The following is a 71,629-nucleotide window of genomic DNA, read 5'->3' on the forward strand; positions in this document are numbered from 1 at the left end:
TCAAAGTAAGAGAAACGATTTCAGTCGGCGCGATTTGGGCAGGCTGAAATCGCGCCAAAAGTATAGAGATTCGGCGAGAAATGATTTTGTAATGGTGAAAATACATTTGCACCCTCGTCTTCTTTATCGGGATAAAGAGAGCCCTCTCGCTTAATCTGAAAATATCTCTGTCGTTCTTGCTCGGTAAAGAAGAAAGAAAGATGTAGGGTGAACTTTGCAAAATTTCATGTATTTATGCTATGTGCATCCAGAGAATGCATCTCCCACCAAGTTGGTTTTGTTAAAGATCTCCAATAGTAATCTTGCTTATATGTAGAAGCTGTTATTTTTTTATCTCAAAGAAATAAGTTACTGTTTTGATACTATTGATAGTGGTTTATATATGATTAAAATAAGTATTTATACTGAGATTATGAAATGGAGTGTTTGGATTTGTATATCAGTCCGGTACTGTATTTCAGATTTTAGGTTTTGTGCGATCTATATTTATTCAATGGCATGCTCAGTAAATAAGATGAAAAGTATAACTTTTTTTCAATATAGCTTCAAATCAATTCTTTTTCTTAAATTAACCATTCCGATCATGAAAATTCAATTTCAAATCATTTCGTTTCAATTCTATTCTATTAAAATGAATTGAACTCTTGTTATACCTTCATTCTGATCATACCCTAAATCATTCGCTCCCTAAAACCGGTTTTTTAGCTGCCACACTAAAGTACTAATTTAGCATACCACACAGAAGAGCACACAAGATCGGTACCTAAATTAAGGAGACGAATTTGGGATTCAGTTCCTCTAAGAAAATGAGGAACTTGTTTCATTGTTTTGTTTGCATAGCACGAGCAGAAAAATTAAAAGTCAACAACTCTTTAGATGCAATCTCTAACACTATTCTTCACAATTTAGGGACAGTTGTTGCAAAAAAAATAATGAAATGGAGGCAGAAATCAAATGGAGGCATAAAAAAAAAAATAATGGAACATAGCGGATCACAGCTAGTGTGGAAAAAACATGCTGTATTGTATCGTGACGTAATTAACACGCCGTGGCTTTGAACTTGTATCATGTTGTACCATGATCAATTTAATTGTTCACGTGCCGTACTGTTATTAAAATATCAAGGGGTGGTCACGGCACACAAATAATCACATCGTGCTTAAACGTGACTCTTGTGATAATTTTATCATAATTTAGGTTAGTTTATCCAAAATTTATTATTTGATCAAGATTTAACGATTCTAATTATATGTGACTTGTGTGACCACACACATACCGTGCCCTCAGGGGTGGACGCAGAATTTCTGCCAGGGAGGGGCAGGAATCAGATTCAAATAGCTTACAGGGTTCAAACCCATTAACTATCGGATACTAGATAAAAAAAAACAATCAACATAATAAAATACAATATAAATAACATACTCTTACATAATAAAAACAACAAAATATTTTACATATTAAAAAACAACAAAGTTGGTCCAGACCAGTAAATTTCTATAAAATTTATATAATAACAATACAATTTTTAATTAACAATGTTTTTGAATTGGTCTGACAAGATTTTCAGTTCCAGGGAGGGGCAAAGTGGTACCGAATCAGTATTTTTCCACTGAATTTCAAAATCCAGAGGGGGGCAACTGCCCCCATCTGGTTCAAGGTGGGTTCGCCCCTGCATGTCGTGCTACGATTAGATCTTTCGGGTGACATGTCGTGCCAAATTTTCCAAAGATGCTCACGACACGCGAATGATCACGGCACGAAACATGTGAGTCACAGCTTGACCAACACGCGTACAATATCATCCTGTACCGTAACCATACTGCTGTACCGAAGCCGACTCCACCAAGCCATTTTTTTCACTCTAATCACAATTGTTGCGCACAACACACCTCTTCCTCTCTATCATTTAATCTTGAAAAGGCTCATAAATTTTGAGCCAATCAATACCATTTACTATTTATTTTGTTATTTTCCATGTTACATGTATAATCAATTTAGATTGCTGGGTCCGTACCATTTGCAACGTAGATGCAGCTAATAAATATTAGTACTGTGTATCATTATTGAGTGGATACTAGAGATTAGTTTATTTGGTATTTAATGAGATATAAATGTGACTGGCAATAATAAACTGTTTCTGTCCGGTAATGAATACAAATTTAATATATATACATAATTGCAACGGTTACTACAATTGAAAGGTATTGACGATGTCGGATTATCTTTATATTCGAGATTGGACTCGTGAAGTTCTTATAAGGGGGCATTTAGTTCGTGCTATAGACTATGTCAGATAATAGAAGGATTTTTGAGAATATAATGTCAAGAAATAACATTTCAGATAATGTGTCATTATCATATTTGGTTCGCGTATGACTATTGTTTCAGAATTCTAACGAATATGCTATTACTATGTTGCGCACTTGCGCATAACTATGCTTTTTAATATTTTTGAGAATGTGTCATTTCAATAGAAGTAAAAAAAATTTAATTGAGTGACTCATAAGGTAACGATTGTTTTTTTTAATTATCATTTTTATTTTACTCTAAAATTCAAATACAAATGGTTGATCATCTTTTCATTTTGTCACATAGCACTGAAAACTTTTCTTTTTATCGGATGCTTGATTTATATTTTTTTATTGAAAGCCCGTTGGCATAGATTAAAATTGAAAAATAAGTTTACATCATCACATTCCATTGACTCTCTCTTAAGCAAATAATTCTAACTCCTAACAACATACTGGTACCTGACAGACAAATCTGGTACCCAAATCAAAAGACTGGTAGTTCACTGAAAATCAAGTAAAACAACCAAACTACTAAATACTATTACAACAGTGAATTACTTGTGACTTGTGAGAGTGCCTGCTAAATTCTCTGAAATTCTCCGGTTTAGCAATAATTTTTAGGGGGGAATTTCACGTATACCCCTCAAAAACTTCAAAATTACGTATTTTCCCCTCTAAAGTTTGAAATTACGTATTTTCCCCTCTAAACTTCAAAAACTCACAAATTACCCATTTTATTGTATTTTATTTTAAAACTCATTCTAAAATCTTAAAATACCCATTTTACCCTTTATTAAAAGCATATAAAGCCCATCAAACTCAAATTTAAATCTAAAGGGTTCATCTACCGTTTGATCCGTGTGCATTGCATTAAGATCTATGCATAGTGCTTCAATTTCGTGTTGATCTAGCATGCATGGATCTTAAAGAAAAATTGATTGGTGCGCATCACATTAAGATCTATGGATGTCACATCAATATACGTGCGTATTCACATCAAGATTCGTGCTGATCTTGCACACGCATATTTAAGAGTATTTGGACGGTAGAAAAATTGTTCAGATTCAATTTTGAGTTTGATGGTCTTTATACGTTTTTAATAAAAGGGTAAAATGAGTATTTTATAAATTTAGAATGAGTTTTAATATAAAAGACAATAAAATAGGTAAATTTGTGAGTATTTGAAGATTAGAGGGGGAAATATGTAATTTAAAACTTTAGAGTGGGAAATATGTAATTTTGAAGTTTTTGAGAGGTATACGTGAAATTCCCCATAATTTTTATTGTAAGTGTGCCACCGTATTCAAAGGGGGTGTATCACTTCCTGGTTGACAGAAAGCAACCCATTTCAAAAAAACTCCATCTACATAAATAAAAGTACAACTCAAATATCGGTACTAACCAAAAGTGAAGGTTATGAGATCTGACCACCTAATAAAAAACTACAACATAGACCAATCAGCTCAAACAAGTAACGGCCAAGTCAGCTTTGGCTGACTTCTACCGGTCAGGTACACGAAACAGCAACAAGGATAAGAAATAAGCCGTTCAACAAAAAAAGAAATGATATATTGTGAAAGAAACTTATTTTACAAGCGAAACCGCAAGGAAGTCGTGGTTGTTGGATGCGTGCCGTTCCAAAAAGCAACTCACTTCAAATAAAGCTCCATCTACAAAAACAAAAGTACAACTCAAATATCAGTACTAACCAAAAGTGAAGGTTGTGAGAACTGACCACCTAAAAAAAACTATAACATAGACCTATCAGCTCAAACAAGTAACGGCCAAGTCAGCTTTGGCTGATTTCTACCAGTTAGGTACACGAAACAACAACAAGGAGAAGAAATAAGCCGTGCAATAAAAAAAGAAATGATATATTGTGAAGAAAACTTATATTACAAGCGAAACTGCAAGGAAGTCATGGTTATTGGATGAGTGTCGTTCCAAGAAAGCAGCCCGCTTCAAGAAAAATTTCATCTACATAAACAAAAGTACAACTCAAATATCGGTACAAACCAAGAATAAAGGTTGTGAGATCTGACCACTTAAGAAAAAACAATAACATAGACCTATCAGCTCAAACAAGTAACGACCAAGTTAGTTTTGGCTGACTTCTACCAGTCAAGTACACGAAACAACCACAAGGAGAAGAAATAAGCCGTGCAACAAAAAAAGAAAAGATATATTGCGAGAGAAACTTATTTTACAAGCAAAACCGCAAGGAAGTAATGGTTGTTGGATGCGTGACGTTCCAAGAAAGCAGCCCACTTTAAGAAAAGCTTCATCTACATAAACAAAAGTACAACTCAAATATCGGTACTAACCAAGAATGAAGGTTGTGAGATCTCACCACCTAAAAAAAACTATAACATAGACCTATCAGCTCAAACAAGTAACGGCCAAGTCAGCATTGGCTACCTTCTACCGGTCAGGTACACCAAACAGCAACAAGGAGAAGAAATAAGCCGTGCAACAAAAAATATATATATATATATTGTCAAGAAAACTTATCTTACAAGCGAAACCGCAAGGAAGTCATGGTTGTTGGATTCGTGCCGTTCCAAGAAAGCAGTCCACTTCAAGAAAAACTCTATCTACATAAACAAAAGTACAACTCAAATATCGGTACTAACCAAGAATGATGGTTGTGAGATCTGACCACAAAAAAAAAACTATAACATAAACCTATCAGCTCAAACAAGTAATGGCCAAGTAAGATTTGGCTGACTTCTACCAGTCAAGTACACGAAACAACCACAAGGGGAACAAATAAGCCGTGCAACAAAAAAAAGGATATATTATGAAGAAAACTTACCTTACAAGCGAAACAGCAATAAAGTCATGGTTGTTGGATGCGAACCGTTCCAAAAAAGCAGCCCACTTCAAAAAAATCTTCATCTACACAGACAAAAGTACAACTCAAATATCGGTACTAACCAATAGTGAACGTTGTGAGATCTGACCACCTAAAAAAACTATAACATAGACCTATCAGCTCAAACAAGTAACGGCCAAGTCAGCTTTGGCTGACTTCTACCGGTCAAGAACACGAAACAACAATAAGGAGAATAAATAAGCCGTGCAACAAAAAAAGAAAGCATATATTGTGAAGAAATCTTATCTTACAAGCGAAACCGCAAGGAAGTCATGGTTGTTGGATGCGTGCCGTTCCAAGAAAGCAACCTACTTCAAGAAAAACTTCATCTATATAAATAAAAGTACAACTCAAATATCGGTACTAACCAAGAATCAAGGTTGTGAGATCTCACCACCTAAAAAAAACTATGACATACACCTATCAGCTCAAACAAGTAACGGTCAAGTCAGCTTTGGCTGACTTCTACCAGACAAGTACACGAAACAAACACAAGGAAAAGAAATAAGTCATGCAACAAAAAAAGACATGATATATTGTGAATGAAACTTATCTTACAAGCGAAACCGCAAGGAAGTCATGGTTGTTGGATGTGTGCCGTTTCAAGAAAGCAACCCACTTCAAGAAAAATTCTTTCTACATAAATAAAAGTACAACTCAAATATCGGTACTAAACAAGAATCAAGGTTGTGAGATCTCACCACCTGAAAAAAAACTATGACATACACCTATCAACTCAAACAAGTAACGGTAAAGTCAGCTTTAGCTGACTTCTAACAGTCAAGTACACGAAACAATCACAAGGGGAAGAAATAAGCTATGCAACAAAAAAAGACATGATATATTGTGAAGAAAACTTATCTTACAAGCGAAACCGCAAGGAAGTCGTGGTTGTTAGATGCGTGTCATTCCAAGAAAGCAGCCCATTTTAAGAAAAACTCCATCTACGTAAACAAAAGTACAACTCAAATATCGGTACTAACCAAGAATGAAGGTTGTGGCATCTCACCACCTAAAAAAGAAACTATGACATACACCTATCAGCTCAAACAAATAATGACCAAGTCAGCTTTGGCTGACTTCTAAAAGTCAAGTACACGAAACAATCACAAGAGAAAAAAATAAGCCGTGCAACAAAAAAAGACATGATATATCTTACCTCATCCACACAAAGGCGAGATGGTTCCTTGGCCGTTTCAGGTACTTGTTTAATTAAAGATCTCAAACCTTTCTAAGGAGATACAAGACAAGGTTGGTACCCATGCCTCCAACACAATCTATAAGGTTCATAAAAAAAAAAAAATCAGAAGGCACATGGATTAATTAGAAGCTTTAAAAAGCTAAATTTAAAGTTATCTTAAAAATATAAAGAAAACATTTGTACCTTTCACATTGTTGAGGTCAATGTGGCGGTTCAGAGAAAGCTGCTTGATTCTGCTCGAGAAATTCCCCTCAAAAGCCCGCAACAATTTTATGAGACCAACACCCTGCATAATAAAAAATTTATCGCAAATTAGATTACAACTAGCAGTTAAGACGCGCTCGACTGCGTCTCTATATCGTCTCTGTGTCACATTTCTCCAAGTAAAAGTTGATTAAATATCTTATAACAATTTGCAGAAAGATGTAATATGCCAGATTCAAATCCACACAAGTGCTCTCTGTTGAAGCCCGATAAAAAGGTATAGGATTAAAATCGGGTAAATATATTACGATAGCAGTTCTTATTTCATGCAGCGCACTAAACCACTAACCACATCTGGTGTTGTTTTAATTCTATAGTCCGTGCACTATCTTAAGCCAAAACTGCTCTGTTAAAATATTTTTATCCTTGGAATGCGATGTGCATTCACAGTACAACGTACAACAACATATATAAGATACAACGGAGAGCCTAATGTACAAACCGATTGATAGTTCCATGCTTAATGCTTAATTCTAGATCTCTACTTACATCAGTTGAATAAATCTTTCCTAAACACTAAGAACAAAATAGCAATATTTATTCGTTGTACCAAATTAATGCATTTTTTTCTCATCACATAGAGAGAAAAAAAAAGACCGTAGAATTTTTCTCTGACCAAATAAATCAAATCTACGGCATCCTTGAACAATTCCATAACAATACTATTTTGTTAATTTGTTCTACCTAAATATCATCTACAAATTCACACTTTGGACTGTATTTAGCACTTGCATTATAGAAATAGCAGCTTTCTTATTGTTTAACTATACCCTTCATGCATCATCAGATTTTCGCACAACTGTGAAGGCTCCGTCGGGAAGCATCGCAGCAACCAGAATCAACATAAGTCTATCATAATTAAATTTCAAACAATTCAATAACTAATTCAAAGTTCTCTCAAAATTATGCCAAAATATTTGCAAAAAAAGCACTCAATGATTTAAATCTTTTAAAAACCAAGGCAGGTTAGAATGTGTGGCACTCATGAAATTATACTATATCTTGAGACTAAAATTTTATTTGCAAATAACAACTTCAAACTAATCCAATGAAAAGATATATTCAATTAAATGGGACAATTTCAGCTCTACTATTAATGTGTTCTGTACTTCTGTATTTTTCTTCAAATCAAAATAATCAAGCTGAAATTAAACAAAGAATATCCCTGTGTTGGCTTCAAGCTTCTATGTTGTAGGCATATAACATATTTGGTTGGGTCCGAGGTGACAAAATCAGGAGCAATATAGTCAGTTTGTAAACTCAAGCTTCTATGATGTCGGTATAAAATGTTTGGTTGGGTCTAAGATGACAGAATCAGGAGGGTAATATAGTCATTTTTGCTTTGAAGGTTTGGTGCCTTCTTAAATAGCCCGAAAGAGTGTATGTCATCCTTCACAAATATTATAGAACTCTGGGTTTATTTCAAAGCTCTGTTTTATCAATGATTATAACTTGCAGAGAATTGGAAGAACTTCACCAATGGCTTAGAGTAGTGAAAGTGAAAAAACCAATTAAATCCTTTCCATGGTCATTGTGAGCAGGTGCGCTGAGCTTACGACAGCCTCCAGAAGCCCTCCCACAATTTGGTACCTCCGACTTTGGGACTGAAAGTATGAATTAAAAATTATTACTCTACGTTGTTACTTCATGAATTAAAAGCATATTCATTTTTGAAGAACAACAACACAAATCACTTAACAAATTAGAAGTTCACTAAATTAGTTACTAACAACCCGAGTTACTTAGAAGTACACTAAATTAAAATGTCTAAAAGTATGTATATTTTGATTAGGTTGTCAGGTTGAGGTTGAAGTAGAACTTTAAAGTACACTCTCTCTCTCAGACTTTGTATGTCCTCTTAATTTTGTATACCTCATCATTTAAACCTCTTATACAAATTAAGCATTCAATAATCTGAAAGCTAGAATAAGTGACGTCTGGCCAATATATAACTAATCAATTAATTGTGAAGTTTGTCGTAAAGTTTCTTCAGAGACCTAATGAATTAACCATAATAACAACTAATCCTTGCATTACAACTAACAGGCACAAGTGGAAAATATGGAATCAGGATCGGTTATATACGCATATTAGTATCGGAATACAACCGATCCTGATGAAGGCGATACTGATACTACAATAATCTGGATCGGTTAAATAACCGATCCAAATAGAAACTATCAGGATCGGTTGTTTCAACAACCGATCCTGATAATAACTATCAGGAACGGTTGTTTATAAAAAACCAATCCTGATACTATTTTTTTTTCCAAAGTTGGTTCTGCAAAAAAAAAAAAAAAAATAGTATCAGGAACGGTTGTTTATAAACAACCGTTTCTGATACTATTTTTTTTTTTTCAATTTAGTTTTGACCACACATAACTGAAACTTTCTGTCCATCAGAATGGTAGCAGCAGTTGAAGAAGAAACTACATAATCAGATTGATGTGTATCAGATGTCTTTGAACCAGTTATTTCATCATCAAACTCTTGGTGTTTCATTGGTACCTTCATGGTATCAATGAACCATATGCAAATGCATTTAGGATTGACATCCTTGCTAATATTGGGGCGGGCTAAATAAAAACATGAGAAGTTTTGGGTTGTAAAAGATTAATGTAGCTCAACCATTGTAAAGTGGAACCACCCAATCAAATTAATACAATGCAATGCACCTGAACTGTGGGGTTAGAAGAGGGCCCGGCAAGTCACTGATACTTCTCTCTAGTTTTCTCTAGAGATTGCTTCATCTTACAAACTTAAGAGCATTTTCACAAACACCTTGGGTGCATGACTCAGTTCTGAAAATGAAATAACGACTCATTTCAAATCAAGGACCAGAGATGAGATTGCTATTTGAAAATTAACAAATTGTAATTGACTGTATTATATATAAACAACGAAATGATAAAAGAGAGGCGAGATAGATAGATTAGAGGCTTAGAGCGGTACCCAATCAACCAAAAGAGGACGAGATGAGGTGGTCAACCCCAATCCAAGCCGTCCATACATATATAAAGAGGAAGAGAGCGTAAGAGCGACATAGATTTTTTTGTCCTCTGACACCTTGCACTTGTTCGGAGCCTGAGCGAGAAGCATTTGCAAAATCTGAGTGATGCTTCAGTTCTTCGCGTGTCTTCGAGAGAGAAAGGGCGAAGGAGTGATGCTTCTGTGTCTTCGAGAGAGAAAGGGCGAGAGACTGGAGAGGACTAGGTTCGCCAATGGAAAATGAGAGGATTTGAGAGGGAGATCCGGAGACCGAGAGAGACGCTAAGTTGAAAATGAGAGGCGCGAAATGAAAATAAGAAGAATCCTAAGCAGGTTATATAGGGAGTAATCATCAGGATCGGTTGTTTATAAACAACCGTTCCTAATACTATTTTTATTTTTTTTTTATTTTTTTTTTTTGCAGAACCAACTTTGAAAAAAAAAATAGTATCAGGAACGGTTGTTTATAAACAACCGATCCTGATACTATTTTTTTTTTCAAAGTTGGTTCTGCAAAAAAAATAAATAAATAAATAGTATCAGGAACGGTTGTTTATAAACCGTTCCTGATACTATTTTTTTTTTTTTTTTTTTTTGCAGAACCAACTTTGAAAAAAAAAACAAATAGTATCAGGATCGGTTGTTTATAAACAACCGTTCCTGCTACTATTTTTTTTTTTTTTTTGCAGAACCATCTTTGAAAAAAAAATAGTATCAGGATCGGTTCTTAGCTAGGAACCGATCCTAATTATCAAGTATTAGGATCGGTTCTTAGATCATGTGCTGTACTTTCATTAGTTTTTAGTATCGGTTTTATTGATAAAACCGATCCAGATAGGTATTAATATCGGTTGGTTCATACAGCCAATCCAAATAGGCCGATCCTGATTTCAGTTTTTCCACTAGTGAGGGTTCGAAGAAAAGTTTCTCTTCTAATTGAGGCTCACCGTAAGCATAATTCAGTAGTAAACCATTAATTGAATGTATAAGATATTCGCTTGTAAATGCAAAAACCCTTTTATTAACTTAATGAAGCATATTTTAAGTATAATTATTAAGCAAATATTTTTGGATCAAACAGAGGCACTGCATAATAGTTACTTCTAGTTAGTATAGAGCTCATCGTACTAAGTATGTAGAAGAACACTTTGTAGAATGCTATTAAGGGTACATAACTTTAGTAGCTTTCTTGTGTAAAATCTTAACCTGTCCATTAATTTAAAAAGGGCCTTTAGAAAAAAAATAGAAATAAATACAGAAGAACACATTCAACCAATTAAATATGGTACCTCTTCTCCTGATCTTGAAGAACTGCTGAGCTGCTACTTTCTGCATTATTGTTCGAGGAGTCTTATTGGTGCTCTTGCTGATTCAATTAATAGTAATCCTGATAACATGCTCAAGTTGTTAGATTCTGCAATTAGGAGCAAACATGACTTGGAGAAATTTGAGACTAATTGCCCTTTATTATTTATTTTTTAATTTTGGAACAAAAAATGGCGCATTACCCCCCACCAATACCCTTTACCATCAAAGAAATATTTTTACACTGATTTTTCAAAGCCAAAACTGGTTCATCCGGTACTGGTAAGCTCCAAGCCAATGTGTCTCAAATCCTGAGAATTTCAAGTACATCCTTCTTAGAATCATCTACCTGCTTGATGAAAAGCAATCTTACTACTATTGAATCATTATTCATACTGTCATACAATTAAGTACAATGATAATTAAATCAATTGCCCTCATAGAATTATAAATTTATATAATTGATCTTAGGATCATCGCTGAAAATGAAAAAAGAAAAGAAAAGAAAAACCTTCTTCTCTAACTGGGTAACCACTGAGAAAAGTATTCCAAATTAGACATTTTATTAGAATTAGAATATGTGGGAAATAATAGTTCAATAACAGTAGAAAAAATAGATACATGGAAACAAACAATACAGAAAGTCATACCGTGAAAATTATTCTTCAGAGGTGCTCACTTTCCCTGGTAAAATTCAAAAAAAGATAAAATTGAAAATTTTAGTAACAATGACTCACTTACTCGTCATTAGTTGTAAAGAGGGCAAAAACATGAAACATTGAAAATAATGATGTTAAATTACCTTCTTGACCAACGGATGAAAATTGGAAAATCACTTTAGGTGAACAGTAACTCACATCCAAGATTATAACTATAAGATAGATTATGAAAGTAAGTATAAGACCAGCTTCCATGATTTACCATAAGCTGCAGTATAGATTTACCAAATTTATTTTATGTCCTTGAATGCATCTAAATCCCTTCTGTTCCAATTGCATATTTCACTTGTGCTTTTCACTTGTAGAATGAGAGAGAAAGAGATGGAACTAACCTCACCACCAGCAATATGCATTAGAAATCGTTCCTCAAATTGACAGCAGAGCTTCAAAGCAACAGCTCGAGTTTCATCAGAACTTGCCACCATTTGCTCACCTAACTTCACCAATTCTTCTTGCACAGACCTTCCCTGGAGCCTACGCCAACCCAAAATAAACATATAAGAGCTTTGCTATTTTTCTCTTTTTCTCTACGTATGTCTTGAGTTTTGACCTTTTGAAATTTAACCTGTCTTATTTTGCTTCAACCAAACAAACCGAAATTTACTTGGGTCTTTTGGTTCGATTGTTATTTGGTTGACAATTTTAATTCGGTTGGTTCGGGTAAATTTTTTTCTAAAACCGAATAAAATTTTGGTTTGAATATTTTAATTCAGTTTTAACAGAACTGACCCAATGAACATACCTACTCCTAACAAGCAGGGAAATCAGACAAACTAACTAGTGTCAAGCAAATTTCTTCTTATTTTCAACTTGCATTTACTAATAAAGAAACATACCCAGTGAGCACATTTGGAAGCCTGACATTCACCCGGTTCCTTATCTGCTTCCCCTACACATCCACCAATGCCACTCTCCCTAGCTTGCTTGGTGGGGCCCCGCTCAAAATTGATTTCAGACTCACGCTCTCAGCTCGCCAGGCAGTTTCTAGAGAATTTTCAGCCCCATCTGAGCGGCCTGATTGTGCTGAGGCGATCGAAACAGACTGCCCAATGAGCGCAACCCAAGGAATGTCAGCTGTGATGTGTGGGGCCCTGGCCAGCAAGCAAGCAAGCAATGCGGCCTTTGTGGGTCCACACACGTGCATCAACCACGTTACACTCAAGTCAGTCAGCACAGCAAACACTTCAGAAAGGAGGCCCGGTCGGTCTGAGCCGGTAAGTTCGATGGCTGTTAGGCCTTCAAAGCTTTGTGACCTCGTTGGATTCCATGAACCCAGAGACTGTAATTAAGAAAGGGAAAATAATATGAGAAATCTATTCTTAAATAGTTTGCCACATGACCATCTCGACGAAGGTACTTTCCAAATTAGATTCAAATAGAGTGAAATTAGGCTGTCAGTGGGTTTAACATGCTTTGTATTTTAAATTAAGAAAATAGCAAAAGGTGAAATGAGTTTGATTAATCCAGAGCCTTCCTACATTTTCAATTAAACATACTCGTTTAATTCTTTTCATTCCCAAGGAAAGGTTTTCCCAGATCTTAAAAAAAAAAAAGCGGAGCAACCAATTTGGACTAAAAGAAAAAACTTCACCGATTAAGCTACATTGTACATCCAATTTCAAAATTAGAGACAATCGAATATCTAAAATTAGTTGTTGTACCTGCTCAATGTAACTGAGCACACTGTCGTCGGTGAGTTTACTCAGCGCCGGTATAACCCCTTTGTTGTAGTGTCTTTCCCGATCTCTCTTGCGCTCTCGCTCACGCTTTGTCCCTCCAAAAGGAAGTGAAGTTGCGGTTTAGGGTTGTTCGGTGTATGAGAGGCGGAGGCTTGGCGCGAGAGGAGAGGCGTAAGACAGAGGCACGCTCTCCTGCTCTCTCTCTCTACCTCGAGAAGAATTAAATGGCATTAAAGAGGAGCGGGGCTACAATAGCCGTTGTTATCGAACGAAAACAGAAAAATCTTCGATGGATTTACTAAGAAGATTCTGAGCTGAGAGAAAAAGATTCGGAACGAGGAGCTGAGAAAGAGAGAGCGGAGCAGAATCGGCAAGACGAATTGGTAGCATTTTGAGTTTAGATCTAGACCGTTCCATCTGGTTTTGCACGCATATTAAAGGTATTGGTACATTTGGATCGTTTTTTATTTGATTCGACAGCGCCAATGACAGCCCTTTGCGTGTAGAGCAAGCCACCTAATTCAGCTCAATTTTGTTTCACTAACTCTACAATTTTTATAAATTTCGTTGAAATTTTTATTTTTTTGGATTATTTTAATTTCACTTTTTTTATTCAGTCCTTCAAAGTTCCCAGTCGAGATAGGACCAAATGTTATAGTTTTTTCCCCCTATTTGACATATAAAAAAACTATTTATATGTATCAGTACAATCCAAGTTCCTTACATATTTTTTTTAATTTTGGGATATTGTGTATTTTTTTTCTTAAAGCAAATATTTGGTCGTTTCTTGATAAAATAAATAGTTTTATTATATTTGGATGAGAAATTTTATTAATCTATAAAATTAATTTTTATAGCGTAATATGTACGATAGGTATTTTCTTATTTCTAAACATGATTATATTTGATTATTTATAATAATAATCATATTTGATAAATATAAGTATTTAAAAAACTAGCAATCAAGTTGGTTGATCCGTTGGTTCGACCAGTGAACCGTTGACCCGAAGGTTTACCGGTTCGACGTTCGGTCCGATTCTGATAACATTATTCCTATTGATTATTGCTGATATTAAGCAATACAACAATTACTCAAACAATTTTGTCCCTCAATTATCTTCTGGGTATGTTTTTATTTTCCTTTTGTGTCAGCATGTGATCTCTTAAAAACTATTTTTAATTATTCAAATTTTCTCATTTGTTGTTGTCAGTCTTTGAAGGCAAAAATTATTTGACCATAAATTATATTTTGCTCGTGCATGATTCTATTTTCTGAAATTTATTCTCATGATCTTTGTCTTTATAATTAAATCTTCTATACATTTTGCGTTGAACGAACTTACATGCATCAATGATGTTTATTTGGCAGGAACAGAGAGAGGGGTGTGTTGTAAATTAATAATCAATGTTCTTCTGCTGGACCAAGGATAGTAAGCTAAGACACATCTGATGTATTAATTCAGTCACAATTATCTGTGTTCCTCCATCTTCAGCTCACAACACATAACATAGCAACACAGTGGAAGAAATGAAAGAATGATATTTTTATTCTATCAATTTTCACTTTTCAGACAAAAGTGCTTACAATTATGATGAAACCTTAAGCAAACAACCCATGAAGTCTATACTCTATGCCATCTATACAATTTATTATTCAATTAGAATTTACATGAATGGATTCAATGCTTAAAAAGAATGCAACAATGAAGCCGAAATGGCCCATTAAGCAAAAGAGGGGGGATATTGTGAATGCAGTTAAAAGAGTCACGCCGTGTATCCTGGCTGTTTGGCGCTTGGCAGAGGCACTTGACTCCACTTTCATCAGACTCATCAGTGTTCAAATTGTAATCAAATCTGCAAGCACAAAAAAGGTTTATACGTAAGTAAAATATCGAGAAATAGTTCGATGTAAACAGGAGTTGTGTCATGTAATTCTACATTTAAATTTTCTCACACCTGCTCTCAGAAAAAGTGATAAGAAGGGAGAATGCCGTGAAATAAATGCACAAAATAACAAGTTCTATCAATCAAAATAAAGAAAAATAACCAACCTAGTTTCATCAATAGCACTAGGAATTACTGTAGTAGCCTTCATTTTGCCTTTTGCCATGCATGCAGGGCAGAAGTATTTAATGTTTTTCAGCTCCTTCAAAGAAGAAAATTAATAGTAAATTACAGAGGGTTCTACTATCAAATCAGTACCAAACAACCAATGACCTTTTACATGCCCATCCATGACTTGTACATTTCATAACTTGATTAATCATGCATGTATAATAATACCATTATATCAGTGTCAATCATGCCTATCACCCTGGTACAACAAGGTACCCAGAATACTTAAAATTCACATAATAAATGCAAGAAGAGAAGAATGCCAAACCTCTTCTGTGTATGTTTTTATGCACTCTGTGTGAACCCAGATCTCACACCCGTCACATTGAGTCTAATGAAAAATGCACAAGAACCACAAAGATGAGTAAAATAAAAAAAGGACAAAAACATAGACAAGCTAAGAATGAATTACAAATTTGTCCTTTTGAGGTTTTAAATTTTGTTTGTTTCATGTTTTCTGGAGAACATGTTTAAAGGTCCTACTTTCTTATCAAGTACTGCTCACATAATATAGTACCAATCAAGGATTGTACCCATGAACCTGTCTACTAATTGTTATAAGCTAAAGGTACTTACAAAGGATCCCCCATCTGTATCGTACCAGACTCTCTCACACACACCACAATAGCGCCTTTCCTTGTATAGCTACACAGCCACCAAAGCAAATATATAAACAAAACAAGAAAACCTTGTGTTAAAAGACGATGCAATATTTGTAGGTCGAAGAAATACATGTTCTATATAGATCATGAACACGTGTGTTTGTGTTTACAACTTTACATGCGCCAATTTTGTATCATTCAAATGTTCGAGTCAATTTGACAAATATATTTTTTTCTTCATGAAAAAGATGATTCGATAAGCTTCTAGAAGCACATTAAGGGTAAAGCAGTAAAAAGTGCAACAGACCTTGCTACATGATATACATAGGTGCTGATCAGACTTCCTATTCTTTGAGAAAAATATGGTTCACTACTTTTGTAAAAGGAATTTTGACATGCACCAAAAATCAACTGCTTTGATCAATTTTACCGCAGCTTAATTTTGCGCAAACGAGTCCACTACCTTTTAAAGAAATAAAAGTGGCGAAAACTTACCTCAGTCTCAGATTTCATTACCGCAATGGCCACATCTATTTTTGCAATACTCATATAATGTGGTGAGAGATTTATTTTTAAGCCTTCTCTTCTCTAATATTTTTCATACTTGTTTGATTTGGGAATGGATCGACAAAAAGGCGCCGGCTCCCTTGGGTCTTATATAGTACTTATGTGACTGCCTAAGAAATTAATCTAAAACCCTAAGTTTGACGGTTCAGATCAAATAAGCATAATCAGAACGGCTCCAAGCAAATACTTAGGTACCTTTTTCAAATTCTAGAAGGGACGACGGCTCAAATCAATGGGCAACTCTAAACAACTGGCGGACATACCCTATGCAAAACCCTAGCTAGTTTGGATGGCTAGGATTAATTATTTCCTAATCTAAGCATCTTACGAATATTTTATTTCCAAAAGGAAACATACCAATGGTAATTATAGGAAAAGGATGTGTAACTGCACAATAACAAATTAATTTTCACATTTGGGGAAAGTTCTTACTTAGAAAGCAGTAAATCTGCATTATTCCCTTCTTTGATCACAGAGAATGACTCATATTTTGCAATGGATCCATCGATCTCCAAGTTAAGAATTAAAACACGAGTGCCAAAAATACTAATAGTTTTTCCTGCCTTAGCTTGGCTGCATCCCAACCTACAGCTTTCCTATTTTAGCATGAACATATAAAATATCCTCATTCCTCAATGGGTACAAATATGATGTACTGATAAGGTTTAAGATAAAGCATACCATTTTAACTTCTAGGTATAGGTATCAAAATCAAAAGAGGATTAACCTTAGAATGTTCCCCTTCAATTCCACCCTCTATCTGAATCAGCTCGTTGAAGTTCCAGATGTAAATAATCAACTCCAGACTCCAGTAATCCCCAAATTAAACCCCATACAACCTCTGCGCCATCACTTCCAGTCTAAACTGACCTGTCTTCTGTATGGCCTTGGGATTAAAAGGGAACTATTGGGGTTTAATGGGAGATGGCCATGGCATCTCCGTCAGTAGCAGGGTTTATAGGAAACTTTTATTTGCTCTCTCCTCTCGCGTTATTAGAAACTAGAAAGAAATAAGAGTGAGCCCATTTTTTAATTAATAGAAAATAAAATAAAATAAAGTATTGCGAAAGAGGATTGTCTTGCTGAAAAATGAAAATATAAGAAAAACGGAATTGATTATTGTTCTATACCTCAGATGGTACAAAATTTTCAGTACAGATTAATGTCCCGCTAAATTCATTAAGCAAAAAAAAAAAAAAATTGAACAGATAGATTATCTCATTCAACATTGTAGTAATTTTTTTTTTTTTGGTTTTATATAAGATAATGAAAAAAAATAAAAATAAAAAGTTGCTATAGTGCTAGACAGAATGGTCTATCCCGTCCAATTTGGTTTTTATTTTTTTTAGTTAGATCACTAATTAGGATCAAAATTAACGGGACGGAATGATTTATGTCGTCCATCTGTGGTGTCTGCACGAGATAAATCATCCCCTTTTTTCTAGATTTTGATTTTTCAATAAAACAATCTCCTTTGGTAATATTTTTATTTTTATTTTCGATTAATAAAAAAAATCGGTAAGAGTGAGGCTATGCAAAGTAGTAGAGTGTACTTTCCTTCGTACTATTGAATTAATATTTTTGTTTTGAAGATTTATGGACTGTTTAACTAAATTTTTATTTATTTTTTACTAATTTTTAGATAGATAAAAAAATTAATACTTTTGAATAATCTAAAGAATCTTTATATCAATTGATCGAGTAATTTTCTATCTATCTATGAAGTAGTAAAAAAAATTCAAAAATATAAAATTTGTTCTTTAAAAACATTTTCATATAAAAATCATGTTGAATGGTTTGAATCGACTATATAGTTTTTCAAAATGAAAATATTCATCTATAAAATTGATTTATATGAGCTATATAATATCGTAGTCTCGACATCACATCATTGTGTTCTGCATTTGTAACAATTGATATTTATTAAGTTTACATTTTTTAACTATATTATCATTTATTATTTTATCTGTTTGATTAGTAAAAGAAAAATATAACGTGACATGACTAAAGCATCTGAATTTAATGATGACATGTGAATTTATATAACCTGATATAACTAAAATTGTAAAAAATAGTCATGTCGCGTGAATGTTCGAACACATCGTAACAAGTGATATTTGACTAAACTTTAAGTTAGTATACTGAAAGAAAATAAAATAAAAAAATGTTAAATTATGTGAACAAATTGCACAATAAATTTAAATATAGAAACAATGTTAGAAATCCGGTCACATTTTGGATCACATGAAGTGATGTAACTATAGGGTTAATTTTCTATATATCCTTCAAAAATTCTTTGATTTCTTATTTACTCTTTAAATTTTCATTATATCTTATTTAATCTCCAACTCTCACAAACATTTCTAATTTGTCGTTTCAGTTGTTTGGATTAAAATCAAGCAATGAACAATTTATTATTTCCAACTATGCCCCTTTGTCTCCAACTATGTTCCTTTTCAAATTTAACAATTAATTCAAGACTGTACTCTAATGACTTCTCGTTCAAATTTCTTTCAATTTCTAATATCAAAGGACTTCTCATTTAGTGTTTTCTAATTATTTAACTAAATAATTCAAAGAGGTCTTGTCTCCTTACCCAGATTTAAATTATTTGAAATTTCAATTCATCTGATTACTTGTGCGCTAATCAATTCATTTGGCATCAAATCTATTACCGAGTATTTTAGTTATATGCATATAATTGTCCAGTCCAGTGATGGCATCAAATCAAATGTGGACAATCCAAAGAATCTGTTCAGTTAGAACTTATCAAAGTACCCCAAAAGTAACTAGGATTCAGTACTCGATATCAGATTCGTTTGGCTTCAATGGAGTCTTTATCCGATTGTTTTGATTGTCCGCTTTGAAAGATTTAGTTAAAGAATTAGAAAGTAGCTAGGGATATAGATGAGTAGTCCTTTGATATTAGAAGTTGAAAGAAAAATGAATGAGAAGCAATTAGAGTACATAGTTGGAGACAAAGGGGCATAGTCGAAAATAACAAATTTTTCATTGTCTGATTTTAATTCAAACAACTCAAGAGACAAATAAGAAATGTTTGTCAGAGTTGGAGGTTAAATAAGATATAATGAAAACTTGAAGGGTAAATAACAAACCAAAGAGTTTTTGAAGGGTACATAGAAAATTAACCCGTAACCACATCAGTTTGTGTAATATGTTGTTTCTATTAAAAAGAAATACATCATGCAACATGCAACATGCAACATGCGAGTCACGTCACATGATCAACACATGTAGCGTGATATATTGTAACAGAATCAATAACGTCGTGACCAAATTCTTTTACTATTTATCTTAATTAGACTCTTTTGATTTCAATATAAAATCAGTGGGAATTATCCACTTTTGTAAATATATATATATATATATATATATATATATATATATATATATATTAGATAGCTCTTATATTATCATTTTTCCTTATTTAAATGAAATATATTTGATGTGCTTAAAATTCAATGTAAATCTTTCTAGAAAAATAAAATATTTGTCTCGATATTTTTTTTAATGAGTAGGGATTTTTTTTCTGCAAAAAAATTGACTAATTTTCTTCAAATAGATCTTTTCAAAATGAAGTCCAAGGGACCAAGACCAACTCTAGTAAGGACGTATTTCGAATTCAAAAATAATTAAAATAATTGGTATACACACTCTACGGGAAGTTTTTAATTGTGAATAGAAATTAACTCCGGGGACAGTTTAATCGCATTGTTTACATAACTGAAATTATTAGTAAAAAATTTAAAGGATTTTGAGCGGTCACACTTTTAATTTATGGGTCGAATTAATAATTTGATAATAGATGAGGGTTTAAATGTTTCAATTTTTTGTATCTTTTATCAAGATTTATTTTTAAAACTAAAATAACTTTGAATTTAAAAGCTAAATATCAAAATAAACTGTTACATATAATATGTATCATTTTCTTTTGATACACGTAAAAGATTATGACATTTTAAATTTATTTTGATTAGTATCAAGGGCTTGCAAAAATACACTGATGTGGAAAAATTTTGAACGTTAATTTTCAACATATTGATTCATATTAAATCAAAATAAGAAAGTTATTTTTTTTATATGTATGTATAAAAAATAATATAAATCACATCTATCTAACGATTTTATTTTAATATATATAAAATTTAAAATTTCTTTTAAGAAATAAAAAATAAAAGGCATGATTTTGGCACAATGCACGACCTCCTCGAGAAATTCTCCCAAAGAAAAGAAAACGATGTGCAATTTGTGTTTTTTTTCCCTTCAGTGCCACTGGCCCACTGAGACGAATTCGTATCCTCTGCATTAACTCAAAAAGGAATCTTTTGAGTTAATAGATATGGACTGTCCGATTAACTTTTAAGATTCGTGCGAATTAAATCCACACTAATATTGAAGACCTCTATGTTTTAGACGGAGACCGGACGGGCTCCGTTTACAATCGGACGGTCAATATCTATTTAACTCAAAAGATGCTCTTTTGAGTTAATGCAGACGATGCGGACTCCACTGAGACGGGGTCCATCAAACAAATCAAAGCCTACTTTTGCGCACACAGTCTCGCCTGAACTTAACACAACAGTATGTCTACTCTTGGAAATTTTTGGATATGAGAGGACGAAAGGGAAAATAAATAACAATATTGGGCACACTGTCTGTCCCCACGTTTCCAGTTGCGTGCTTTTTTATTTTTTTTTTAGTTGGTTTCCACTTGTGTTGACTAAGTAGTATCGCCATATCTGGTAAGACCCAATCATATGTTGACAAGTAATCAGCATACTTTTGAATAATGGACTCCTCAGCTCCTCTGTTTGGGATAATCACCATTTATAACTAAAATATGGGATAATCACCATTTATAAATAAAAAATACTCTTTTTTAACCTTAATAAAATATCAGCACCATAGAAAGAAAGTTAAAAATTGAGGATTTTTGTGGAGCAAATAATTAAAACAAAAACATACTTTTAACATGAAAATTAGTTACTTTCATTCAATTTATCTCCTGGCACTGGATTTCTATAAAAGTTAATAAAATATTACAAATACTAGTCCGCATTAATTATCCACCTCATGGCATCAAGGTGCTCTCAGCGTGCAAACTAGAAACTGCTAAAAACCTGAAAAATATCCCACGCCCGAAATATCCGGTCCCACTTGTCATACCTACTTAATTCACAATCCAGCCCGTAGATTTCTATTTGGCAATTTTGCCAAAATACCATTAATCAGTACTCTTTAAGAAAAACATCCCGCTAAATACTCCATCATTCAATTAAAGAAACATAACTAAAAAATCCTAAATTACCATATTCACCGTTGGTTATGATCATTGGACACGTGGCCGTTTATAGACCGACGATGTCCTCCTCTCCCGCTGTATCTCCAGCCGCCTCTTCCTAGCCATTGCTGACTTGGCGGCCTTCTCCTTTCTGTCAGACTGACACGTCAATGCCGCCTCCATTACATACACAGCTACGTCATCAGTTGGTTTTTCATTCAGGTCGATCTCCAATCCGCGCCGTTCGATCGCCGGTGGTGGTTGGGCCCACTGTGGTTTGGCATTCCTGTTCGTTGACTGGGTGGGGACCACCGGTTTGAGCTGGTTTAGGGCTCTAACTTCTGCTTGCGCCAATAGCTGTTCAAAAGGCGTTTCAATTAGTAATTAACTAATTATTAAAGAACCGAGGGGGCTATTACAAATTTTTTTTTTTTACTTTTGACAATTAATTCTGTGGGAGAAAAACGGTGGTCAGTGGTTGACTGGCTGGTAATTTTTTATTCTTTTACCTTGGAATTTTGATCTCTAAGATAGAATTTCATCGCACACAGTCTTTGAAACTTCTCTTGCAACTCTAAGAATTCCTGAAATTAATATTGTAAAAATAATTTATTATCATATTTTGAAAAGAAACAAAAACTGAAACAGATGAAGGCGAAAGGACAGGAGACGCGGCAAACAAGGAAAAGCCACAAACAGATAAAAATATAACAACTTTTTCAAATTCAGAAGAAAAAAAAAATACAAAAACAAAATTAAAGAAGTAATAATAGCACTAACCCGATTGAGATCCGCTTTCTCCTTGATTAAAGCCGCAACCTGCTCTCTCTTCTCTTTTAGTCTCTGCAAAATTTAACAAAATGAAGAAACCAAGTAAATAAAAAACCTTTCAATTCGCAAAATAACGAAACATAGAACTTTGAATCAAAAGCGAGAAGTTTAGTTTACATCTTTCTGACAGTTAGGTTTCTTGTCCTTGACCTGCTGGACAGGTGGAGTCACGATCTGCTCTTCACTGCTGCTGTTCGGGAAACAGAGAGGCGTGGCAGGGCTCCCGGTTTCTTCTTCTTTCTTTTTCTGTTCATCAGAGGAGGTCGGACCGACTGGCTCGTCCCGGTCCAGTTCGGATTTGAACTGGTACGGAGGCTCAGTCCGACGCCGTCTTTTCCCCCACTTGAATGGCACTTGTGGAGCCGACTCAAGAACGATACTGGAGACGTCCAGTAGGATTGAGGCGACCTCCCGTTCCTTATCCGTGAAGAGATCTAGCGGAGGTTGTTGTGTCGCCATGTCAGGGGGAGAGAGAGAGAGAGAGAGGATGTCCTGTCTTGTGTTGTGTTGAGTCCTGTAAGGGAAAGAAAGGGGGCGCGATGGGCAAATAAGGAGAGGAAACACGAAGAGGTACTGAGGAGATGCCACGTGTCAGAGGATGGAGATAGGTCTGGAGACTCTTTTTACTGAATTCGCATCCTCTGAGATATCCCATGTTTTGCGTGACTTTTTGGAAAATGTCAACCGTTGCAATACGTTCTGCGCGAATCTCAAAGCTCAAATAATACGGGTCCCCTACATCACCCCGAATAGGCACCGGACACGTCGGTCACGCAAAATTTGAGATATCTCTGAGGATACGCACTCCTTTTTACTTTCCTTCTTTCGCACACACGCCCCCACTTCTCGGTGGTTATTTTACAGAGAGGGTTTTTGTTAACTTTTTATTTTTTTTGGTATATTCTTATTTAGTTTCCAAATTGGACGGTTTTTCCGAATCAGGAAAATCTCTGTAGATTCCGCAAAGAAAGTTGCTGATTGTGTCTACATTATATATATATTTTTTTAATAATTTATAAATTAAACCATTAAATATGATCAATATTATTTTCTCTGTCCACATGTCAATTGGTACGACATTTTAAATTTATTTTGATTGAAAAAAAAAGTAAATTACAAAAGTTCACTGTGGATGAGTTTTGATGTGCATAACCGGAAATTATAATTGGATGGTTGTTTCAACATAAAAATAAATGACCAATTCAAGTTTAATTTGCGCTGTTGAGCCACTTGTCATGTGCTAATTTGTTAAAAATAAAGGTAATAGTTAAAAGAAAAAAAGAATCAATTTTTAGTTTAGCGGTAGAAACAATACTATCGGTTTGAAAGGTCGGAGATTTCAAACTCAAATAGAAAAATCTTTTGAGCTCGTTCAACAATAATGGAATAGAAAAATAGAAAAAATAAGTTGAAAAGAGATTCTATTCCCATCAAACTAAAATTATGTTTGAAACTTTTGCAGTCAATCTTTATTTTTTATATTTTAGTCCCGCCTCTATTTTTCTGTGAGGCAATTCTCTATTTCATGAAAAAAAAATGTGGAATTGATGAATTTATTTTTTCCAGAGAGGAATTTGATATGTTTATCAAATCTTTTTCACTATTTCACTCTTCAACTATTAACCGATAACGACCAAAATAATAATGAATTGAAGTTTATTCCAAATTTCACTTTTTTCACTTTTCTTCTATTTCAAATTTTCAATAGTTTATCAAACGGACTTTTTGTAAATATTAAATAATCTCTCATATTTACTCAAAAAAAGCAAAAAAAGTAACCTTTATATATTCGATTCCCCCAAAATGGCAAAATAAATAAACTCTATATTAAAAATATAGCTATACAAATATAAATTTACAGACGAGTACACTGAATTTAAGGTTCACATGGGAAATAAATTAATTTTAACATTTATGTTTAGTTAATATCCAGCAAAGGAAGTTGCCATGTGGTTGGTTTTGGGGCTTTTTGGAATGTGCTCCAACTTTAGTAAAGAGGATTAGTATCAAGGATAAAAGTTCCTATACCGTTCAATCTGATCTGGACGGTCCAGATTTGGCTACGTGCCAAGAGCTCTGCAATTTATTCCGTACAGTTTATTCCGTACAATTAACTTTTGATTTGATTTTTGACAAGACGACAAGTCATGCCGGTAATTAAACAATCCCAATTGATAGAGGTTGTTTGCTATGCATATCTGACTAAGACAATTTAACATATAAACAAAACATGATATGAATGAAAACACGTGGATTATTATTCTACCACCTTTTTTAGAAAGGAAACAAATTGAAAACTTAGCAAGGCCTAGTTAATAATTAGTACCTGTTTATATTCTTCTATCTATTTTACTCGTATTGAATAAAACGGATATGAATAAAAAAAATTATTATTAATTTAACAGGTAAGACGAAAAGTTTGTTACTCTGAGAATCAGTTTTTAATATAGTAGTAAAGGCAATGATTTATGTGTGAGAAGCTACACGTTTGAAATCAGGATGAAGAATTTCTTTGTAAATATTAAATAGTTGAGTGGCTTAATATCCAATCTTTACTAAAAAAAAAAATATATATGCTATCTTATTGATAAAAAATACATATAAGAAGTATTTCAAACTATAGATTAACTGATAAATATAAAATTATACATAATAATTTGTAGTCCGTATGTATAATTATATAATTGTTATATCATGATTAAATTAATGAATAATTTATTTTATTTAGCAATTTATGATGAATTAATTGGTCCAATATTTTATATAATTTCGTAATTAATTATTTATGACAATTTTAATTTAGACAACATCTTATATTATTTTAGTCCTCTTCATTTTGTTAAATATGATCAACTTAATTTTGTGTTTTTTTCTGTGGAATTAGGCCTTCACTGAATCACTGGGTGTATATGACAGAGCTGAAAAACAGCAGTTCAACAAAAGCATGATTTTTTTGTTAGACTGATATTTAACATGGAATCCATGGTGCATAGAACTTCATATCATCTGCATTAACACACCGTTTGAGTTTAAATCTATTTTGTTCGTTACATGTTAATTAGCATTAAAGGAACCAAAATTTGAGTATGGAAGGGCTAAACAATATCTTCAAAAAAAATTTAATAAAAGAATGTCTAATACAATATAACACAAGATTGGATCGGACATTATTTTTTTTGTATGGGGTATGATCTTTCCAAATTGGAAGGATTCGTTTTATTTTTTTTCACTAGGCAAACAGAGAAATTAAAACGTTCAAATAAAAAAAAAATGAAGTCCAGTCCGCTGTGATTTCAATTTTTAAAATTTATGTTTAAGGCCTTTAAATTTGTTATTATTATTGGGGAGTGCTATTATATATGAAAGAAACAAATTAATAAGAATTTCAGATACTTGATAATAAAATTTTGAAAACTTGAGGTACCTTAGTACCGTTCAGGTTCAATTTTGAAAACTTGAGGTGTCTATGGTCCCAACGTTCCGTGGATTACAAAAATTGGCTGGATTGGATCGGATGTAGATCAGATATTCCGAAGTTAAATTCAAATAGCGTGTTAATGCAGAGGATGCGAACTCAGTGCATAGAGGAATACTGCACCAGCCAACAAAAATGTATAGTTTCATTACAACACTATTGCAGATAAATCAGCTAGAAAAATACAGTTTAATTTGACTGATATGTTTACATGTTGCATTATGCTAGAGATTTTTTCCTCAATTATGTCAATAGGTGAGAAAAACTAACTATCTAAAATTCCATATAGAGTTTGTATCACAAGGGTGTGCTCCATAGAGGGGGAACCCCTTCATCAAAGGGACACGCTGTTCACCTGCTTCATAAGAGGAAAAACAGAGAGGGGGTGGAGGGGAATGATTACTGTTTAGAGGGGAGAAGATACGAGCTTCGTATTGATTTTTGCCGAAATCTGTCACCTCCGAATCAGAGTGTAAAATATATTGTTCGAAGATAAAGTTTACTCATTTTTCTTCCTCCCCGTCCCGTCTCCTTCCCCTTCCTCAACTACCTCACAAATGATATTTTCCATTGTTTTACTTCTCTACAGTTTTTAAGTACACATTTACTTTATTCCACATCTTTTTTTTTTATTACAAACTCTCAATACACTTTATTCCCTGTGTGTTTGGATGAATCAAGGAATAGCTCGGAATAGCAGCCATTCCTTGGTTCGGAAGAGCCACTAACCCAACATTTCATAGGAATAGCGGAATAGCAGCTAACCCGAGCTATTTCTTTGTTGAGAATAGCATTTTTTTTTCACCCAAACGTGTTGTGTTGAGGATAGCTCGCCAGGAATAACAGTTATTCCTGAGTTAGCGCTATTCCTGTGTCACCCAAACGTACCAGAATTCTTTTGATGCTATTTTTATTTTTGATAATTGAATTTGAGACCTCTTCGTAAAAGACAAATTCAAAACTTAGTCAGAAATGTTCACCTTTTTTAATTTCAAATTTTAATTATGTATATTAAAATTTTGTTTTTACTAAAGTTTTTATATAATTCAGTTCTTATTATTAAATATTAAATGTTTACATGTAATCTAGTGTTTTAGTTTCAATTTATTAGTTGTAAAAACTTAAATTCAAATATCCACTGTATATTTATACATTTTAAATTTCAACACTCCAACTAAAATTTTCTAGTTTTGTCTTTGTTCTCAATTAATCGGTCCCTTTCATCCTCTTTTTCAGAGGTTTAGATCGTCAATTTCTGAAAAGATTCAACAGTTCTCATGAAATAAAAAATCTTAAATTACGTAGACGTGAGCAAATGTATTAGATACAATCATATTAGCGCCGAAAGTATCATTAAGTGTTAACCCAAAGACAGCTAGATTTTGTTTAATTAGGGTTAAAATGTCACACAAAAATGTTGATATTAGGGACAGAGCCAGACTTTCAAACTATGAGGATCAAACGTGAATGAGAATCAAGCATATAAATTTTTTTTAGTGTAAATGAGGGTCAATTTCACACTATCTATAATATTAACCTTTAAATTATATTAAAAACAAGATGTATATATAGAAAAATTGAAATTGAATGGGGTCAATTGACCCCCATTTAATCAAGCTAGATTCGCCTCTGGTTGATACCTATGTAATAACAACATAAAACACATTAAATTCAATAAAGAAATGATTCTCGGTCAAATATAGATTTTTCTCAAGAAAATTACTCATACAATACAAAAAGTTTTACATACGAGTTTACTATAAAAAAAAAGTGATGGGGCAGTAGCACAATGAGTTAGAAAAAAATATTTTAGGACTGTAGCTATTTAAATGTCGAGAGTTTAAGTCCTGCTCACGACTTCATAGCTTTTGTTTGAAGAAAAAAAAAGTATTATATGAAAAAGAAAGAAAAATATTGAACCTACGTACAACGTTAATAAAGAAAAAAACAGCTAATAAATTTAATTATTTCAACAAATATTAACACCATCTTTACAGTTGGAGTATAAACTTTTCTAAACTTTTTTTTTTTATGGAAAAAACTTTTCTAAACTTGAAATGACGACAATAGTTGGCGCTAATATAATAAATTAATTAAAGAACTGATGGAATCATAACAAGGCCCAACATCCAATGTAAATTAAACAGTGCAATTTTAATTTCTTCTCTCATTTTCTACTCGGTTCAGGAGGCAGGAGGAATGCTTTCATTTTTGGTTGTCCGGAGTGGAAGTTATCAGAGGAGATTAAAAGCAACTAAGGAATTAATTATATTATTTATTATTACACCTTTTGAAAAATATATTTCTCTCTAAAATTTTGTTGAATGCAAAAAATTTAGGTAAAAATTATCTTATTTTAAAATTAGTATCTTTATTGATAAATATTTTTTGTAAAGTCTCAAAAATTATTTTTAGATTGTATCCCACAAACTTCTCACTGAAGAAAATAAAATAAGACAAAAGGAGAGGAGGGAACGTGTCATGGAACTCATCTCATCTTCCCTCCTCTGGGTGGTTAACAAGTTCGTAGCTTGTGGTTCGATCATGAGTACAATTTGTTTGTTATCGGACTGAGCTATAATGAGCCAGCTCGCCACTAGCTCAGTCCAAAATTAACGAGTTTAAGCTGGGGCCTAGCTCGCTCACTAGTTTGCGATCTAGGTCAGATTAGCATTAATTTGTATGAATTTGTGTGCATTTTATACTGTACAACTCGGTTGAACTCAATTCAAAAAGTTTGTAAATTTTATTTTCTTCTTAAAACAAAGTCCAGCTAGCTTGGTCCGACTCGTGACGATTTTAAGCTAAAATTCCAGTTCGGACCCCTAAAGTCAGGTCTTTCATGACTCGGATGAGTTCAAGCTAAACTTAGCTCGTGACAAGCCAGTTCGTTACCACCCCTATCTCCCCTCTATTTTTTTCCCGTTTATTTACAATTTTGGAGAAAGTAACTGGATACGGTCAGATCCGATCACACCTTCGCTCGCCTCCAATCTCTTTCCTGTCCTTATGTAAGAGCAAGCTCTTAGCAAATATAACTCTTCATCAAGTAAACTAAATTAAATTTCACAAACGAAAAATTGGACAAAATATCACTTTTATCAAATTAATCACACATAATTGAAACTAAATTCTATAAATCCTAAAATGACATGAAGTTTGAATATTACTAACTTGCCTACGGGCTACGGACTACGGGTAAGAAGCTAAGAGCCCAACAAAAAAATATAACATAAATCATAGGGGGATTTCATGCATACCCCTCAAAAACTTGAAAATTACGTATAGGCCCTCTAAAATTCATTATATTATATTTACACTTCTAAACTTTAAAAACTCACAAATTTACCCATTTTATTATTTTTTTTTATTCAAACTCATTTTAAATTCATGAAGTCATAATTTTATCCTCTCCAATATATGCTTCTCTCACATGCCTTTTACTGAAACTCTTATCTTATTTCACCATTGCTGTCGCCTCTAAAATTTAATGCTTCTTTCATTGTAAGTTTGTTACCCATGACTTAGACAACAAATATAATTGTTGTCACCACTGCTTATAGCAGTTTGGTAAGACAATTCACTCTCCTACGGAAAAATTGGATTCGATTCCTGTCAAAGGTAGAAAAATTGTGTGTGTGTGTGGCCTACGGACAATTCTCAAAAAAAAAAAAACAAATATAATTGTTGCCACCATCATCAAGCCTTTCTGTTGGCACTCAAAAAACAAAAATTTAAGACAATATTTATTAAAAAAGGATAAATTTCGCTAGAGGTCACTGAACTTTGTCATTTGTCACGAATTGATCACTCAAGCTTGATTTGTACATTTTTAGTCATTCAACTTTGTCATTTGTTCTAATCAAGTCACTCTATATTTTTTCGTCCAAATCTTAACGGAATATGCTCATTTCGTTAGTATTTTGGACGGAATGAGTATATTCCGTTAATATGCTCATTCCATTTTTAGTCACTCAGCTAATATAATGGTCACGTCACGCCGTGATCATACGTAACATGACTACGCGTGACGTGACCACACGTGTCATGATGGAAATTAGTCATGTCAAACTTTTTTTTAATATTTTAATTTAAATTGTTGAAAATATATAAAAAAATATAAAAAAACGAAAAATTATACAAATTCTAAAATATGTAAATAATAGCATTATTTTTTTTTATTTGAGGAAAGACCGTTGGACATCTGACATTACTTTAAAAATTCAAATTACAAATAATTATTAGACTAAATTAGAGAAAACAAAAACCAGTACTACATGAGTATCAGTATCACCGAACCACACTAAAAGGCAAATCTGGATATTCTATAAGTACCAAAAAAGTTAGATACTCTATGTTTCATACCGTGATGTGACGTGATTGTTTCGCGTGACGTGACATGATGTGTAATTTTCGCTTGAATGCGGTTGTCACGTGAATGATCACGTCACGTAACACGTAAATCACGTCACGTAATCAATACACATGTGACGTGACGTAACTGATTACGCCGTGATTAATTTCCTTCTCTGTTTGAAAGTATAATGAGCTGATTTCAGATGAGAGGGCTTCAAGATAGTGTCTTTAAAAAATGAGAGGCATGCTTCATCTTTGTACCTCTTTGTGCATAGTATATGGATCTGTTAGAAAATGAGAAATTTAAGTTGGGAGATTTGTTTGACACGCTAACTACACCAATTGGTGATTTGCTTGATATATTAGTTAGTTTGTGCATTAAAAATTATTTTGGTTAGGAAAAATTGAGTTAATTGACCCAAAAAACCAAGGTGAGGAAGAAAAGACTAGGATAAAATTTTATGCGTTTACACCAAAAAGGGAAGGCGTTGGTTGGTTGACACTTGACAGTCAAACAAAAGCATGGAAAAGAAAAATAGTATGTTTTACAGGAGTAGGGTGTTCTTTTAAGTTAATCAAACTCTTCAGTCAATTCAAGTCTAAAATCTATCAAATTGATTTTAAGTGACAAATTTGAATCTTTGAAATTAAGTTAAGTAGTCAAAATTAGAAGATTAATAAATTAATTTTAATACATTTATTTTCTTAATGTATTTTGATCACTTGACTGACTCTATACAAAATTAATTTTAAAATTATTATTTTTTACATGTAGACGTATCACTAATAAAGTAGACGAGTTTCAACGGTTTGAATTCGTCATTTAAAATCAATTCGATAAGTCTTAGACTTGAGTTCACCAAGAAACTTAATGAACTTGCGAACACCCTAGTTCTACTCTGTTTTAGAGTCATCTAACTTGGAAATGGGTAAAGACTTTAATAGAGCAGTTTTGTCTTCACGCATTGCACAAACTATATGCAGCGCTGTGTTTATTCTATAGCGCACGAAGCCAAAACTGCTCTGTTAAAATCTCTACCCCTTGGATATCAATGCATTTATTGGTGAATATGAATTCATTGTACTTTGTACTCACCAGAATGGGGATAATGCAGATTTACTACTTTCTAACTTAGATCTTTCATGAATTTGTAAATTAATGTTCAGCATAAGAAATATATTTACTTTCGAAATTAAAAAAGAGTGAGTCTATGGTACTATGCATATTACGATTTGACATCGTGTTACAGTTCTAAATTCGAGTTTTCAAATCCTAACGGTCGATCTGAGCCGTTTATCTTGTTCTCCATATTAATATGTGTTTGGAGACCAAATTTTACATTTTTTGAAATTTTTTTACTATTTTTTTTAGATTTATTGAAAATCACTGTTTTTGGATGGTCCAGAATTTTCAGATTAAGTGATTTTCTAAATATCTAAAAAAATAGTAAAAAAATTTCAAAAAATGTAAAATTTGGTCTCCAAACACATATTAATATGGAGAACAAAATGAACGGTTCGGATCGACCGTTAGAATTTGAAAACTCGAATATAAAGCCGTAGCACGATAACAACCCGTCCATAGACTCACTCATAAAAAAATTTAGCCGCATAAATTAGGGAAAAATTAATCTGAGCCATCCAAACTAGCCAGGGTAGGGTCTCGGTTTTTTTTAGCTGCTCACTGAACGATTTAATCCGAGTCATTCTGATCGAGTTTGTTTAATCTGAGCTATCAAAATAAGGGTCATGGAAAGTTTTTTTTTTTTGGTCCTTTCTCTTAGTTTGGTTCTTTGAGGCATAAAAACTAGGGTTTCAGATCAATCTACTATAAAAAAGGAATCAGATCTCCTACCCCCAGAGTCACTGCGGGGTGGATCCGGTTACTGTAAAAGGATTTAGGGTTAAAATAGTTTTGGTTTTAGATTTTAATGGAGACCCACTCTACAGTGACTGCCCCCAGGGGAGCAGACCATTCGGTTCCTATAAAAATCCCAAGGGTAGCCGTCATTTGGTTTTTCCTTGTAGAGAAGAGAAAACTTTAACAACTCTTCAATTGCATCTTATGAGTATTGCAAAACAGGTGTTTCCGCTGCTGTGTTGAAATCTGAGACTGAGAGGTAAGTTTTTGTCATTTCTATTTCTTTACAAGGCAGAGTAACATCCTGATTAGGTTTTTGGATGGGTTGCATATCTTAATTGGCGTCATGTCCAGATCATGGTTTATTTGATTTGAACTATCCAAATTGGTGTTCTGATATGGTCAATTGTTGTTTTGTTGTTTCTTTATCCTGAGTCATTCAGATAAGGAGTTAGCTTAGCTTCTGCGAAGCTTTCAAAAAAGGAGATTAGGAGTTAGATTGTCAGATTAGGCTTAATTTTTCTAGTCATAAAAGTTAGGGTTTCTAGTCAATTTTTCCAGCTGCCTCAAGCTGGAATCTGGAGGAATCTCGAGAAACTATCTCTGTGGCAGTCATGTTTGCTGGTGTAATATGAACTTGGGCCTCTCAATAGGTTTTATTGGGCCTGATCAATTGAGGCCATTTTATTCAAAAATTGAAGCCCGTTAACATTTACAAAGGTCCTTGAAGGTGCGTGGAAGCCCGTGCAAGGTCTGCGGGTCCCACTTGTCACTGTGTCAGTTCGTTATTTGCTGCTGCATAAAATCACTACAGAACTTTCTGATTAATAAACAAATTTTTAGGTTAGATCTGTTTTGGCACGAATATTAAAGGACTACCGTCCATTCCAGCGGATTGGTTCGAATTCTGATCGGACGGTCCGGATCCGAACTCGTTTTGTTTAAGTTGCTACGAAATTGAAGAAAGCCCTAGAGAGACGCAGCGTCTCTCACTCGCTATCGCCGCATTGCGCATCCGATTTTAAATTTAGCTTTGCTTATTATGTGCTTCCGATTTGATTATTTGTTCTCGATTGGTTTCTCTTATTTGTAGATCGCTCGCTTCCAAATTTGATTTTTGTGGTCCCACTATCTTTTATTCAGGAGAACTTGTTGATCCTTTTTTAGTTGTTTCTTCATTAGATTAATTTCAAAAAAAATTCAAGAGGATTTTTTTTTTAAATTGCACAATTGGTGCTCATCGCATGATTTTAGCTGCACATTCTGGATCTAATGTTAGCAATTCTGTGGTTACTGTGCGTATTTTTTTTTGTTTTTTTCGGATCAGCAATCTTTCAGTGATTGATTTAATCTGATGCTAATATTTTCTTGATCTTGCTGTTTATTTTTCTAATTTTTCTGAATTTTTGAGCAGCTATGATGAATAAAACCTTACGTTATCCTTGCACTATGAGGTTTCCACTGAAGACAATCTATGGGGAATTTATCTCTGAGTTGCTCTTTAGATTTCTACTATTTTAAAGTCTCCTTTTTTTTACTTAATTCTTTTTAGACTGGATCTATGATGTGATAAATCTGCGTTATCTTTCAGAAAATTCCATTTGAATTATGGATTTGTTGACAACTACTAATTTACTGAGATCCAATGATTGTGAAATAAACCTCTTTTCAATAATAAAAATCGTTTAAGTTATATGCTGATAATTTTAAGCTTATATATATTTAACAGTAAAATATTGCTGCAAATTTCTAATCAAGTTGTTGAAATTTCCTTTGAAACATGACCGTGTAAATTTGAAGCGTACGCTCTATGTTAGAATTTTCCATATACCATTTTGTTGTGGTAATTGATATGTTTGGAGTGCTTTAATAAATTCATTTGAGGGAGAATTCAGATTTTGACCCCTAAATTTTGAGGGATCGATCTTTCTCGCCCTCTCTGTCTTGTGCAACGCTACCACTCCGTCTTGTAAATATTCTGGTATTTGCCACCAATTGATAAGGTAAAGTTTTTCCATTTTTATGACCTTGTTTTTATATTTATCTAAAATATTATTTTCTGATTCTGGGATTGGTTTTGTAACACTGAAATTGATTGTGGATTCCATCTTTGTTACATAACAATTCTCAATTCATTTGATTTTGTAATTGTTTGTGTAACCTAATAATTTTGTTTGATTTAGGTCCTGGGTGGGAAAAAAAAATGCTGAGGGCTGTGGAAGAACCATTTCTTTCACAAATAATTAGAAATCTTGGAGTTTGATCATTGCCTTGGTATAGCGTGCAGCAAGGTATGTTAAACTTTTACTGCTTTTCCATGTACCTTCTAGTGGAGAAAAAAATTCTATATTGTTAAATCAACTGAAATATTGAACTATGCAAATTGGTGCCTGGAAACAAGAATTCGCCATTTCCATGATTTAATATGGAAGACACTATTGTGGGGACACAAAATTTCTGAATAGTAAGGTTCAATTTCTAGTATGGGCCAGATTGGTCCGAATTCTGATTGGGCGGTCCAGATCCGAAATCGTCTTGTTAAAGTCGCTACAAATTCTGATCAGCACCAAGCACAAAATGGGAATTCAATCCCAATTATTCATCACCATTGAAATCTGATCGTTTTGTTAAAGTCGCTACAAATTCAATCCCAATTATTTCATTTACCCAAAAGCATGTGCAAGGAAAATAAATAACTCCTGATTATAGCTATTTTTTTTTTTAATTACTTGTAGTCGGCACCCAAGCACAAAATGGTCCCAGCTGTCTGACAAAGTATTCATCACCATTGAAGTTCAGATGCAAAAAGAGATTAAGCTGAATTTACAACCTGATGGCCACTTCACCAAATCTCTTTTCTGATAATTGTGCTTCATCTTAAATTGTTTGTAGACATACATTTATTGTTATTTAGTGTTGTAATTAGCTCTATTTTATTATTGTGTTTTAATCTATTATCTATGTCTGGGTGTGAAATGCAAATTGTACTGATCAGCAAACCAGTGCTTTCTTTTGTTATGGTGTCCATTTGTGTACAATTTGGAATTTGTCAAATTTTATTCTCATTTGTAAACATGCATTTCTTGGCTCATACATGTCAGTTTTCTGCTCATGCCCTCATGCCTCAGTTCTGTTATTTGTTATAAACCAATACTGTGGTGGTCCTTTGTTCAAAGCATTCTATTTTACCATTCATTGGTACAATGCTTCCCCAAAACAAGGTGCTGTCAGGACAGGACACCTTAATTTGCGACGCATCTCTTGTAAATCTGAAATTATTTTGTAAACCTTGTGAAATCCACAAAACTACAAAAATACCTCAACAAAGAATAATTAATGTATTTTTAAAAAGGGCACATCACCAAGCAACCCCGTAATCCTTTGAATCCTTTCCACAAGGTGAGGTCCATCACTAACCTACTAATTTTAGAATACGTATATCCAAATTAAATGAAATTATTTTTTACATGATCATTTTTTTATATCATCAATTGATATGAAACAACAAGTTTACTTCCTAGCTAAACTGTTTCCTTTTGGTGTTTTGTGATCTTGTTCCTGCTATAGTTTACTTCCTAGCTACTTTTTTTGGTATGGTTTGTAAAACAGTTATGTTTCATGGCAATGAAACGGGCTCAGGCCTTTTTTAAAAAATAAAAAAATGAAACAACAAGTTATAAAATATATTTTTCTTGCAAAGAACCCAACGGAAAGAATTGAAAGAGCACACAACACGAAGAAAGATCAGCAGACCAAAAAGTATACACTTGTGATTTAGCAAGGCATAATCTCCTCTACGGAAGGGACATAGAATCGATTCTGTTTGGAGGTAGAATTGAAGCCTACGGGCTATACTAAAAAAAACAGGAAATGGAACGAGCTAGCCCAGAACTCTCTTCAAGATTGTAGAGGACATGATCTAACGGCTGAAGGTTCACTTTACCATATGCAATTTCGAAGGCTATCCTGATTCCAACGGGCCAGGATCACCTATAGACTATAGTAACTCAAAATTTGAGTTTATATGCGGACTGTCCTACCATAATCCGGACCGATCGGATTGTCTGATCTAGTGATCTGTATTGTTGAGAACATCAAGGAACCTGTACACATAATATTTAAGTATAGATTTGGACCGTCTGATCAGATTTCAGATCAATCCGCCCGGAGATCAAATGCATTGTTTCTTTTATATTCGTGTTAAAACAAATCGGATGGTCACATTCACACCCTCTCCCTTTTCAAACTGTACGGAACCTACTGACAAGCGCCCCCTTTCTCAAGCAAAGAATCAGCAGTGCAGTGTAGGGAGAAGGGAGAAGGGAGAAGGGAGAAGGGAGAAGAAAAATCAAAGAGAGAAAATAGAGAGAGGAAAAACGCCATGGACGATGTACTGACGGAGACGCCGCCTCCATCGCGCTTCTTCGACGAGGATCTCGACAATTTCGTCGCCGCACCACCGCCGCTCCCCTCCCCTTTCCTCCTCTTAAACCCTAACCCTAAGCCTAATCTCCTAGTCGTCGCAATCTCGCCTCTTTCCCGCTCTCTCGTTCACCACCTCACCTCCAAAATCCTAATCGGATCCCTCTTATTACCTGAAATCCCCCTCTCAGGCAACCCCCTTCTTCCTTCTCCAAACTCCAAATCGTTTAATCTCTACTCAGCAGGAAGCCATAACACTTGTCTCGCCTCGGTGCAATACACAGTCTCGCCAGAGAGATCTCGTGCTGTAGCGAAATGCCTTATTGAAAGTGTCAGTGCAGATCAAGTTGTGATCTTTGATTGCATTAAGAGTCAAAATTACAGAGGAAGGATCGAGGTTGATGATATCCTTGCTTTTAAGCTGGAGACCAAACAACAGAGGTTAGATGAGGGTAGTCTGAGAGTAAATGGAGTTGATTATTTGCCATCCGGTAGTGTGATGGACGGATTGGGAGCTGCGATTCTGACAAAGTGTCAGATGAAGGGGATCAGAGGGACATTGGTTGCCACTTGGCCTGAAAATGGCGGGTTTAAGGTATTGAAAACTGTGTTTAAGGAATTAGGTTTTGATGTTAGTGGGATCGAAAGTGAGTTTACCAAGGTTAATTCCCATTCTGATTTGGATCTCTATACTTAGGAGCAGGTTGTCTACTTGTGTTGTAAGGTTTTTACAGCTTTTTCTATTTCAGTTTTGATATGGCATGAAAGTTCTATTTAAATTTCTTTGACAAGGCTGATTACCTGTTTATTCAAGTACTGAATTCATTCAAGTTTTAAACTGTGTAACAATATCACAATTTTTATGTTCTTTTCGGAATTCACAAGTCTTGTTACTAACTCTCTTATCTCATTGTTATAACATATGGTTTATAATCACCAAAATTTCCTAGCCTTTTGGCAGAATTGAAACTGGGTAAATGCACCAACTTGTTAGTTCAATTAAGGTATATTTGACCTGAGGTACTGATAAAAGAAAGAAGAGCCAGTTGCTATTTTTCTGTTAATCCCCCTTCTTTTTCTTAAACAGCTACTTCCATTGTAATATCAATAGTTTGGTTTCCACTTGAGATTCGGACAATTTGTTGATTACCTCTTCATGTTCCTTCCACTTCTTTCATTGGTTTAGGAAGAAATGATTAGCAAGTTTGTGCCTTCGTATCCAATATGTATCTATCACTTTGAAAATTGCTGTATCGTGGTATCCGAATCCATGTAACATAGCTCACAACGTAATAATTTAACTTGTATCAATTCGTGAGTAGAACTAGGGTGTTCTTAACTTGTATCAATTCATGAGTAGAATTAGGGGTGTTCATTGGGTCCGGTTTAATCGGTTTTAAACCGAACCGAATTAGACTAAACGGTTCGGTTTAATTTCTAGAACTGATTTAATACATTGGTTCGGTTCGGTTTGAAAATTTCAAAACCGTTTATACTGAACCGACCGAACATTGTTCAGTTTATTGATTAATATCCACGACCCGGCCCCAGGCCCAACGCAAAGAAAAGAATTGAACCCTTCCGTCCTTGGTCGTTGCACTTGCACTTTCACACAGTCATAGACGCTCGCGCGACTAGGGCACGCCACCATCCATCCCTCCTGTCTTTTCGCACCTCGCATGGCTTCACGCTTTCACCTCGCACGGCCTCCATCCACTCCTCTTTCCTTCTCTTGCTGGTTTTTCTGATTTTCTTGAACAATAATCGGTTTCCTTGTCTTTGTAACTTTGTTACTCTTTTGCCTTGCTATCTCAGTTGCGCAAACAATTCAAATTAGGTTTGAAAGTTGAAGCCTAAAAGCCTTGCTCTCTCAAATTAGTTTTCTGATTTCTATCTTTGTTAGGTTAAATTTGCAATATTCTAGGCTTGAAACTTGAAGTCTTTTTTCTTACTCTTGGCTAGCCACTGCTATTACCTAGAGCGGCTCAATATTACTTATACTTGAAAAATGCAATTTTGCTGTTTACTGGTAATTGCCACGGAGTTGTCCGAAGGAGAGGGAGACAATTTACCATTGGGTCCTTCGCTTTTTGGAAAATAGAAAGAGGCCGGTAGTTAGGAGATTTTCAAATTTATTTTAGTCATTTTAAATTTCTTAGGTAGTTACTGATAGTTATATCTTTTTTAGATTTTTTTTTTCTGTTTTGGGCTGTGTAATACTTTGGACTTTTCTTCAATCAATACAACATACCTACGGATTTTTTCTCAAAAGAAAGAAATAATATGCCCACAGTTTTTATTTCTATTTTTTCACTTGATGATCTACAGAATTTTCTGATGAACTTCAATTTGAACCGAACAAACCGAACTAAAATTTCGGTTCGGTTGGTAGTTTAAATCGGTTCGGTTTAGTTTTGAAAACCAATTTAAAACTTTGGTTTACCCATTTTATTTCGGTTTCAACCGAACTGAACCGGTGAACACCCTAAGTAGAACTAGGGTGTTCTTAAGTTCACTAAGCTCCTTGGTGAATTTAAGTCTAACACCCATCAAATCGGCTTCAAATGATGAATCCGAATCGTTGAAATCCGTCTACTTTACGAGTGATGCGTCTACATGTGAAAATTTTTAAACATTTCAATTAATTTAGTATAAAGTCAAGTAGTCAAAATTAGAAGATTAATAAATTAATTTTAAAGCATTCATTTTTTGAATGTTTTTTGACCACTTGACTCTGTACAAAATTAATATTTTTTAACATTTAGACGCATTAGTCTTAAAGTAGACGGATTTCAACAATTTAGATGCGTCGTTTAAAGCCGATTCGATGGATTTTAAACTTGAATTAACCAAAATACTTGGTGAACTTAAGAACACCCTAGTTCTACCCTCAATTCATTATGTCTTGCAACATTTAGTAATTAGTTATTTCTTATCTAGATTGAGCTATAGATACTTTTGAGTGCGTATTACTTGCGATACCGCAGGGAAATGTTAGTTCCCGGACGAGTTAAATTAAAGCAGGCATGCCTAATTAGATATATGGAGTTTCTTTAAATTTGTGTCAGATTAAAATATTTAAATCTCAAGACCCTATGGTACCTCATTGGATTCAAATTACATCGTGACCGACATATCATGTGTGATGTGTCCCTGCCTTTTAAAATCGAGATCTGTTTCCAACTTCAAATTCGAAAATGTACAAGTATTACAAAATTTTGTTGTATCGCACAAATGAGATTTGATGGAGCGATTATGTTAAATATGACTGACAGCTGTAATAGTTTAAAACAAATTAAACTAATAAGTTACTTACTGCAAATACATTATGTTTATAACATTTAATAATATATTCAACAACTGAATAAGTATTTGTAGTAGTAATTTATACAATCTTATCTTGTTGCATGGTAGAGAAAGTCAACACAAGTCAACCCAAGTTACGTGTCCCGGTCATATAGGTGATGAGACGGATGAAGGAAGCATTTATGCAGCACCAAGATAGTGGAGCCCTGTGGCATGTGGATGCAGATAGGCTTCCTTCAGTGTGCGGTTGCGATTGCTCCATGTAGCCGCTTTGACACGAAATGGAACCACGTGGAACATTCTGGTTGGTTCTTCGACACGACCTCCTCCAATTAACCGCTGTGTAGTAAAACAGCAAGTATTTCTCCTGTAGTAATGGTAACATCGCCATTGAGTACTTGTTACTTAATAGACTCCACCTGACCGGCCGACCCCTCACTCGATCCACGACCAGTGAGGAAAGAGAGGAGAGAGAAAGTGGAAACGAAAGAAAAGAAACAAAAAAGGTGCCTTGTCATTTATTTACGATGTTGCCTCAACTTTTACACCCATGCCCCCACCACTATACTCGTTTTTCTTTACCCTATGGTTCTTATTATCGCATTCACCTCGCCAAAACCTCGCCTCCCCTCACGATGCGCCGCCGCCGAGGAGGCTGGAGGTCTGGCCGCAGGAGCACCACCTGGGCCGCCACCTCTGAAGAGTCCGTCGCTTCTGTCTCGACCGATGATGACAAGGTACACTTTTGATTAGCTACTTTTGGTCAAGGGATCTGCTGTGGCCCCCGCCGTGTGGTTTTTAGTGTGTTTTTCAGGCTGGAAACTGCCACATTGTGAGCGCCACAGTAAATTCTTTCTTCTGATCTTACATTATTCAGCTTTGGTTTGTTATAGTTTGAACTTTATCATTTAAGATATCATTTCTATCCAGATGTTTCTTCTACTGAAGTCAATTCTGCACACTTGAGAATAACACCATTGTGAAATTTATTTTTTTGATTAATTTGAAAGGACAAGGTTGAGTAGTTGAATGCATTAATACAAATTATGGGGGTTGAACTGGGTATACCTATGAGCAGCTTTAATAAATTTGAAAAGCATCACAAAAGTACCACTGGATTTTTTTTTTTTTTTTTAATGCGGGTTAATTGAACCCCATTCCCCTTAATTAGATCAGTCAGGCTTAGTAAATGTTATTAGGTTACTGTTTTTTTTTTTTGTTTCTGTTGCTTCTACAGATGAGAGGCTTGCTTTATGTGTGTGTTTCTTAATTTAAACACTTGTATCTTTACTAGTTTCTCAATAGCAACATGTTTCTGATATGCCTACAGGCTTATCCTGAAAAAATAAAATAAAAAACACGTTGCTGATAAAGCACTGCTTTTTACAAAACAAGAATTAAATATTTGAAATTATGGCAGAGAGTTGGTCCCGATATTTCGACTCTTCTAAGGAGATTTTTGAAGGTGGCAGCGCCTTATTGGTCGTCAGAGGATAAAGCCGAAGCAAGGCTGAGGCTCGGTGCCGTGTTTGCTCTGACACTTGCAACTACTGGGATTAGCGTTGGATTCAGCTTTCTCGGCCGGGATTTTTATAACTCACTAGCTAGTAAGTTCCTGTTTTTCTTTTCATCTATTTTTGGAGGTGTTAATCTGTTAAGACAGTTTAAGCTAATCAATATTGTTCTTTTTGTATTTTTTACTTTTGCAAGACAAGGACCAAGAACAATTCATGAAACAACTTTTGTACTATCTTGGAGCTTTTGCTGGAGGAATTCCGGTGAGCTCTTGTACGTATTTCTTTGATATCCATCAGACTATCAGATACCGACCTTGATGAAATTTTATTTAGTAATAAAACAGTTCAACACTTAACAGTGCTGACAAATTACTGTAGGTAACACAAGTCATATGCATTTGGTAGTCTAGGTCAACTATGAACTTTGTTTCTATGAGCATTGTTGTTTGAGCATTAATTTGTACCTGGTGACTATATTAGTATTGCAGATATGTTCCTCTACCTCTAGTATGTCTAATTTAGTGTATATTTCATCATATTTGTAGTACGAAATAAAGGTTTCTATAGTTTTCTAAGAAATTTATCTTGTTTGAATACCTTGCAGATCTTTGTGTTAAGAGACTATGCAAGAGAGACTCTCTCTCTGAGGTGGCGTTCTTGGATGACGACTTATTACATGAAGCGATACTTTAAAAACCGCACATTTTACAAAATACAATCGCAGTCAATAATAGACAACCCTGATCAGCGTATTGTAGATGATCTGAGTGCCTTCACTGGGACTGCTCTTGCCTTTTCTCTGACCTTATTTAATGCCGCAGTTGATTTGATTTCCTTTAGTAACATTTTGTACGGAATCTATCCTCCTCTTTTTGTGGTGCTTATTGTGTATTCTCTGGGTGGCACGGCAATCAGTGTCTTTCTAGGAAAGGTAATTTCATTTTATTTTCTAGCACTTGACAATAGAGGAACTCTTATTCAACCTGCAAACTAAACCAAATAAAATTAGCATGCATTTGTTGTCCCTTCCAGTTAAACTGAATAACTTTTGGGTTACTTTCCAGTGGCACCTAACTAGCTGAACTGAGGTTAAAATCTTCCCTAAGCTTCTTATATTCATATAGGAATATATCTTTGTTACTATAGAAAATTGTAAGCTGACATGTGTACATCTGTTATGGTTGAAATTCAAGTCGAGCTTGTGAAGAAATTATTCTACACTAGTTATGGAGCAAAGCTGTAGTTATTGGAATGAATTAAGTTGCAAATTTCTGAAGAAATTGTTTGGCTTGACTTTGCAAGTAGCAAATCTAGGAAATGTTAGGTCCTGTGTTGCAACTGCCATAAAATCATTAATAAAAAGTAAACCCATAAAATAATTACCATTCAATTTATTTGTAAAATTAGATATTTATTCATGTCTTTAGTTTCTGCTGCTGCTACTGTGCTTGTTTGTAGGGATTGGTTAACTTGAATTTCATGCAAGAGAAGAAAGAGGCTGATTTTCGTTATGGGCTTGTCAGAGTTAGAGAAAATGCCGAATCAATTGCATTTTATGGAGGCGAGGAGAATGAGCTACAACTTTTAATTGATCGTTTCAAAAGGGCCTTTGAAAACCTTAGTGTAAGCTCCTTTTTGATGGAACTTTGTTTAATGGATTTAACTTATGCATTATACAATGCATTCTGTTATTCCTGTATTAGAGAAAAGGCTCCACTACTTATCCTCGCTCACAGAAAAGACCTATCAAATTTTGGTATTGAAAAGTACCATTTTCAGAATGGATAGATGGTCTTTTGTCTCTAGAATTAATTTTCTTGGATTCACATTATCTATGCAGAAAAATCTAGTTCAATATTTCTCAAATTAAGTAGAAATTTTGTTGAGGGAAATGATGCGTGAATCCAGACAAGGTATAAAGGATTAGCAATGACTTACAAAAATAATTCAGAATGTAAAAAACTTTAGTCTTGGTCCATGAGAGCTATGCTGCAGTGATTTAAAGAAAGGGGAGCTTCCTTTTAGTTATATTTTCTGTAGTTATGAGTTGATCTATAAATGTTGACATCTTTGTCATTGAGGAAGTTTCTACTTCCGAAAATAGTTTACATCACACTTTTAGACAAACTAATTCCATCTCATAAGTATCTAAACTATCTAGTAACTACTTTAATTCCGTACTATTTCGTTTTTTCTTGGATAATGCCCACAGAAGGTTTATCCTTATGATCTAATTACATATTTAAGAGGGCAAGGAGGGAAATTTAGTTTAGAGGAAGAATCCATCTTATTGGTTATCGAGTCTAATGGTTTAATCCTTCATTGCAAATGTTTAATGAAGATATGGCCTTTCACTGATGTTTTTGCAATGATAATTTTGTTTCATTAATCATATAGATGCAACATGTGAGCTCAGAATGTTGTTTTCGTGTCCTGTAGGAACTGCTGATAGCTTCACGTAACTTGGACTTCTTCACCAGCGGTTACCGCTATCTAATTCAAATCTTACCAGCTGCTGTTGTTGCTCCTATGTATTTCGCAGGGAAGATAGAGTTTGGAGTTATCAACCAGTCTGTCTCTGCATTTAACCATATTCTTAGTGATTTTTCTCTCATTGTGTACCAGTTTCAAGCTATCAGTGCTTTCTCCGCTGTTATTGATCGTTTAGGTAAAGTCTCTCTCTCTCTCTTGCTCACACACACACACATGCACACATGTGCGCACACACACAGACAGACACCTACCAGTCAGGCATGTACCTTCCAGTATGTTAAGCATTGTTATATTGAAATTTGGTCTTCCATTTTGTTTACTGTTGTTTAATATGTTCCAGTAATTTATCCATACATGAATAACATGCTGTCATTTCTCGTACCTGCCGCTAACAGCCAATTTTCATCTTGCTAAGTTGAGGTGCACTTCATGACATGTCAACAACTTGGCCCATATATTCTATAAAGTAAAATAGACTCAAATGGGGTTTGGGGTTTACTTGATCCTCGATTTCAATAGCTTGCAAGGGTAATTTTTCCCACATTTTTCTTAAAGCGACATAAGTTTATACAGCTGGTAGTGATGTAAATAAATTACGCTGTGACTGGATACGTCATGGCACGGCACGGCAAGTGTTCCATGACTTGCGTGTCCCGTGCCATGACAATCCTTTGGAAAATTGCTATGGCACACACGTGACACGTCACAAGAAAGATTTGGTCACGGCTCGTCACGTGGTCATGCGAGTCACACGTGATTAGGACCGTTAGATCTTGATCGAATGGTGAATCTTGAATAAACTAACTTAAATTATGAAAATAATAGTTAAATGTGACCAAAAGTGACAAACGTGACGAGTGACGTTTGGACACGTCACGTGTTGTCTCGGCATGACTAATGTGACTGTCCTTCTGAATTTGGTTACGGCCCGTAAAAAAATGACTTGGTCACGGCACGGCACATCACGTATTTACATCCCTAACAGCTGGTGTGATTTGTATGTGACCCAGAATGCCCCCTTTTTTGGGTACTCATCAGTATAGATTGGTTATCTGCGAAATGCTTATTCAAGGTTTTATTAAATATCAAAGTTACAAAATTCTTGGCTGAAATGCTCAAAGTAATCACAAGGTTTTGTGTGCCAGCACATAGACAACTTGGGTCTTCTGCCATATCTAACAACTTCTTTTGTTTGATTTTCAGGTGAGTTCGATGATTTATTGGATGGAAATGAGTCTTCTATCCTACTCAAACACGACAGTACTGAGGGAATAAAAATTGCTTTTAAAGAAATCAGTGACCCCATTTCCATCAGCTCAAACGGGTCTACGCTTCAGACTGAGCCTCAAAAGCTTCTAGAAGTTCAAAGCTTGACTTTACAAGCTCCTAGAAGTAGAAACGTACTATTCACTGATCTTTCCCTGGAGATAACTAACAGGGACCATCTACTGGTAAGCAAATCTTGTCCATGTCCTGCATGTATATTTTCTTTCTAAATATATTTGCTATAAAATCTAACCTTGAGCCCATATGATGTTTTTTCTTTGTAATGCTAAATAAAGCATTTTCATATAACCTTGAGCCGATATTACTCTTTTGATCTAGTATGACATAACTATTTAGTTCATAAGTACTAGTTTTCTTTCTTTAAAATTATTTAGAACTTGGTCTCTTTGAACAGTGATTGTTAGCAACAGTCTGCTATTTCATATTTCAGCAAAAGTCATACCCTCTTTTATTTTTGTTACTTTTATTTACTCTCATCACTCTTCTTTGATATTAAATGGCATAGTTTGATGAAAAAGTATTTCTAAAATATTTAGGTAATGGGACCCAGTGGCAGTGGCAAGACATCGTTTTTACGAGCTCTAGCTGGCCTGTGGAACAGTGGTAGTGGAAATATAGTATATTACATAACTGGTGATAGGCAAACTCCTGATTCAACAGCTAATAAATCTACTGAACCAATGAATAACTCTTTGGAGACACAAGATGAAGAAGAACTAATACAGAGCTCCAAGTATAGAAGGCTTGGAGGCATATTTTTTCTTCCCCAAAGGCCTTATATGGTTTTGGGTACACTCCGTCAGCAACTGCTTTATCCTACATGGACTGATGATCTTCTCCTATCGTCAGATGACCCAAAAAAGAAGGGTACATCTTTCATTTTGTATATATACTTGTATTCTTTGTTTGATTTATGATGTCTGCAAAATCTGTTGACCCAAGAAAATGGAGTTATTACTAAATTTCCCTGCCAAATTAAAAAAGTTCTTCATTCCCCTGCAAAGATGATATATGTCTTGCGCATATGATCTTTCCATGTTGGTTTTTTTATTGAAACTCAAATTACTCCTTTAGTCTCTCTTGTCACGAGTTAGTGAGAATTTGGCATTTTTGTAAAAAGAAATAAGGAAAGCCTATAAAAGATATGCCCATCTCTTGCAAGAACATGTGGGATATCTTCTACTTTGATAAGCAACCCATGATCTGTGGATACTTTCTATTTAACAAGGGGGCCTCACAAGTATTAGCAGAATATGCACTGTCTACTCCGCCAATAAGTCAACAAAGCTATAGTAAATAAAAAATGAGTGGTAAATAAGAACAGAATCTTAATAAAAGTACTTTTATAGTTTTTCAATGTTCTATTGCTGCCTAACTTTCGAGGTGAGAATCATTTTCTAACTAGAAGGATACTTTCAAATTGTTATTTAGGCTCATTGACATTCCTATCTGAAGGATCCACCACCAACGAGGCAATGGAAAAACCAAAGATGCCGACAAGTGATGATCTTATCGAGGCGCTCCAATTAGTTCGGCTTGGTGATATTTTGTCGCGCTTCAATGGCCTGGATGCAATACGTGAATGGTCGAGTGTACTTTCTTTAGGGGAGCAACAACGCCTCGCCTTTGCAAGATTACTCCTCGCCAAACCCAAATTGATATTACTGGATGAGTCAACTAGTGCTCTAGATGAGGAAAACGAGGTAGATTTTTCTTAATATTGATTTTATAACTTCCTGAAATAATGATTGTTTTTCATTGAAAAATCCTGATTGATTTGATCTGCAACAATAACTTCAATGTTTAACTGTCTCAAAAATATTAACCTCTACTTGTGATATGGGAAATGCTGGGTTTTGAAGAGATTGGGGCCATCAGACTGTCTTTTCAGCTCAGATGGTTTGGGTTTCAGGCAGGGTTTTGTTACAAGTTGATGATGTTTTGTTGTCTCAGGTAGTTAAAGTTTTTGGTCAGAATGTCACATGCGTTTGCACTTTCCAAATTTTTTTCTTGGGTTGGGATTGGTTCTGGTGGGTTGTGTCTTGTCAGATTTTCTCTGCTGAAAACTGATTCACACCATCTAACCTGATTCCAATAGTTCCAAAGGCTATGCTACTCCTGCTGTGCAAGGCAGGAAAATCAGTAGAGGAGAACCCTAAATTGGAGGTACATGCTGATAAAGCTGTACTGCAATCTACTCATGCTGATAGAAATCATCAGGTTCAACTGGAAATATTATTTGACTTCTCTTCTTCTTTTTTCCTTAATTTTTTCTTTACAGGCTCATCTATATAGGCAGATAGAAAAAGCTGGGATAACCTACATCAGCATTGGTCACAGAAAAACACTACTGAAGTACCACAAGAGAGTCCTGAACATAATGAAATCTGATTCAAATGACAATGGCAGTTCACGCAACTGGAGTGCAAGGCCCATAAATCAGACTTCAGGGCCCATTGAAGAGACGACTCCTTCAGCGTAATTCTGCTATTACCTTTGCAATGAAGCAAATATTAGTTAGTGAACCCTGGGTGAGTGGGTTTTTTATTAGAACTTTTTGTTGTGAGATGCAATGATGGCCATTTAATGCACAGAGAAAAATAAGCATGTACATAATAGCCCGTCAGGTTACAAGGAAACCTGCAAGTGAACTAATTCTTGATGCACGTGCCTTTTGTTTTTGTAATTAGATTCATGTAAATTCTAATCAAACTTATCCATTTGTGTTGTTTCAAAGCGTTCATCGATCTTTCTTTTAGCAAATTAAAAAATGGAAGTCAGAGACCATACCCCCCCGTCACCACCTTCCATTTTTATATATGATTATATATATACGACCTACCGAGGATTAAAAGCATACACTTCTATATTATATGTCTGTTGTTCATGTTTGATTCGCATTTCACGGTAACTGTGGCTGCTATACGTACGTAATAGAATTTTTTTGTAAAACATAAGAAACAAGAAGCATTTACCATCACATGTTACTCCAAACAATAAATAATGTTAATTTTACTACATCTCGCCTAAAATTAACTTGCAAATTAAATCTTGGCACCTCAGGAAATTATTCTCCGTGATCTACAAGGAGAATTAAATAGAGAAGCTAGGAAAGAAAGGAACAATTCCATGAACATTTAGTAATTTTACATTGGCATTCTTCTTCCACCTGAACCCGACTCTCGTTGGCAGTTGAAAAAAACTGCAGCTACAGGAGGCCCCAAATTGTACAGCTCCGCAAAATCCCGCGTGCAAAAGTTCTGACGCCATCCCGGTGCATAAATAGTCTGGCTTCCTTGTTGTTGAAATAGAACAAAAACAAACCGGTGGATGCCGAGGGAAGGTCGTGGGCTCTCATACGACACTACCTCGTGGCCTAAAAGAGAAAAAAAGTGAAAGAAAAGACTTATCATATATGCAAGATGAGATATCATAATCATAGAATTGTTATTGTATGACTTGCCATGTGTTGCTCCTGCTGTGCCCGGGATGTCAGTGACCAGCCTACAACAATTAAATACAGATACATAATTAGAATAATAGCACATCTGTACACGCGAGACATATCCACACGTTTTTTCTTAGTAAAGTACAGTGAACTAATCAGGAAAAGAAGTCCTTTTCCTGACTGTTAATAGACAGGGGCTGATAGCTCATAGCTGCTATACTGATCATTGGAAAAAAAAAAAAAAAATCTAGTAGCAACATATGAAGAAATAATTAAACCCAAAACAAAAAAAAAATTCATATTGCTGAGAAACACTTTTATTCCTTGGTTTGTCCTTATCTTGTAAACACCAGCTACTCTGTAGTACAGTTGTCAGCTCTTTTCTTCTTTAAAACTAAGAGAAACGAAAATATGGAACGAATAAAACAAAAATAGTCAAGCACAATTAACGGAAGACACACACACACGCGCGCACGAACACACACAAACGCACATACATACTCAGAGAGAGAGAGAGAGGGAGCGAGAGATCACCAGTGCAGATATTCCCGAAGAGTCGGGTCGCTTGGGCTTGGTGCATCTGGATTGACCATAACCTGCAAAAAGATAATTACCATCAATTTGAATTTTACAGATTCTGTGAATGCTTGGAATAATTAACATAGCAAGAGGCCTAGGGAGCTTCTCAAGAAAAAAGTTGAACCATTCTTATTTAGACCAATTCAACAGCCAGAAAATGCAAAAGATGCAAGTCTTCAGGATAAAGAGAGAATTAAAATTAGTTTTGATTGAAGGAAGATGGAGAAGGTTACAAAATCCTTAATTATTTGGTGAAAAAAAAATCTACAGATCAATCAAAAGCACCAAAATTGAAAAGTAGAAATTAAATGATTCAAACAAAAATGATGTCATTTTGCTTATATCTATGGAGGCTCTGAGATCATAAAGGAACAGCATTTGTAAGTATTTAGTAAAGGAAAAGTAGCTAATCTTCTTATGCTTACAAATATATTATCATAAAAAACATAGAATACAAACTTAACTTGAGTATACATAGATTGACAGAAACAATATAATGTTTACATATTTGAACTTACAAGTGTAAAGAAAGAACTAGGATCGGAACTGCCAACCTCGACTATAGGCTGCTCTACCACAGCCGATGGTTTGAACTCATAGCCATTGGTTACATTTCTGGAACTGTATGTAACCCTAAGTTGCACTTTTCTCTCGAAGGGATCAAGCACATCACCAACAACTCTCCCAACAACCAAAGAATCTCTCTCTCTTTGCATGGCCTAAATTTTAGTTAGCTCTTTAGGTTGTAGTTGGGACTTGAGATTCGAAAACAAGGAACTTGGAGAGAGCAATAGGTGGGGAAAGGTTGTATATATATTGATCGAGAGGCTTATTATTTGCAAGCATGCATCTTTGATCGCTTTCACAAGTACAATATGTGAAACGAGTTGTTGTTTTTAAGTACCAGGTGCTATAGAAAATAAGTCGTATACTGACCTAATTGATAGCAACCATCAAATTATAGATTGAGTCACTTGTACTTGGTGTATATCTAATTATCTATATAGGTAATAAGGTCAACTATATATACTTAGGAAAACTATTAAATACAAAAGTACATCTCTGTGTCTAACTCTTTTGGCAGTCCAACTGTTGGATTTATTTAATGGTACGCCCGTTATGAGAAATCCGAATTCAAAACCCAACCTGTTATGAAAAGGTGCAGACCCGTTATGAAGAGGTGCAGACCCGTTATGAAGAGATGAATTGGTTTTTATATATACTCTATCCTTCTGTCTCTTCAGATAATCTGATAACGATAACAGTAACAGTAACAGTAACAGTAACAGTAACAGTAACTGCCACTGTTTCGGAAAAAAGAAAATACTCTGTTAATACTTGAAGGTCTTAGGTCGTGAAAAATGCAGGGTTTCCGGCTTGTGATTCTTTGCAGTAATGGACTCATCCATTACTGTGGGAAATGGAGAGTTCATGTACACCGGTTTAAATTAAATGAACTTGGTCCATATCTTGCTTATGAAGCACGAAAAATTTATTTGTTTCCACTGGGGCGTGAACCCATGACATGTGCCATGGGAGATTAAGGCCACTACACTACAATGAATTTCATGTTATTATGTTGATTCTATATATTATATATACATACTACAAAACAGTATTTTTTCAATCCAAATGATTATAAATGGAATTTTTTTTTGATATTATAAATGAAGTTTTTTCTTTGCAGTACGGTTTAGTCAACAGATGTTATTAATATTTTTTTATGAAATTTATTTATACAATTAGTTGTATAAATATTTTATGTATCAAATTTTTTTAACATAATTTTTTCGTTAAAATGCATTATTTGTATAATTTTAGTTGGATTTTTGCACAGTGAAATAATTATTGATAATAAAATTTATAGAATTAAAAGATGATTATGAAACTTAGTGATATTTCGATTTTAATTTATAAGTATTATTATTATTATTAAATTATTTCACAGTTATTGCAAAATTGGAAGTGTTATGCTAGGTATTAAATAATTTCTATTAAGCCATCAGAATTGTGATATGTTCTAACTTAGTTTAATTGTAATTTCTTAGTGAAATGACATATGCATCTAGGAATGTTGTGGCATAACTCATCAATAAGGGTGAAAAACTGAATGGCAATAATTATGAAATTTGGACCATGAAAATTCAGTATGTCCTGGAAGAACAAGAGGTTCTTACGGTCCTGGATCATATTCTAACCAAACCAGAAAAATGTACAACTGAAAAGCACATTACTGACAATGCTGCATATGAGTCCTGGAAAAAGAAGAACTCCATTGCTCGTATTATATTGCTGAGCAGTATGGACAATGATGTGATGCGTGAGTTTAGACAATATGAGATTGCAACAGAGATGTGGCTTGCTTTGAAGCAAAACTTCGGTGGAACTTCGATTACAAAATTGAGACAACTCACCATTAAGTTTGACACTTACAAGAAGCGTCATAATCATAACATGCATTTGTTAAGTTGAATGATATCAAATATGATTAGTGAGTTGAAGGACGCTGGCCATGTTTTGACTGATGAACAACAACTTCAAGCAGTGATTCGTTCACTTCCTCATACATGGGAACACATGAAGATGAATCTGACCCACAACGAGAGTATTAAAACTCTCAACGATGCAGCAAGGCATCTGGAACTTGAGGAAGATCGTATTGAGGCATCAAAGCCTCAAGAAACTGAAACTGCTGTGCATTTGGCTGGTTCAAGCTCTCATGGTCAAAAGGGAAAACAATAGAAAAAGCATAAGGGGTAGGATCGTGGAAAGGGAAAGACTTCTCAGAACAATTCTAAGAAACATAATAAAGCCAAGATCAAATGTTTCAATTGTGGCAAGAAGGGTCACTATGCTCGTGAATGCAAAGAGCCCCGCAAGATACAAATTACAAAAAAACTTTCACATTTTTCATATATTTTCAGTTATGTTTTTATAGCTGATTCTCATCCTTTGTGGACTGTAGACTCAGGGGCAACATACCATGTAGCCAAAGATCGTGACTTGTTTGTGGATTTTCGTCGAATTCTGCAAGGTTCAAAATGGCTTTATGTAGGAAACAACTCTCGTGTATCAGTCAAGGGTATAGGCACATGCAAGTTGGATATGTGTGATGGTCGAACCCTCTTATATGATGTTCTCTTTGCACCTGACATTCGACGAAATCTTGTATCTGTTGTTCTTCTTATATTTGGATTTACTTTGAACATGTGTGGCACTAGTATTAAGTTGTATCTGGATGATGTGTGTTATGGTTATGGATATGTATCGAATGGTTTTATTATTTTGGATGTTATTAATATAATGACTTCTTCTAATATTCATTTTTCTTTAATTACATCATATGTTGATGAAAATGTTGATGTGAATGTATGACATATGAGATTAGGCCATATTGGACAACAACAAATTGATAGATTAGCCAAGGAAGGCATGTTAGACCAGATTGAAAGAGTTAGTCTACCAACATGTGAAAATTATTTAAAATGAAAAATTGCAAGAAAACCATTTGGAACAGGAACCAGATCTAAATTTCCATTGCAATTAATTCATTCAGACATTTGTGGACCAATGAATATGAGGGCACAACATGGAGGTAGATACTTTATCACCTTCATTGACGATTATACGCGATACAGTCACGTCTATTTGATCTCTCATAAATTTGAAGCTCTTGCATGTTTCACAAAATTTATAACCTTATGTGAAAATCAATTAGATAAAAAGGTTAAGGCCTTAAGAACGAATCGTGGTCGCGAATATTTGTCTGATGAGTTCAAACAAATGTGCGAAGAAAAAGAAATACTAAGGCAACTAACCATACCATATACTCCACAACAAAACGGAGTGCCTGAAAGGAGAAATCAGACTCTTTTGGAAATGGTTAGGTCAATGATGGCTCAAGCAAATCTGCTAATCAATTTTTAGGGTGATGCATTATTGATTGCTACCTATATTCTAAATCGTGTACCCTCTAAATCTGTTTCTTCAACTCCTTACGAACTTTGGACTAATAGAAAACCAGATCTTAGTAATCTGAGACCTTGGGGATGCGCTGCCTTTATTCATGATTCGTCTCATCAACATGGTAAATTGGGTCCACGAGGTAAAAAGAGTATATTTATACGATACTCCGAACATTCCAAAGGTTATGTGTTCATTGGTGAACAAGCGAGTGAGAGTAACAAAATTTGAGTCCCGAGATGTCATTTTCTTGGAAAATGAATTTCCAAGAAAGGGTGAGATAGGTCAAGAGTTTTCTCTATATGAAGTAGAGGAGCAAGATGATTTGATTGTTGCAAATTGTTTGGTGCATATTCCTGAACCTCCAACAGTATCTCATCCAAGTGGGAGCAAGTCAATAGATGATGCTGAGCCAAGTTCAGCACAATCACAAATTAGGCATAACAATCGTGCTAGAGTTCGTAAACGTCATTTTTCAATCGAAAATAAATCTTACATGATTGTCATGCAAGATGAAGAAGAGCCAAGAAATATTCGAAAGGCTTTCACTTGTCCTGCTAAAGATAAATGGATGAAAGTAATGGAAGAAGAAATTGAGTCAATGAGATCAAATAATGTTTGGGAATTAGTTGATCTCCCTGAAGGACGCAAGGCAATTAGGAACAAATGGGTTCTCAAGATTAAACGTCTAGCTGACGGCTCAATTGAGAGGTATATGACACATCTTGTTGCTAAGGGGTATACACAACAAGAAGGGATAGACTATGAAGAAACTTTCTCTCGTGTTGTAAGATTTACTTCTATACGATTGATAATAGCTATTGTTGCCAGTTTAGATTTGGAATTGCATCAAATGGATTTTAAAACTGCGTTTCTAAATGGCAATCTGGAAGAAGAGATATATATGGAACAACCTGTCGGTTTTGTTGTCGAAGGTCAAGAGCACAAAGTGTGCAAATTATTGAGATCCATTTATGGTCTCAAGCAATCTTCCAGACAATGGTACATTCAGTTTTATCAAGCAATCATATCATTTGATTTCAAAATGATTGATAAAGACCACTGTGTATGTCAAAAGATCCAAAGAAAAATTTGTGATTCTATCGCTTTATGTGGATGACATACTATTGGCTAGTAACAATAAAGAGTATGTGCAAATCATTAAAGAATGGTTATCCTCCAATTTTGATATAAAGGATATGGGTGAAGCAGCATACATTCTTGGAGTGAAGATTGAAAGAGATCGTTCCAAGAAGATGTTAGCTCTATCGCAAGAGCATTACATCAAGAAAGTACTTGAAAGTTCCATATGCAAAACTGTAAACCCATTGATACTCCTATAGCAAAAGGCAAAGGTCTTAGTTTAAGAATGTGTCAAAAGACTCCAGATAAAAAAGCACAAACAGAAAAAGTTCCTTACTCAAGTGCTGTTGGCAGCCTCATGTATGCTATGATGTGTACTAGACCGGATATCAGTTTCGCCGTTGGGTTGGTGAGTAGATATCAAGCCAATCCAGGACAGTCCCATTGGAAAACAGTAAAAAGAATACTTAGATATCTGAAAGGTATTGCAGATTATTCATTGTGTTTCCAAGGAGAAAATCTGCAACTCATGAGTTACGCAGATGCTGATTGGGGAGGAGATTTAGATGAAAGAAAATCTACCTCAGGCTATATTTTCTTACTTAGTAATGAAGCTATCTCTTGGAGTAGTAAGAAACAGAGTTGCATATCCTTATCCACAATGGAAGCTGAATTTGTAGCATTTTCAGCAGCAGTACAAGAAGCAGTTTGGCTTAAAAGATTTTTGAATCACTTGGGTTTCAGTGAGAATGAAACTAACTCAGTTTGGCTTATACAAAAGATCCCAAGTATCACTCAAAGACCAAACACATAGATACTAAGTATAACTTCGTTAGAGACATAGTAGGGAGAAAGCAAGTTTGTATGCAATACATATCTACACACAAAATGGTGGCAGATCCTTTTACAAAGGCAATACCTAGAGATGTGTTTATTGGCTATATTAAGTCTCTAGGGTTACGTAGATTGTAATTATACTGATTGAACAGTATATTATGTATATTTGTATTTGTGGGATAAATGCAATGAATGTTATTTTCTTATTCATTTATGTTATAATTGTTACAAATTATTTAATACCAATATATTTAGCATAACACACGAGATATAAAAATGAAAGGTATGTCAGACAGTTGATTGACCTTCTCACACAGGCAATAGCTTCTATGTCTTAGTAGAACATAGAAATGAGATTGATTTTAAGGTAGATATGATACAAAATGTGAGAGCAAGTGCTTAAAAATATATATATCGCCTTGATAGAGAATCAAGATGATGTCATATGAATATACTATTATGACCGAATGTGAAATACCCACTTTTCACCTTAACTATTTTATGCCAAATGGGAGTCCTGTTATTGGATTTATATGATAAGTAGAGTTGTGGACTCAAGTTAGATATTGTGTATATCTGAACTATCACTTGTACAGTATTGAATTTTAGTGTAGACATACGCTCCATAAGAAATGGAGAATAATACCGTAACATATGTGTCATACCATATGTGCAATTGACCAACAGGGTAACAGAAGATTTGATCTCTTATTCTTTGTTGTGTGAGACCCACGAGATCAAAAGGATCTCAGAGTACTCTTCGATTTTTTACTAAATACTTGAAGTTTCTTTTCAATTAGTTATTTTGGAATGTTGCCGATGATCATGTATGATGCGATCTAATGGAACATATCTGGATAACAATTGATTTGGAATGAAGAGATTCTAGATAAAAGAAAAAGATCATTTGAGTGTTATATTAGGTTATATTCACTGGTGCACCAATTATGTTTATGTAACATAATTGTGAATATATAAGTATGGTTGTATCAATAAATAAAAGAGATCCTATAATACTTAAAAAATGTAACTTGATGATCTGGGGTACTGCATATTTACTCTACTTAGATATTGTTATACATACCTAACAGTTGGATAACAACATATGCTCTCAAATTAAAATATGCTGGTCACGGCCTATTTCCTTGTATGAATTTTAACAGAGTTAAGAGATTACGTTATCTTAGTTTATAACGGGTATCCCATTTTGTGCGAGTGGGAGATGTTGGATTTATTTAATGGTACGCCCGTTATGGGAAATCCGAATCCAAAACCCAACCTGTTATGAAAAGGTGCAGACTCGTTATGAAGAGGTGCTGGCCCGTTATGAAGAGGTGCAGACCCATTATGAAGAGATGCATTGGTTTTTATATATACCCTATCCTTCTGTCTTGTTAGATAATCTGATAACGATAATAGTAACTGCCACTGTTTCGGAAAAAAGAAAAACACTCTGTTAATACTTGAAGGTCTTAGGTCGTGGAAAACGTAGGGCTTCCGGCTTCGGCTTGTGATTCCTTGCAGAACCAGTGATACTGCTACGCTCACAAGATCTGCTTCCGCATGAAGGTTAACGTAGTAATTTATAAGTTCTATCCGTTAATTAACACCAACCTTATTAAATTTCTGGGCATTTTAGATTTTACATTAATAACTACCAAAAGGTGTATAATATTAATCTAACAAACTAGTATTTTGTCCGTCGAGTCCAAAATTCAAACAAAAAATAAAAGAAAATCAAACTAAATATTTTGATCTTTACACAATATTTGCCTTTTTAAAATTTCTCTTTATTCAATAATGAAATAAAATATTTTGATCTTTACCTCTCCGTTGAATAGGAAGGTAATCAATATTTAATAAACAAACATGTTAATTACTTTTTTATTTTGTTGTAATCAATAAAAAAAGAAAAGAAAGAAATATTATCAATGAATTGCTTTTATAACAATATTCATATGAAGAAATTGTAACAAAAAAAATCAGTGTAGCGAGTGCTCAGCAAACTAAATTATACAGACTACAACACAATAAATGTCAATACATTGTCACATAAAATCACAATTATAATTTTTTAGTTTATCTTAACTGTTTAAAATCCAGCTAATTAAATTACAGCGTTGGTTGATTATAACATCTCATAATGACTCCCGAGTTATATTGTTCTGATAGCAAATGGCAACATCTAGATGGTTGTGGGTTCGAATTACGAACAAAGAGTCTTTTAGAGATTTTAAATGAAAGTTGCAAGCGGCTGGACATCCAACTTTCTATTCCAAAAAAAGTACAATGATTCCAAATTATAATCTCAGATATAATACTAAGGACATAATGATAGATTTTGAATATTATATAACACAGTACAACGTACATATGACATATGTCAAAAACATTTAATAATGATACTCGAGCATATCATGTTCATTCAAACTATGCAGACATTATTGTTGTGGTAAATTAACAAATATGTTAGTCTCTTAAAGAATTAGATAGTATATATCTCTTAAAATATAGCTTTGGATGTAGTGGTTAAGGCAATGTATTTCTTACGTGAGATTACATGTTTTTTATACGATTTGTGAATATTTAAAAGTATATGACTTGACTTTATTTTTATTTAAAAAAAAAAATTACCTAGATATTTTAAATTTTACTTGGTCATTATATAGAAGCTGAATATGCTTACTTGTATAGAGATTGGATGAGGTAGACAGCAAAAGGAAAAAAGAGAACATGCACTATATATATATATGTCTTTTTCTTACAAACAAAAATACATGCATCATAATTTAGGGGAAAACAACATAAATTCAAAAGTACTGCTGAAGCATGCTGGGATAGAGATTTTCACTTGACCAACTTGGCAATAATTATCATTTTTTATTATACTAGCAACCGACTTGTTATTATAAGTGCTAAAATTAAGTTTACTGGCCATAATAAAAACAATTAATGTCAATGTCTCATGAAATATTGACAATGTAATCGCATGGGACCTCCCTAACCGCTTTAACGCGGGAAGCTTTCCATAAATTTTAAGCCGTTAGATTTGCTTCAAAATTTGCACTCGCCACTGATGATCATTTTCATTTCTCTTTTCCCCTCGAACTTTTGCAGAAACAAAATACTTACAGCTAAATGTGCAGCGGGTCACTTATAATAGGATAATATAGGTCGAAATTGGTTAGTCGCACGGTCCATACACCCAAGAAACACAGAAACTTAATGCTCTTATCGTGTCGATTTGTGCGGCTTGATGTGACGATCGGACGGTTGATAATTGATATTACATTTTGAAAAGTTCCCTGCTGCATGGACCCTTGTCTGACCGTACGCCATACATTTTATAATGGCAAATGCTGTGTTTTGAAGAGATATTGGTTGGGGCCATCAGAGATCAGACTGTCTTTTGGTCCGTCCCATCATTCATGCGGTCTGACAATATGCACATCTAATCCCTAATTATTTTAATTTTTAGAAATTAAAAACTCAATATGTCCAAAATAATATTGATTATTTTTTTCGTAGAAATTAATGATACGGTCACAAACTCACAATGAGAATATGCCAATGAGACTGATCCTGATAATTTTATAAGTTGGAGTGTATCTTAAGCTGCTACAGTAAGTCTCAAAAGAATTGGGACCGAATCATTTATTTGGTTTCCGTTGAAACTGTGAAATTCGCGAGATCTCTCATCTTCTTCATTTTCTACCAGCACACGCTTTATGGTCCATATTTACTACCAGCAGGACCAAACTCAATCCGGTGCCTATTAAAAATTGGGGTCTGCTTTAAGATTCGTGCAAGGTTAATAAGAACGATGTGGATTTAGTAATTGAACAAGCAGTTCTGGGGTTGATCCGAATCCTAGAAACTAGATAATTAATATTGTTCCATCTATTTTTTAAGAAAAAAAAAAAAACTAATCTTAATTCCAACAAATAAAATTTAGTTTCTAAAAAGAAAAAAAAAGTTTAATCCGCCTATATTGTCGATTTTTTTTCTTAATTAGTAGAACTTCAATCCGGATTCAAAATTCTGTAAAACTAACAACTGAATTTCAACATATATATGGACGGATTGGACTTAAGTTTAATGTTTGTCAAATATATAAACAAACTCATGTTCTTTTAACGAAAGAGGATATTAACAGGGGTTGGTAAAGAGACTTAGGTTGTCTTTTTTGTGGTGAACCAAAAACAGTTGATCATTTATTTTTACAGTGTTTTTTTGTTATAATAATTTGGAACTGGATTACTAAGTATAACAATTTTGATTTTAATATTAGCACTATGAAGGAGCTTTAGTTTATTGATGCTTTAATACCATTAAAAGATAGGCTATTAATAGAATTAGTAAGAGGAGCAGTTTTGTGGACTTTAAAGTAAAATAAGTTGTGTTTTCAAAGGATTAAAGTAAAATCTAGAGCAATTTTGGGTGACTTCAAATTTCAAAAGATAATGAGTTTTTTCTTAAATTGTTGTTAGTACTTCTTACTGATGTGTTTCATATTCTTGTTTTTTGTGATGATTTAATTGCATAGGAGGAGGCAATGGATATGACAGTGCAGGAGCACAGAGTCCCTCTGCTTATAGATGGGTCCAACACAAGGGAGGATTGTGAAATATGATAATTGGGTGCAGTCTTTTCATAATAGTTTAGGAGGTATTTTCCTTTAGTGTTGTTTTCTTAACTAGATGGACCATTGGATGTTGTTTTTGTCTCTATGCTTTTGGTTATATGCTTTGTTGCTGTAGGTTGGTTTAAGCAAGTAACATTGTAGTTGCTTGTTCTCAGACATGATCGGTGAAATGGACCATTTTGCTTTGAGAAATTGATGGAATAGTCTAGTGTATTGAAATGGACCGGCCGATCCAGAATTGGACCGGACCGCGGCTAGAAATGGGTCTAGCAAAGGGTTTGGGTCTAATTTTTTCACTAGAACCGTGTAGAACTGGACCAAACATCCTTTCAAGCTATTATGACATATGTCAATTAATAGTTAAAAATGTATCAATCTGTAATATTTTTGTATAGAGAATTTTATTATCTAAAAACTAGACTTCCATACCTTTATTTTGATATAAAGAACAAAAAAAAATTCATTGAATCTGTAGCCATTTTATCAAAATTGAATTTTGAATCTTGTCAAAAACTAGGACTGCTCATTGGAATTTCAGCTTTTTTTATTTCTGACCTCTGTTAATTAATCGTTAAAACTGTACCAATCTATAATATTTTTGTATAGATAAATTATATTATCTGGAAACTAGAATTCCATATCTTTATTTTGATATAAAGAACATAAAAATCCATGTAGCTATTTTCTCTAAATTGAATTTTGAATATGGTAAAAAACTGGGACTACTCACTGAAATTTCAGCTTTTCTGATTTCTAACATTTGTGAATTAATCGTTAAAACTGCATCAATATGTAATATTTATGTATAGCAAAATTACATTATATGTAAACTAAACTTCCATACCTTTATTTGAATATAAAAACACAAAATTTCATGTAGTAATTTCTCTAAATTGAATTTTGAATATGGTAAAAAACTGGGACTACTCACTAGAATTTCAGCTTTTATGATTTCTAACCTCTGTCAACTAATCGTTAAAATTGTACCAATCTGTAATATTTTTGTCCAGAGAAATTATATTATCTGGAAACTAGACTTCCATATCTTTATTTGAATATAAAGAACACAAAATTCCATGTAGTCATTTTCTCTAAATTGAATTTTTAATCTGATGGTCCTAATTTTTTTTTAACAATTTAACATTTATGATAATAATAATAATAATAATAATAATAATAATAATAATAATAATAACAGACCCGTGGACCTGTACAGACCGGATCGAACCGTGTGAATGAGGACCATGGTCCTAGCACGAATTTGGCCAACCATTTCAAGACGGACCCGTGCCGAAACCGGATCGTGTAGACCTGTGGATCTGTGGGAACTGTGGACCAGACGGGTTGGACCGAACCAGATCGATCGGACCGGCTCGTTTGCAATACACTAGAGTATTCCACTATTATAAAAAAAGAATGAACGAACTCATGCTAATCATTTTATATTTGCTAATTACCATAATTAATCACGCAATTAATTAAAAAAAAGTAATCATAATTAATTAATAACTGCGCAGATTACTATAATGGTCACTATGTATCTTTTGCTCTTTCCTTTTTGAAACTATCTTTTGGAATTTTACGTGACGACATCTTCGACCATCGGGTGCCGCGGGCCCATGGCAATGGGTTGTCCCTAGAGTGGGCCCCACGTGGGACCGGATTCAAATCCTGTGCGTTACCGTGTAGAATGTCTGTTTTGACCCTTTTAATTTGGTCCCAATTTTAAAGTGGATTCTCTGTAATATATATATATATATATATATAGAGTTAGGCTGGGTGCTATGGATAGCATAGTGACCTCTATGCTACGGCTCAATATTCGAGTTTTCAAAATCCAAATGGTCGATCCGAACCGTTCATCTTATTCTCCATATTAATATCTGCCTGGAGACCAAATTTTATAATTTTCTGAATTTTTTTACTATTTATTAAGCCACTTTGAAAATCGCTAATCCAACGGTTTTACTGTTTTGTGCAGCCACCGTTGGATCAACAATTTTGTAAAATACTTAATAAATAGTAAAAAAATTCAGAAAAATGTAAAATTTGGTCTCCAAGCAGATATTAATATGGAGAATAAGATGAACGGTTCGGATCGACCGTTTGGATTTTGAAAACTCGAATATTGAGCCGTAGCATAGAGGCCACTATGCTATCCATAGCACCCCAGCCTAACTCTATATATATATATATATATATATATATATATTTTGTTTATTATAGTTGAAGGTGATCTATGACTCTATGAGTGATTTTTTATTCAGGTTTTGCATATGCGATATTTACACGTAGAGTATTGTTTTTATTATTAGATTAAAAACTGATTATTGATATAAAATTTGATCAGCTGATAATTATTTTACAATTTAAGATATTGCAGATAATACGCCATGCAACCTAAATTACCAAATAACTGCAAATTAATTCTATGATTGTATAATCTCTATGTAGAACAGTAAAATAACTTGTGTTTTGTTATACTGTATAGTATTGTAAATAACGATATGTGTTCGTCGAATGGAAGGGATACCATTAAGCGATTAATTAGTATGCGACTGATTAATCAAAATTTTATGAATAATTTTATGTTTTCATTAAAGTAATGTACATATACTTGTAATTATTAAAAATGATTAATTTAACTCATCAAACTTATCAGATAAACTTATTTTTAACTTAGTTTCGTTGTTAATTAATATTTTTTTTGTGAAATTGTCATTTAAATAAAATTCAAATAAAACAAAGCAAAGTATAATAATGCATATAACATATAAATACAGGAAAAAAAATAATAATAAAAATGACCAACTAAGGACCTGTTCGGCTGATCCTATGGCCAATGGTATTTAACATCCTGACGAGTCAGGATATAACACGCATGACAAAGACAGGATGCTACAAAAGATCTGGGATGTGGCACTGGTAACGTGGTACAATCAGAAGACGACAGATACGCACTTTTTTGTTTGTGTAGCAGTAGCACTGTAGCTGGAAGCACAATCTGTTTTCAAATTTCTGTAACTTTTGTTTAGAAGAACGGAAAAGTATACAAACTGTTCACGCAACACTCGTTGTGGTAGAGTAATGATAATAACAACGCGTAAATCATTTCTGTCAGCGCAATTTGTTTCATATTATGAATTTATATATTTTTTTTCAAAGCTCAAATGATCCATTCATCATGATTTTCATCAAAAATGTACTATGATAGTAGTGAATTTCTATCTATTTAAAATAATAGTGTTTTTTTAAGATAAAATTTGAACTTCAAATATATTTTCAAATGAAAATTATGTTAAACTGTTCGAATTAACTGTTTTTTTTTTTAAAAGAAGTGGGCTGTGCCACCGATTTCCATTGCAAGAAACCATTACAAACTTTAATTGGTACCAGTGATACCAACCAAGTACAATATAAGCATACGGGTAAACTAAACTAACAAACAAAATATGCCAAAAGAAAAAACATAACACTTAAAACCTATTACAACCTGCATAGCACTCATATACCTAAGAAAATAAGCAAAACAGCCCCTTGAAAAGCCATCATATCACCAATAGACCAACATACGCATAATAGACCCTGCAAGCTAAGAAATCTCAAAACAGTTCATCAAAGCAAAATATGCAAAACAGATACTATCATAACAAAAACACATATAGCAGCTTCAATATCTTCACCCTCCATCTGTAGCCTCATCCTCCATTATGCTTCATGTCCCAAGCATAGGGATTGTAGCCTGAGTATCCTCCATATGGGTAGCAAGTAAACCCCCTAATAGGTCCTTTGCATCAGGAGGTAAGATATAGATTAGTTTCTCTAAAGCCTCATATTTCTGAAGGGAACACCAAAATTTAACACACGCAATAATTTGTGTACCTAGAGTGTGGGGACCTTTTGCAACCCCCCCTTTAAAAATTAACCTATTTCTCTCAAGCCACACAGTCCATAAGACTGCACCTATAATCATCATAACCAAATTATCATCCTTCATAGGTATACACGTACCTATATCCCACAAGTCATCTAAACTTACACACGTAAACACAAAATTATTGTATTTAGCTATCCAATACCATATCTGACTTGCCATGGAACAAGTTAGAAACAAATGAGACACTGTTTCTTGCTCATGACAGAAAATACATGATTGGTCTCCCTGCCATCCCCTCTTACTAAGATTATCCCTAGTTATAATTCTATTTTGTTTAGCCAACCAAAGAAAGATTCTAATTTTGAGGGGTATATGAGCCTTCCAAATTTTAGTGAATGTAGAATTAGGTATTCCACCAAATATAAGCCAAGTATACAAGGAATGGACACTAAATCTACCAGTGCTAGACCACCGCCATACAATGTGGTCGTTAATGGTACCTAATTGAAAATTCTGAAATTGAGTTAATAAAGTACACCATTCTGTATGATATGTACTTACTAATTGTCGACAAAAGTCAATATGTAAACCTGCAGGACTGAATACCTGTGAAACCAAAATCTGTTTATCACATGCAATATCAAACAAATTTGGATAAACAGTAGCCAAAGCACTGTTACCCGCCCATCTATCCAGCCAGAAACGTATCGAATGCCCATTTCCTACCTGCCAATCCGTACTAACATCTATAATATTCTTACTTTTCATTATATCCTTCCAAAAAGGAGAATGTATTCCATAAGTACCTAGAACACTATATTTGTGAATAAGGATATACTTCCAATTTTCTACAACGTTATCATCTAAAAATCTCATAAGCCATTTGGCTAAAAGAGCATCATTCATTACTTTCAAATCAAGTACACCCAATCCCCTAAATCTTTGCTTCTACACACTCGAGTCCAACTTATCAAGGAATATCTTTTCCTTACTGTGCTACCCCCAAACCAGAGGAAGCGTCGTCTAAGTTTATCAATTCTATATCGAACTCCCACAGGCATACGATACAATGACAACCAATATAGAGGAATAGCTGAAATTACAGAATTTAATAATGTTACTCGACCCCCCAAAGAAAGTAATTTGCCTTTCCAAGATTGCAATCGTTTTTCTATTTTTTCTATTAAATCATTCCAACAAGTCATAGGTAAATTCTTCCAATGCAAGGGTACCCCTAGATAGGTTATAGGCAAACTAACGAGTTTACAACCTAATTGATTTGCTAAAACCTGCCCCTCTTGTTGAGATAAATTTAAAGCAACCATCTCACTTTTATCAAAATTCACTTTCAAACCCGATAAGTTCTCAAAACAAAGTAAGATCCACTTTAAAGAGTTGATCATTTTCCTATCAGCTTGTAAAAACAGTAATGTGTCATCGGCAAACTGCAAATTCAGCACCTCCTCGAGATTAAGAAAATTCCCTAAACCTTTAATCAGACCAGCCCCTTGAGCTTTTTTAAGGATTTTGTTTAGAACATCAGCTACCAAATTAAATAAAAAAGGGGATAAGGGATCTCCCTGTCGTAGCCCTCTTTTGTAAGAAAAATAGTCACCTAATTTACCATTGATAGTCACACAAGATTTACCAGACACAAGTAGATTGTGAATCCAAGAAATGAATTTATCACCAAAGCCCATAATTTTCAGAATTTCTAACAAAAAGCTCCAATTAACTCGATCATATGCTTTTTCGAAATCGAGTTTGAAAAGCACACCTTTAGTTTTCTGAATTCTAATAGTATGCAAAGTTTCATGTGCAACAACTATATTATCCATGATGTACCTACCTTTGATAAATGCAGTTTGAGAGGAGTCTATCAATGTATCCATACAAGTCACAAGTCTATCATTGAGGCATTTTGTAATTATTTTCAAACTACAATTGATTAAGCTAATAGGCCTAAAGTTCTTTATTTCCCGTGCGTTCTCTTTCTTGGGTATCAAACAAATAGAAGCCATATTAAGTCTACTTAAATCTAAAGTGTTATAAAAAAAAGCTTGTACTAACTTCATAAAACCAGAACTCACTACATCCCAAAAACATTGATAAAATAGAAAAGAAATCCATCAGGACCAGGGGCCTTCGATGGATTGCAAGAAAATAAAGTTTTGGAAATTTCCTCTTTTGTAAAAGTGTCACACCCCGAGACAACCCGCCACGTATTTCTACGTAAGGCGCATTTGCATCATATACATTACCAATAATAAAATATAACATGCCACAATTGTATTCATTAATTGAGACAATATGAGTCTAAACAAATGGCAAAGACAAGCATGACAAGTAGCACATCTGCTGCCATGCTTATTCAGTGTTTCAACAATTCAAAATAGAAACATAAAATCCTAAAATCAATCAAGCGACATTTCTTTATTCCTTCCCATTTATTCTTCCATTACTCTTTCCTCGTCTCTAATTCCTCTTCTGTGTTACCTGAAACCCACATAAAAGTGGAACGGGTGAGAGATCGAACATTCTCTCAGTGCGGAATTTAGTTCCAGCCCGGAGGTTTGTAAAATCTTTCCTTTTGATCATATACTAAACAACTTTATTTTATCAACAACCAAAATGCAATCTATATTATCCTATCATGCAATAACTATCATTCATGTAAGCACTTGTTACTTTAAAATCTTATAAATCATTGACCATTACTTTGCTTGTCATACGTTATATCTCAAACCCAACCGCGACTAGCAATCCCCGCGTATTGGTCCCAACCACGACTAGCAGTCTCCGTGTATCGGCCTTTCCAATATCGAACCCGACTGCGACTAGCAATCCCCGCATATCGGTCCCGACCATGACTAGCAATCCCCACGTATCGGCCTTCCAAATATCGAACCCGACTGCGACTAGCATTCCCCGCATATCGGTCCCGACCGCGACTAGCAGCCCCCGCGTATCGGCCTTTCCATTCATTCATCTCACAGCGATCGTTCGTTTTCTTATGCTAATGTTATACACAATCGATATATTCTATTCATATCATATGTTCCAAACGAAATAATCATATTATTTATTCTCTAAACAAAGCCAAAGGGGTTGTTCGAATCAACATGCACAATTTCATAAGTAAAAATATAATGTACACAAAAGAATAAGTAAATAGTTTTACAAAAAGTCCAGAAAACCCGCACCTATTAGTTTAGTAGATTCTTGATCGTTACTTGCGTCTCCAAAATTCTTCTCAAAGCCGGATCTAAATATTTGAGCACATATTTTAATTAATAATATTTCATGTTGTGTTCTTATTTCTAAAGTTCCTTAATACGGCTTCATATCAGGACCAAGTTTTATTAATTCTAACTCCTAGACTTTAGTCAGTCTAATCATTTGGTATCTTGGAGGAATTAATCAAAAGAGGAAAATAAAGCGCATCTGAAGGTCAAGCGAATCAAAAGCAATATTCGAAACTTTATTAGAGTTATATGTTACGGACTAATTCTAAATCATTTAGTAAAATGAGTCCGAGACTTTAAATGTTACAGTCATAATATTATTTTAAATATTATTGCAAACACATCTAAAATTTTCAGTTAGAGATGATATTTTAATATTATTTCATATAAATTCAAGAAGGGTCAACTAAAGAAAACATATATGAAATCTTAGTAAGGTGTATCATGAATCTAAAAATAAATATAATCATTTGTACACATCTATTACATTCTGACTGTATATGGAAATGAATTTAAAATGAGTAACTATGAATAAAGAAATATATCTTTTAATTTATTACTGAAGGTGTTTTCCAAATTGTCGAAAACAAACAACAAAAATTAAATCTACATAATTAAAAATGTAAACTTGATTATGAATATGTTGTTGAAAGAATAGGGTAACTAAACTTCAATAACCAAAACTTAACTTTTATATTATAAAATATGATGATAGAAACAAAAGAAATTTAACATCTTTTAAGAGAACAAAGGAAATGCCCGAATTCTATTACATTCGAGTAAATTGAGAAGAAGAGTTTCAAATCAATAAACTATGCAAAATTCTCAGATTTTATATAATTAATTAAAGAAATTCCTATATATAAATTAGATTTCAGATTATAATATGACTAAAGAAATTCTTACCAACAGTCTAAATTTTCGTATTTTAATTAAAGAAATTCTAAGCATAAATTTCTCAATCTAGGAACAATAATTTATTGTAACTAATATATCTACTTATCATATTCTAATCAATGAAACTTATAGAAAAAAAAATATCAAAGTTTATAGTACCTTAGTTGTAGAAATTTCCAACACCAAATCGGGGCTTCAATTTGATTTTTATAAGATTATGATTTATTTATTTTTGGAGTTCCCTTGATTGATTGTGAAGGAAGATAGAGAGAGGGAGAGATACGGCAGAGGAGGGGTTAATATATTAATGAAAAGATCGGGTAGGTTTAGACTCGAATTTGATTAGGGAGGCGTCATCAGGGGTTACATACAAAAGATTTCAACATGGAGGTGGGTTTTTAATTTAGAGGGAGACGGTTTCACAGGGGTGGCGCAATTTAATTTAGGAAAACTTTATAATTAAGGTATACACATAATTAGACTTTATTCTATCAATCATGTAAAGAAATTAATTAATTTTATTAATCATGATAAAAGATACTTCCCTCTTTTGATCACCAAATGTAATAAGATTAATAAATAATTTCTAACATTACCGATTAATTTGGATTTCAAATTAATTAACTGTGTCGTGGTTACTAATCAATTAAACTACTGAATTGAAATTTTAAAATAAGTCATACTTATATAAATTTTATATAGCATTACGTTATCTTCTTAAATTTCTTACATTATTTTATGTCAATAATGTTAAATAAATAAATTAAAAAAAAAATTTAACTTGACAGAATGTTACAAAAAGGTTGTTCTAAGCTCAATTGTTGATCCCTCGTTAATATTTTAGATTGATCCCATAAATCAGGTTGAATTGAAACCAATCTATCTGTAGTAGTACCTATAAGATCAATATAATATTGTAAAATATGTTTTTTAATAACTTGCATATCATAAGTCTCCACTCCATCTATAGTCATAGAAAAAATTGTATTTTTCTTTTTGCGAATTGAGGCTTGTAAATGAAAAAACTTTGTATTCGCATCACCCTCAAGAAATCATTTAGCTTTACTTCGTTGTTGCCAGTAAGCTTCTTCATCCTTAAATATTTTTATCAAATTAAATTGACATTCAATCCAATTAGCTATCTCCTCAACACCTAAATTGTGTGTTTCAGCTAGTTTTTCAAATCTATCTAAATCAGATAATAAAGACTTTTTTCTCTATGTTGAGTAGATCGCAAATTGTTATTCCAGCTCCGAACCTTTTGTTGTAAAAATTGTAATTTCAACCGCCAACCATTACCAAATTCCGACCTAATTTGAAACCTAGACCACCAATCTAAAATCAATTCAGAGAACCCCTCTTGTGATAACCAATCTTTTTCGAACCGAAATAATTTTACATTTTTAACAGAAACTGCTTGTGTATACAAAATGATGGGGTTATGATCAGACTGAACCCTTGGTAAAGAGAAAACACCTTAATTTTAAAAATAAATAAATACATCCATACTATGAACCAAAGTGCAATGTGCATATTACCATTGCCTCAGCGGTGGGATATAGTTCCGACATTTTTAAAAATATCCAATTAACTAAATCTTTTAATAATAATAACTAGGTTTGAGCCAAATTAATAAAAATGCCCAAACCGTGGAAAATTTCCAAAACAGAATTTTTTTATTTTTTTTATTAAAATATTAGAAATATTAAATATATTTCTTTGAAAATAGATGGAATATAATATAATTTGATTTATTAGAAAGACTGTAACAAATAACCCGATCAACATTTTTTAGGCCGGATTTTTCGCGGCGGTAAGAAAAATTAATATATTTCTTTATGTGTTATTGGAAAAAAATAAAAATGCTGGGGTTATGAGTTATTGATCCCGGTTCAAAAGTCACTTCTAGGTAATATAGAAAATATTGTGATCCTTATAGTACATTTAATTTTTAAAAAGTTGTATCTATTTTGAGAATTCTTTTTGAATAACAATCATTAAATAACTTAGTTTTTGTCTTTTTTCAAAAATAGATACAACTTTTTAGAAATTAAATGTACTAGAAGGATCACAATATTTTCTATATTACCTAGAAGTGACTTTTGAACCGGGATCAATAACTCAGAATCGAAGCATTTTTATTTTTTTTTCCAATAACACATAAAGAAATATATTAATTTTTTCTTACAGCCGCGAAAAATCCGGCCTGAAAAATGTTGATCGGGTTATTTGTTACAGTCTTTCTAATAAATCAAATTATATTGTATTCCATCTATTTTTAAAGAAATATATTTAACATTTCTAATATTTTAATACAAAAAATCAAAAAAATTCTGTTTTGCAAAAAAAAAAAAAAAATCCAAAGTTTGGAAAATTTCAAGCCGTGGAAATTTTCCACGGTTTGGACATTTTTATTAATTTGGCTCAAACCTAATTATTATTAAAAGATTTAGTTAATTGGGTATTTTTAAAATGTCAGGATATAGTTCAAATGAAAGAGAATTAAACCATCTCTATAAAGAGTATGGCTAGTATGATAACAATTTTATTTCAGTTTAGATAACATCAGTTTCAAAACCTATTAAATTGACTTTAAACTTTGATCATTAGTTGTGGGTTTATATGCAAATTTTATAAATTTTTTTAATTTATTTAATATCAAGCCAAGCGGTGAAATGTGAGAGTTTTTAAGTTTATTTTGATGCATTTATAGTTAATATTTTTGACTACTTGATATGATAAATAACTTGAAAAAAATAATTGTTTTTGCATGTAAATGCAAGTAAATCGGTTTAAACAGTTTAAATTAGTCATATAAAGTCTATCTAATAAATTTTAAAGTTTGTGTCATATAACACTGATGTCATACTAGTTGGAGTTCTCTACAAATTTAAAAAATTAATTTTTATAAAAATTATTACTATTAGTCTTCTTTATAAAATAAAAATACATGATATCTCTTCAGTTAGTTTCCATTTTAATTTTCTGTTCTCTCTCAAATAATTTCCACAAAGTAGCGTACAAATGTTCCAATTTTGATTCCGAAACTTTGGGGTTGCTTTTTTCTGAGTGGATATGGATACTACACGCCATTGCTATACTCCTCGTTGTCGTTAGGATTGGCTCTATGTTTGAGCTGATTTGCTTCTCCAACTTGAAAAATATTTGTTGTGGATTAAGGAATAAAGGTCTCGCCTCTATTCGCATATTAATTAATTAATTAATTATGTACATGTTGTTGGGGTTTACGGTGCTGTAATCAAAAACCCGTTTAGGCTTAAGTTGCGGAATGACCGTAAAACAAAAATTTCTACGACCAACTTAAGCTCAGGATTAAACGGGGTATGTCAGGAAACTTTCCAAGGCGGTCCACCTTCAGTATTCCTTTGGCATCAAAACCCAATTTAATCCTTTTTACAGATTTACTCCATGATTGATTTCTAAAACTTTAATCTACTTACCAATTAAATAGATTAATATAGCATATTTATACCTTGTTTCCAAATCACAGTTGGAATGTAGACCGAGCGAGTAGAGCCTCACCAGGGAAGGAATCGACTCGGAGTATCACACGTGTGATATCTCTATCGGTTATCCAC

The 71,629-nt window shown here is 33.9% G+C and overlaps 4 protein-coding genes, 5 long non-coding RNA genes and 2 other non-coding genes across 16 annotated transcripts; 5 read left to right on the forward strand and 6 right to left on the reverse strand.

Annotated features, from left to right (window-relative positions):
- Positions 1-4,192: 4,192 nt before the first annotated feature.
- On the reverse strand, positions 4,193-5,434 carry LOC144568009 (uncharacterized). The gene is made up of 5 exons (XR_013515578.1): positions 5,418-5,434; positions 5,107-5,189; positions 4,808-4,885; positions 4,499-4,576; positions 4,193-4,268 (listed from the first exon to the last, which is right to left on the reverse strand). It is a non-coding gene; the product is annotated as an uncharacterized LOC144568009 (long non-coding RNA).
- A 1,593-nt stretch (positions 5,435-7,027) lies between these two features.
- LOC144567946 (uncharacterized) lies at positions 7,028-13,619 on the reverse strand. 3 transcript variants are annotated; one of them, XR_013515569.1, is made up of 8 exons: positions 13,305-13,619; positions 12,480-12,922; positions 11,976-12,117; positions 11,727-11,795; positions 11,575-11,608; positions 10,909-11,273; positions 10,721-10,825; positions 7,028-8,235 (listed from the first exon to the last, which is right to left on the reverse strand). It is a non-coding gene; the product is annotated as an uncharacterized LOC144567946 (long non-coding RNA). The 3 variants fall into 3 exon arrangements; XR_013515567.1 differs by having other exon boundaries at positions 10,721-11,273; XR_013515568.1 differs by lacking the exon at positions 11,727-11,795 and having other exon boundaries at positions 10,721-11,273.
- A 1,606-nt stretch (positions 13,620-15,225) lies between these two features.
- On the reverse strand, positions 15,226-16,426 carry LOC144568427 (uncharacterized). The gene is made up of 5 exons (XR_013515657.1): positions 16,347-16,426; positions 16,014-16,082; positions 15,706-15,768; positions 15,370-15,468; positions 15,226-15,278 (listed from the first exon to the last, which is right to left on the reverse strand). It is a non-coding gene; the product is annotated as an uncharacterized LOC144568427 (long non-coding RNA).
- A 5,415-nt stretch (positions 16,427-21,841) lies between these two features.
- On the reverse strand, positions 21,842-23,255 carry LOC144568747 (uncharacterized). Its single transcript, XM_078319128.1, has 4 exons — positions 22,857-23,255; positions 22,689-22,751; positions 22,418-22,492; positions 21,842-22,265 (listed from the first exon to the last, which is right to left on the reverse strand). Exons 1-4 carry the CDS (start codon positions 23,196-23,198, stop codon positions 21,957-21,959), a joined length of 789 nt encoding a protein of 262 aa, XP_078175254.1. The 5' UTR covers positions 23,199-23,255; the 3' UTR covers positions 21,842-21,956.
- A 10,148-nt stretch (positions 23,256-33,403) lies between these two features.
- LOC144568520 (uncharacterized) lies at positions 33,404-35,447 on the forward strand. Its single transcript, XR_013515676.1, has 3 exons — positions 33,404-34,434; positions 34,615-34,722; positions 35,167-35,447. It is a non-coding gene; the product is annotated as an uncharacterized LOC144568520 (long non-coding RNA).
- LOC144569026 (small nucleolar RNA snoR26) lies at positions 33,839-33,931 on the forward strand. Its single transcript, XR_013515936.1, has one exon. It is a non-coding gene; the product is annotated as a small nucleolar RNA snoR26 (small nucleolar RNA).
- Positions 33,984-34,078, forward strand: LOC144569027 (small nucleolar RNA snoR27). Its single transcript, XR_013515937.1, has one exon. It is a non-coding gene; the product is annotated as a small nucleolar RNA snoR27 (small nucleolar RNA).
- Positions 35,448-36,699: 1,252 nt separating the features above from the next.
- Positions 36,700-37,641, forward strand: LOC144567965 (trigger factor). Its single transcript, XM_078318166.1, has one exon. The coding sequence runs from the start codon at positions 36,813-36,815 to the stop codon at positions 37,548-37,550; it is 738 nt and encodes a 245-aa protein (XP_078174292.1). The 5' UTR covers positions 36,700-36,812; the 3' UTR covers positions 37,551-37,641.
- Positions 37,642-40,531: 2,890 nt separating this feature from the next.
- On the forward strand, positions 40,532-48,113 carry ABCD2 (ABC transporter family protein). The gene is made up of 10 exons (XM_078318167.1): positions 40,532-40,896; positions 41,580-41,766; positions 41,870-41,937; positions 42,281-42,607; positions 43,135-43,299; positions 44,116-44,344; positions 45,373-45,620; positions 45,993-46,323; positions 46,888-47,159; positions 47,738-48,113. Exons 1-10 carry the CDS (start codon positions 40,687-40,689, stop codon positions 47,936-47,938), a joined length of 2,238 nt encoding a protein of 745 aa, XP_078174293.1. The 5' UTR covers positions 40,532-40,686; the 3' UTR covers positions 47,939-48,113.
- Positions 48,114-48,426: 313 nt separating this feature from the next.
- LOC144567967 (protein VERNALIZATION 3-like) lies at positions 48,427-50,281 on the reverse strand. 4 transcript variants are annotated; one of them, XM_078318171.1, is made up of 4 exons: positions 50,038-50,281; positions 49,439-49,500; positions 48,920-48,960; positions 48,427-48,832 (listed from the first exon to the last, which is right to left on the reverse strand). In XM_078318171.1, exons 1-4 carry the CDS (start codon positions 50,197-50,199, stop codon positions 48,603-48,605), a joined length of 495 nt encoding a protein of 164 aa, XP_078174297.1. In that variant the 5' UTR covers positions 50,200-50,281; the 3' UTR covers positions 48,427-48,602. The 4 variants fall into 4 exon arrangements, with proteins under 4 accessions (XP_078174297.1, XP_078174296.1, XP_078174295.1 ...); XM_078318170.1 differs by having other exon boundaries at positions 50,002-50,281; XM_078318169.1 differs by having other exon boundaries at positions 48,427-48,960.
- Positions 50,282-66,104: 15,823 nt separating this feature from the next.
- Positions 66,105-68,377, reverse strand: LOC144568745 (uncharacterized). Its single transcript, XR_013515720.1, has 3 exons — positions 68,190-68,377; positions 67,092-67,153; positions 66,105-66,384 (listed from the first exon to the last, which is right to left on the reverse strand). It is a non-coding gene; the product is annotated as an uncharacterized LOC144568745 (long non-coding RNA).
- Positions 68,378-71,629: the final 3,252 nt, after the last annotated feature.

This window comes from Carex rostrata, chromosome 17 (genome assembly GCF_964058835.1).
Source record: "Carex rostrata chromosome 17, lpCarRost1.2, whole genome shotgun sequence".
Taxonomy (NCBI): Eukaryota; Viridiplantae; Streptophyta; class Magnoliopsida; order Poales; family Cyperaceae; genus Carex; species Carex rostrata.

Bases quoted from the DNA above. Each gene is read 5' to 3' on its own strand.
- ABCD2 (XM_078318167.1), top strand. From the start codon at position 40,687: ATGTTGCCTCAACTTTTACACCCATGCCCCCACCACTATACTCGTTTT. The intron at 41,767-41,869 runs GTAAGTTCCTGT...TACTTTTGCAAG, and splicing joins TTTTTATAACTCACTAGCTA to ACAAGGACCAAGAACAATTC. The intron at 42,608-43,134 runs GTAATTTCATTT...GCTTGTTTGTAG, and splicing joins TCAGTGTCTTTCTAGGAAAG to GGATTGGTTAACTTGAATTT.
- LOC144568747 (XM_078319128.1), bottom strand. From the start codon at position 23,198: ATGGCGACACAACAACCTCCGCTAGATCTCTTCACGGATAAGGAACGG. The intron at 22,493-22,688 runs GTTAGTGCTATT...TATTAATTTCAG, and splicing joins AGAAAGCGGATCTCAATCGG to GAATTCTTAGAGTTGCAAGA. The intron at 22,266-22,417 runs GTAAAAGAATAA...CCTTTTGAACAG, and splicing joins TTAGAGATCAAAATTCCAAG to CTATTGGCGCAAGCAGAAGT.
- LOC144567965 (XM_078318166.1), top strand. From the start codon at position 36,813: ATGGACGATGTACTGACGGAGACGCCGCCTCCATCGCGCTTCTTCGAC.
- LOC144567967 (XM_078318168.1), bottom strand. From the start codon at position 50,199: ATGCAAAGAGAGAGAGATTCTTTGGTTGTTGGGAGAGTTGTTGGTGAT. The intron at 49,501-50,001 runs GTAAGTTCAAAT...ATCTTTTTGCAG, and splicing joins CTAGTTCTTTCTTTACACTT to GTTATGGTCAATCCAGATGC. The intron at 48,961-49,438 runs GTGATCTCTCGC...TAATTGTTGTAG, and splicing joins CTTCGGGAATATCTGCACTG to GCTGGTCACTGACATCCCGG.